The sequence below is a fragment of the Apteryx mantelli genome, chromosome 33 (assembly GCF_036417845.1).
Source record: "Apteryx mantelli isolate bAptMan1 chromosome 33, bAptMan1.hap1, whole genome shotgun sequence".
Classification (NCBI taxonomy): Eukaryota; Metazoa; Chordata; class Aves; order Apterygiformes; family Apterygidae; genus Apteryx; species Apteryx mantelli.
The window spans coordinates 2,185,370-2,246,261 of NC_090010.1; the positions used below are offsets into that span (position 1 = coordinate 2,185,370).

At 46.3% G+C, this 60,892-nt stretch overlaps 5 protein-coding genes across 5 annotated transcripts; all 5 read left to right on the top strand.

Annotated features, from left to right (window-relative positions):
• Positions 1-2,670: 2,670 nt before the first annotated feature.
• LOC106495064 (keratin, type II cytoskeletal 4-like) lies at positions 2,671-7,814 on the top strand. Its single transcript, XM_067314114.1, is given in 7 exon segments — positions 2,671-3,408; positions 4,806-5,023; positions 5,524-5,584; positions 6,346-6,441; positions 6,816-6,980; positions 7,079-7,204; positions 7,529-7,814. Coding segments are annotated over 7 exon segments (1,653 nt in total). The 3' UTR covers positions 7,778-7,814.
• Positions 7,815-10,138: 2,324 nt separating this feature from the next.
• Positions 10,139-14,011, top strand: LOC136994808 (retinitis pigmentosa 1-like 1 protein). The gene is made up of 13 exons (XM_067313942.1): positions 10,139-10,232; positions 10,293-10,577; positions 10,638-10,886; positions 10,947-11,330; positions 11,391-11,753; positions 11,814-12,041; positions 12,102-12,284; positions 12,345-12,545; positions 12,606-12,896; positions 12,957-13,163; positions 13,224-13,505; positions 13,566-13,766; positions 13,827-14,011. Exons 1-13 carry the CDS (start codon positions 10,139-10,141, stop codon positions 14,009-14,011), a joined length of 3,153 nt encoding a protein of 1,050 aa, XP_067170043.1.
• A 3-nt stretch (positions 14,012-14,014) lies between these two features.
• Positions 14,015-24,853, top strand: LOC106495065 (keratin, type II cytoskeletal 7-like). The gene is made up of 9 exons (XM_067313943.1): positions 14,015-14,145; positions 20,615-21,113; positions 21,790-22,001; positions 22,214-22,274; positions 22,704-22,799; positions 23,066-23,230; positions 23,660-23,785; positions 24,466-24,686; positions 24,817-24,853. The coding sequence occupies exons 1-9, from the start codon at positions 14,015-14,017 to the stop codon at positions 24,851-24,853; spliced, it is 1,548 nt and encodes a 515-aa protein (XP_067170044.1).
• Positions 24,854-31,224: 6,371 nt separating this feature from the next.
• LOC106495066 (keratin, type II cytoskeletal 4-like) lies at positions 31,225-36,622 on the top strand. Its single transcript, XM_013955461.2, has 9 exons — positions 31,225-31,683; positions 32,458-32,672; positions 32,982-33,042; positions 33,713-33,808; positions 34,410-34,574; positions 34,661-34,786; positions 35,049-35,269; positions 35,593-35,621; positions 36,144-36,622. Exons 1-9 carry the CDS (start codon positions 31,225-31,227, stop codon positions 36,620-36,622), a joined length of 1,851 nt encoding a protein of 616 aa, XP_013810915.2.
• A 14,059-nt stretch (positions 36,623-50,681) lies between these two features.
• LOC106495067 (keratin, type II cytoskeletal 4-like) lies at positions 50,682-57,349 on the top strand. Its single transcript, XM_013955462.2, has 9 exons — positions 50,682-51,233; positions 52,437-52,651; positions 53,790-53,850; positions 54,195-54,290; positions 54,993-55,157; positions 55,581-55,706; positions 56,164-56,384; positions 56,807-56,835; positions 56,955-57,349. Exons 1-9 carry the CDS (start codon positions 50,682-50,684, stop codon positions 57,347-57,349), a joined length of 1,860 nt encoding a protein of 619 aa, XP_013810916.2.
• The last annotated feature ends 3,543 nt before the right edge of the window (positions 57,350-60,892 follow it).

Below are 60,892 nucleotides of genomic sequence, written 5' to 3' on the forward strand. Positions count from 1 at the left end.
ACTTCTGGGATCCAATTTCAGGTTGTCTTAAAATCACAGAGTCAGACCAACTCACATGGCTATCTGAACAGCCCCTAAAGAATTCCACTCCCTAGTAGATTCTGTGATTATCCATCTCTGGGGTAAGGACGTGTGTTGAACCTGTGGTCCTTTTGGCCCATGTGTGTTGGGAACTGTTGTGCTAGTTCTTTGAATGGATCAGAACTGAAGCTATCTGGACATATCTGAGAACAATACCAACTCATTGCAGGAAAGAGGAAGGTATTGCCGGATGCTCCCCTTCATCTGCAGGATGTGCGAACATCTCTCTGAACCTGGATACATTACTGTTTCTGGGGCCAGCTCAACGGGTTCAGGTGTGGCTTGGTCTGTGCCAAGGTTGAGCTGTGCCAGCGACAATCACAACAACAGCAACCTACACGTCATGCTCTTGTGTTATGTGGCACATGGGAAGGTTGGCGGCTCTTTTTGTGCAGGGTTTGCAGGAGGCCTTCTCAATGGGGACTCTGCTGCCTCAGAGGTCAATGCAGTGGTTCTAGATGTCTGAATACTGCCTGGTTTGCTTCATGCAGCCAGCTTATGTATGCTTTTCAGGCAGTGTTTTTGTACAGACATCTATCTAGTCATTGCTCCAAATCGAGCTGGCTTTTTGGTCTGTGGGTGTTTCCTCCCCTAGGTCATAACACTTCCTTGCAAGATCCATGATTTAAACTATTGCCTGATGCAGAGTACATTGGAACAAGACACTCTCAAAATAAAAGGAGCAGGGATGAAGGTGAACTAAATCTGAAGCAGTCAGTCACAAATTCAACAAACGGGTGAAAAGCACTGAGCCTTTAGAAACTGCTGTACTTCTGCCGAAGAATCATTATTTAAAGCAAAGGGGACTTTTTAGCTCAGATCTCCTGATCTTTCTAATTGCTCCTAGGTCACACAGAAGTTTTAGTCTCTGCGGTTTTTAGATACAGTTTGTCCCATGCAGAATTTTGCATGGAGCAGATATAACTCTGAGAGCATCTTTCAACTTGACAGAAACTTACTTATTTAGGTAAAAGTAAAAATACAGGAATGGTGAATATTTCATCCTTATGATGAAATTCTCAGCAGAATTCTGCACGATGGATACTTTGATCATTTCTTGATGGCTGCTTGAATCTCACCAACAACTTTATCACAAGAGCATCTTGATCACTTAGGAAATATGGGACTGAAGGAGAACAACTTACACTGGTTTATCTTGGGATGGACCATCATCTAGAAACTATTGAGCCAAACAGAAAGGGAAGAGGAAAGATTTTGTGTGCAGTCCTAATATTTTGACAAGCCTTACCCCAGATGAGTTGAAATGGACCCATTTCCAGATTTTCCCCCATTCACTTTTAAAATCATCATCATTACACAAGCTTTTGTTTACCACAAGCCTTCTTTCCAGCAGGACGCATGATTCTCAGTCCAAGTTAGCTTTTTGTAAAATAATTTGGGGAAAGAGGGGAAAACAAGTGGGAAACTTGGTTAAAATTTTCAGTAAAATATAGATAATAAGTAAAGTTTAGGTACAAAAAAGTAGCATTAATGAGAGGTCTGGGCTACCAGTAAGCCACTCCTGGTCTAAGGCTTTAAGAGATCAAGTTTTGTAGGCAGTATTTTTCATTTGCCTGTCTGGGAAAAACTGTATTGAATTCTGTGACCTTCATCTGGTTGCTGAGTGTCCAAAAGTTTGTCCACTTCTAGGTAAATCAGCTGGTCTAATAACAGCTGTTACCTCTCTCTACAAACCTTTCATTTCAGGGATTTACAAGGCACTTTCCAAATGGAGCCAGAGCAAGGATTACAAAGCCCTGACCACATAACCACTATGTAGCTGAACTGTTTGCAATGTGGCTTTATCCAGTACCTTTGGAAGGAAGTGCATCCCCTTCAGGTGAAGCCCAGCTCATCTTCATGTTGTGCAAGGGACACAGGGGGAGTCCTTGCCATTTGGAAATTGTTCCCAGTGGTGCTTTTGGTGACAGTGTATCGCATCTCCATTGTCTTTTTTGAGTTATTGGTCAAAGCTGAAGTCTCCCAGTGGCGTTGGCTGCAGCATGACTTGTCTCCCAAATGCTCTTTAACATGTCCATGGCCATTTGCCACACCAAAGTGTGCTCGGAGTGGGAAGGTGGAGTCCTGCACAGAGACAGGGAGGGGGTGGAAGGATGGGTCAGACAGATGTGCAGTGGTAGAATCTCGGTAGAAAAGCTTGGAGACCAGCTCTATATTTGGTACTTAGTAGCATATACTTGATGCATAGTATGTACTTCAGGTGATACTGTGAGGGAAGCTGAGCCCCCTTCCTTCTCCCCACAGTCGGTGAGGGTTATATGGGGCTATACCAAGGCCTTTCATCTCGTAAAATGAAATGCCAAAGGAGGTGGGGAAAAATGAGAGAGAACAAACCATGATAATGTGCATTGATAACTGTGCATACTGTAATTAATGATGGAGGGCAGGCTAACTAGATAAGGAAATCTCATCTGAGCAAAGCTTGTGAGTCAAGCAGGATTTGGAGAATTTCACAATTCCTCCACTGGTGTGTGGTGTTTACTCTGTCGCCTGTTCAAGCAGCCATTAATTGCTGCCTGATGAACCAAACCCAGTAATAAAATTAACAAACCTGCTGATTACCATGGAATGGAGACCAACTCCTCCATAAGGTATAAAGGAGAACTTCCATCTCCCCCAGCAGAGGAGTTGAGGCTCTTTCACTCTCATTTCTCTTCCTGTTTTACAGCCTCCACCACCTGCTCTCTTGCCTTCTCTTAACGCTCTGAAAACGACGCTATGAACCGACAATTCTCCAGATTTGGGGATGGGGATTTCAGTTCTTTTTCTGCTCACTGTGGTACACTGGGTAGTGGGCGAAGCTCATCTGCCCTGAGCCGCTGTGACAACAACAGAGGAGAAGAAAGATATGGTGGTTATGGGTACGGGTATGGCAGCAGGAGTCTGCATAACCTTGGTGGGTTTTGGAACGTTTCCCTCTGTGGAGGCTACAGAGGAGAAGGAAGAGGATATGGAAGGTGCCTGGGATTTGGTGGCAGGAGACATCTTGGTACAGGCTTTGGCAGAAGAGAATGTCCTGTGGGAGCTTTTCAAGGTGGTCAAGCAGGGCCTGGTAGCATGTGTGGAGGAGGTTTAGGCAGGGAGGCACTTGGAGGTGGCCTTCGTAGAAGTGCCTTTGGTGAGCAAGGGGCTGGACAGAGTTTTGGGCAGGCTGGTGTTAGTCAAGGCATCAAGGAGGTCCATGTCAATACCAGCCTGCTGAGGCCAGTACATGTGCAAATTGACCCTGAGTTCCAGAGAGTGCGGTCAGATGAGAAAGAGCAGATTAAGACTCTCAACAACAAATTTGCATCATTCATCGATAAGGTAAGTCCCTGTTGTCTTTTTATTTCTTATCCAGGAGGGGAAAATAGCAGGGGTACTGCTCTGCTTGGGAAAGGTGTGGGGACAAGTGCGGCATTAACACATCTGATCCTTTTGCATCCTCTCCTCCAAAATTACAGCAATGGCTGGATTCCATTAGGCCAGTACAAAGTTCTTAATAGCTTGTTGTAAGCTCCGCTGCATGAATCACTTATATTTAGCCCTGGGATAAGTATCTTCAAGGCTTCTTTTGTGGCAGGATGATAATGAACTAAGGGGATGTCACTGACATATTAATCCATTTCCCTTTTGAGGAAAGGGAAATCTGCATGGCTAGCAATATTCTAGAGCCTGAGAATTGTCTGTGCTAGGAGGAGAAATGGGTAACAGACAGCACTGATATGTTCTTGTTTCTTTTTCTAAAGCAAAATGTTGCATTTCTTTGAACCACAAAATGACAAGTGATTTCTTTGCTTGGAGTTCCTAGCTTCTTTCTGCTAGCCAATGGTTCCCAAATCTTTCTTCTTTACCTCTTTCCTTGGTTTACACTACAACTCTTTCATCTCTGTGCCTAGTGTTATCTTCTCACTCCTTTCTACTCACAGACACAGGAACAAAACACCCATCAAAACACTTCTACCCACAGAGACCTTGCATGTGCCTTTGTTTGGGTGGTGACGTGTGTCTCTGCATAGGGTGGAAGCTGGTATTATTTGTTACATGTGAGGACTTAAGGGCTTCTGGTATTACCTTTATAGGAAAGATGTTGGTTGCACCCAGAAGTTTTAAGCGTGCTTAATCCTGAAAAATATGAGGGCTTTTGACTCTTTTCTTTAAACATTCTGGATGTCAGCTGCCAGGATAACAGCCTGTTCAGCATCCCCTCTAAAGAAAAGCTATCCTTCTGGTTTTCTGAAAATGCCAACTCTGAGTGTTGTAGGTCTTCCTAACTTTCTTCTCTAAGACAAGATATATCTAGAAGAAGAGTCATCCTGTGTGTTCCCCTAAGGGGCTAGCTCTTCTCATGTATTTGGATGTGTAAGGAACTGCAGAAACAGCTGAAATCTCCCCCCACCCCAAACATCCTCCCAAAGTACTGTGCATTTAAGAGATGAAAAAACAGCAAAAATTTGAGTGAGAATCAGCTTTGAGAAGCAGCGGTAAAATCGCACCCTTCTTAGGCAACAGATTGGACAGTCCCCATGTTTACCTAAACTGTCTCATGCGTTGGTATCACAGTTCTTACAGTTGGTCCCAGCTTACTAAACCTGTAGATGTTACCGTGGTGGAGATAATTAATTAGTGTTGGTTTTGCTATTGTTAATGGAGACTAATGCTGCTGTCAGTGCTTCCCCCAGTGGTTTCCAGTGGTAGAGATGCTCTTCTGGTTTGGCTTTCAGGTTCAATGCCTTGAGCAGCAGAACCAGGCTCTAATGACCAAATGGGAACTTCTGCAGCAGCAAAGTGCCCAGCCGGAGGAAAGCAGAAGTATCGCCTCTTTCTTCAAATCTTACATCAGCAGCCTGCAGAGGCAGTTAGAAACTCTCCAGAACCAAAAGGAACAGCTGGATCCGGAAGCATACAATATGCTTCGCTTTGTTGAAGATTATAAAAAGAGGTGAATAATCGGGAGTCTGGGAAAAAGCAAATTGTAGAGCTGGAATCTGACTCCTTCCCCTCCCCCTGTCCTTCCTCATGCCCTTCTTCCCCCTACCAGTGAGTGACCCAGAATTCCTTACTCCTGCTTCACTGGCAGGTGGGAATTGTGGTTAAACCTGTGCAGTGGAGGAGAGGAGGGGCAGAGCTGAGCAGTGGGGTCAAGCTGAGAAGTCACTTCTCATTCTAGCTTAGCTGCCCCCAAATGATGCTATATGGGAATGTGAGAATTTTAGCTCAGATTATGAGGACTTTAGACCTTGTCTAGATCTACTATGTTTTTGCTAATTTGGCATATGCTTTTCCAGAGGTTTTGCAACTGCTTTTGCAGCTGACAGAAATTGCATTTAAATGAAAACTTGGCACAGTCAGTGTTTGGTTCATTCCCTTTGGTTTCTGATCCACTTGACTGAAAAATTATGATAGGCAATGAGCTACCTATTTCTTTTCTTTGTTGCACAGATTCGAGGATGAAATCAACAAGCGCATGTGTAAAGAGGAGGAGTTTGTGGAGCTCAAAAAGGTGCAGTAATCCAAGGCACTGAGCTAAATCAAAGCCTCAGAGATAAAACAATAACTGGATTGTGGCTGAGGTTTTCAAAAGCAGTGTCTTTGCTTAACTTTTTCTCCTCTAACTGAAGTCATCTAAAACCTAAGTTTTTTACTGCAAGAATGGAGAGAAATCATTTCCTCCAGAGACTGACTTGGTCCCTTGTAAGATGAATATCTAAGAGGTGTTGGTCTTTCTCCATTCACTCAAGCACGATCTGGGTGAGATATCATTATTAAGGGGACTAACGTTGAGGAAGATGAAGCAAAGCCAAAATTCAGCGATTTGTGTGTTGCTTGTGTCAGGTGGAGAAGCTGATCACGAATGTGACTGTCTTTAATGCAGCTTTCTGTTTATGCGTGTGTGTGTACACACACATACATTTGAGTACACACAGGATAATATTTATAGATGATTTAAGTAGGAAAATAGAAAATTCAGATAACTTTGTCAGAAAAAAATAATGAAATCCATGTTTGTACATTTTGCATTTTCTCCAGGAACACATCTGTTGACACAACTATTCTGCTTTATTTCCAAATCATTCTTTTCAGTTCTAAGCATTGAAAACTTCTATTTTTGCTGCTTTTAAAATTAAAACTGAGATTTTGGGGCCATTATTTGACTCCAGGAATGAAGGGCTTAAAGAAATGTACTAAGTTTAGCAAGAATTGCACTTCAGTGGAGAGTTTGCCATCAAAGAAATATAAATATGCCTGTGGTTCTCTTCACAGGAACTGGACAGTGCCTACATGGGAAAAATGGAGTTTGATGTGCGGGTGGAAATACTGAAGCAGGAGCTTGAGTTCCTCAGATGCTTATATGAGGCAGTGAGTATGCTTCTCGGACTAAAAACTTTCCCTCAGGTCATATAGGACATGTACCTTTTGGAGGTTCCTAGAAAATTCCCCTGGAACAGGACTTAGCATGTAGAGTGGATCATCCCTGGCCTTTGATCTAATGAAGTGCCTTTTTGTACCCATGAGTGAAAAAAGGGGGCTGGTGTGGCCTGGAGGTTGGAAGAGACACTTCAAAATTAAAACTGGTGGTTGACCTGTAGGACTTGGAGGATTCTAGGCTCTGGGTGATGCAGGTAGGGAAGTTCCAGTGGTTGGCTGGACAGAAGGTCCCATTTCATTCCTCATAACAGGACCTGAACTGTTCACCTGGACTGTTAATATCCAAAATCTTGTTTTCCTTGCAGGAGCTGTCTCAGCTGCAAACAGTAGTTGGCAACACCGATGTCATTCTGTCCATGGACAACCACAGAGAACTGAACATGGATGGCATCATTGAAGAAGTCAGACGGGAGTATGAGGGAATTGCTCAGAAGAGCAAAGCTGAAGTGGATGACATGTATCAGGGCAGAGTGAGTAGACAGCAACAAGATAGGGAAGAAAGTCTGTCTGGCTTGGGGATCAGTGGACAAGAAACCAAGGTGCCTGTTCTCTTCTCTCTGCACACCAGTACCAGGACCTTCAGGACATGTGGGTAAATTACCGTGAGCAGCTGAGAAACAGTTACCAGGAAATCCAAGAACTGACCAGGCAGATCCAAAGACTGCGGCCAGAAATTGAAATCATAAGGAAAAAGGTAAAGCTGAGGCTTTCCTAACAGGACTAAATTGTTTATGTCATGCATGCTAAGGATGTCTACATGGGGAGTCAATGCAGAATAATATACCCTGCCCTTTGGAGCCAAATCTGGAGATGATGTATTTGCTTTGAAGTGAAACGGGTTTTGATTTTGGATATCTATGCTGGGATTTAATTTGGGTTAATTTAGCCAGTCTAATGCTGTATCTTTTGAGTGCTATCATTGAGGCAGGCCTTTTAGTTTCCAAGGACTCACAGGAAGGTTTGAAAATCCCAGTCCTGTTGAAGGGAAATGGACACATTCTACTTGTGCCCTCTGCAGAATGCCAGCCTCCAAGAAGCAATTAGGGATGCTGACCAGCGTGGGAACTCTGCCATCAAAGATGGCCACGAAAAGCTTCAGGAGTTGGAGCATGCCTTGCAACAGGCCAAGGATGAGCTAGCTCGTCTTCTTCATGACTACCAGGAGCTCCTGAATGTGAAATTGGCCCTGGATGTTGAAATTGCCATGTACAGGTCACTTCTTGAGGAGGAGGAGACAAGGTATGTACAAACTATTCATCCAGGATAGAAGCACCTGCTCAGTGCAGTCTGTCCTACAATCCATCACTTAGATCACTAAAATGAACTGCTGTCTGGAAGGGATGAGCTCTTTCTTTGGGCTATTGATAGAGCCTAAACTGACTTTTAGATTTATTGGGTACACTATCTCAATTTCACTTTTTCTTCACAGGATACAGGAAGGCTCACCGGCAAGAATCTGTAAGTATCTCAAGGTTATGGTTTGCTTTATTAAGAGCACTATTACCATTTTGTTGTCTGTGATGCTTAACACCATGTGTGCTTTTAACCTAGTTTCCTAGGAAAATGAGGTATATGTTGTTGTCTTGTGAGTCTGTGTGTGAATACATGTGTATATGCATTTATAACTTTGTCTTGATCTACTAATTTTTGAGCTTATTGGCAAATTTCAACCAAGTCTGTAAGGAGTGGGAGACATGTCTCTTATTCTATATGGAATATAGATCCATATATATAATATGCGTCTACATTACACATGTCTCATTGAAGCAAAAATAATCTTATCCTGAAACTCATGGAAGCAGGAAGGCAGCTAAAGGAAAGAGAGGCCAGTACTCATGACCTTCTTGAAGGAAAGGATGCACTGTGTGTTCATGTACAGTGCAAGACATAAGTCATCTTAAGCACAAGTTAATCAAACTACAAGACAGACCCATAGGAGGCCATGTTTCATAAGTATGTCCACTTATGAAAGTTCTTGCTCACCCTTTACAATGATTTCAGTATGATCCCTAAAGTAGGTACAAGGATGGCCATATATAAGTACATACATCAGCTGTGCTTATAATTGTTTCCATTGCTGCAATAAGGTATATGACTTTCCTTGCAGGTGTCATTGACTACACTGCGAGTGCCACGAGTGGCCTAAGAGGAAGATCTAGAGGACGATGCCATCCTGAAAATACTGGATATACTTCAGCAGAATATAGCTCTGGAGGGATAAACAATCCCGAAAGTACTTGTACTGCAGGTTCCGGTGTGAGGGGTGCATACGGCTCTGGAGGAGGAAGTTATGGCTCTGAGAGTAGAAGGCATGGTCCGTGCAGTACGAATCACAGCGCTGGAAGTAGCTGCAGCTCTGGAAGGAGAGGGTCGATCTCTGGAGGTGGAGGAGGAAGCTCGGGTGGTGGGGGATCCAGCTCTGGCAGTGGAGGGTCCATCTGCGGAGGAGGAGGCTATGGGTCTGGAGGAGGAGGAAGCTCTGGCCATGGAGGATCCAGCTCTGGCCATGGTGGGTCCATCTGTGGAGGGGGAAGTAGCTCTGGAGGAGGGTATGGGTCTGGCAGTGGCAGGCACAGTCCCCACAGTGGGGGTCTGAGCTCTGGTGGTAGCAGCAGCTCTGGCAGGAGAGGGTCGATCTCTGGAGGTGGAGGAGGAAGCTCGGGTGGTGGTGGATCCAGCTCTGGCAGTGGAGGGTCCATCTGTGGAGGAGGAGGCTATGGCCATGGTGGGTCCAGCTCTGGCCATGGTGGGTCCATCTGTGGAGGAGGAGGGGGAAGTAGCTCTGGAGGAGGGTACGGGTCTGGCAGTGGCAGGCACAGTCCCCACAGTGGGGGTCTGAGCTCTGGTGGTAGCAGCAGCTCTGGCAGGAGAGGGTCGATCTCTGGAGGTGGAGGAGGAAGCTCAGGTCATGGAGGATCCAGCTCAGGCAGTGGAGGGTCCATCTGTGGAGGAGAAAGCTATGGTTCTGGAGGAGGAGGAAGCTCTGGCCATGGTGGATCTAGCTCTGGCCATGGTGGGTCCATCTGTAGAGGAGGAGGCTATGGTTCTGGAGGAGGAGGAAGCTCTGGCCATGGTGGGTCCATCTGTGGAGGAGAAAGCTATGGTTCTGGAGGAGGAGAAAGCTCAGGTCATGGAGGATCCAGCTCTGGCCATGGTGGGTCCATCTGTGGAGGGGGAAGTAGCTCTGGGGGAGGGTACGGGTCTGGCAGTGGCAGGCACAGTCCCCACAGTGGGGGTCTGAGCTCTGGTGGTAGCAGCAGCTCTGGCAGGAGAGGGTCGATCTCTGGAGGTGGAGGAGGAAGCTCAGGTCATGGAGGATCCAGCTCTGGCCATGGTGGGTCCATCTGTGGAGGAGGAGGGGGAAGTAGCTCTGGAGGAGGGTACGGGTCTGGCAGTGGCAGGCACAGTCCCCACAGTGGGGGTCTGAGCTCTGGTGGTAGCAGCAGCTCTGGCAGGAGAGGGTCGATCTCTGGAGGTGGAGGAGGAAGCTCAGGTCATGGAAGATCCAGCTCAGGCAGTGGAGGGTCCATCTGTGGAGGTGAAAGCTATGGTTCTGGAGGAGGAGGAAGCTCAGGTCATGGAGGATCCAGCTCTGGCCATGGTGGGTCCATCTGTGGAGGAGTAGGCTATGGGTCTGGAGGAGGAGGAAGCTCTGGCCATGGTGGATCTAGCTCTGGCAGTGGAGGGTCCATCTGTGGAGGGGGAAGTAGCTCTGGAGGAGGGTACGGGTCTGGCAGTGGCAGGCACAGTCCCCACAGTGGGGGTCTGAGCTCTGGTGGTAGCAGCAGCTCTGGCAGGAGAGGGTCGATCTCTGGAGGTGGAGGAGGAAGCTCAGGTCATGGAGGATCCAGCTCAGGCAGTGGAGGGTCCATCTGTGGAGGAGAAAGCTATGGGTCTGGAGGAGGAGGAAGCTCTGGCCATGGTGGGTCCAGCTCTGGCCATGGTGGGTCCAGCTCTGGCAGTGGAGGGTCCATCTGTGGAGGAGGAGGCTATGGCCATGGTGGGTCCAGCTCTGGCCATGGTGGGTCCATCTGTGGAGGAGAAGGGGGAAGTAGCTCTGGAGGAGGGTACGGGTCTGGCAGTGGAAGGCACAGTCCCCACAGTGGGGGTCTGAGCTCTGGTGGTAGCAGCAGCTCTGGCAGGAGAGGGTCGATCTCTGGAGGTGGAGGAGGAAGCTCAGGTCATGGAGGATCCAGCTCAGGCAGTGGAGGGTCCATCTGTGGAGGAGAAAGCTATGGGTCTGGAGGAGGAGGAAGCTCTGGCCATGGTGGGTCCAGCTCTGGCCATGGTGGGTCCAGCTCTGGCCATGGTGGGTCCAGCTCTGGCCATGGTGGGTCCATCTGTGGAGGAGGAGGGGGAAGTAGCTCTGGAGGAGGGTACGGGTCTGGCAGTGGCAGGCACAGTCCCCACAGTGGGGGTCTGAGCTCTGGTGGTAGCAGCAGCTCTGGCAGGAGAGGGTCGATCTCTGGAGGTGGAGGAGGAAGCTCAGGTCATGGAGGATCCAGCTCAGGCAGTGGAGGGTCCATCTGTGGAGGAGGAGGCTATGGGTCTGGAGGAGGAGGAAGCTCTGGCCATGGTGGATCTAGCTCTGGCCATGGTGGGTCCATCTGTAGAGGAGGAGGCTATGGTTCTGGAGGAGGAGGAAGCTCTGGCCATGGTGGGTCCAGCTCTGGCCATGGTGGGTCCAGCTCTGGCCATGGAGGGTCCATCTGTGGAGGAGGAGGCTATGGGTCTGGAGGAGGGGGAAGCTCAGGTCATGGAGGATCCAGCTCTGGCCATGGTGGGTCCATCTGTGGAGGGGGAAGTAGCTCTGGAGGAGGGTACGGGTCTGGCAGTGGCAGGCACAGTCCCCACAGTGGGGGTCTGAGCTCTGGTGGTAGCAGCAGCTCTGGAAGGAGAGGGTCGATCTCTGGAGGTGGAGGAGGAAGCTCAGGTCATGGAGGATCCAGCTCTGGCAGTGGAGGGTCCATCTGTGGAGGAGGAGGCTATGGGTCTGGAGGAGGAGGAAGCTCTGGCCATGGTGGGTCCAGCTCTGGCCATGGTGGGTCCATCTGTAGAGGAGGAGGCTATGGTTCTGGAGGAGGGTCCAGCTCTGGCTATGGAGGGTCCAGCTCTGGCCATGGTGGGTCCATCTGTGGAGGAGGAGGCTATGGGTCTGGAGGAGGAGGAAGCTCAGGTCATGGAGGATCCAGCTCTGGCCATGGTGGGTCTATCTGTGGAGGGGGAAGTAGCTCTGGAGGAGGGTACGGGTCTGGCAGTGGCAGGCACAGTCCCCACAGTGGGGGTCTGAGCTCTGGTGGTAGCAGCAGCTCTGGCAGGAGAGGGTCGATCTCTGGAGGTGGAGGAGGAAGCTCAGGTCATGGAGGATCCAGCTCAGGCAGTGGAGGGTCCATCTGTGGAGGAGAAAGCTATGGATCTGGAGGAGGAGGAAGCTCTGGCCATGGTGGGTCCAGCTCTGGCCATGGTGGGTCCAGCTCTGGCCATGGTGGGTCCATCTGTGGAGGAGGAGGGGGAAGTAGCTCTGGAGGAGGGTACGGGTCTGGCAGTGGCAGGCACAGTCCCCACAGTGGGGGTCTGAGCTCTGGTGGTAGCAGCAGCTCTGGCAGGAGAGGGTCGATCTCTGGAGGTGGAGGAGGAAGCTCAGGTCATGGAGGATCCAGCTCTGGCAGTGGAGGGTCCATCTGTGGAGGAGGAGGCTATGGCCATGGTGGGTCCAGCTCTGGCCATGGTGGGTCCATCTGTGGAGGAGAAGGGGGAAGTAGCTCTGGAGGAGGGTACGGGTCTGGCAGTGGCAGGCACAGTCCCCACAGTGGGGGTCTGAGCTCTGGTGGTAGCAGCAGCTCTGGAAGGAGAGGGTCGATCTCTGGAGGTGGAGGAGGAAGCTCAGGTCATGGAGGATCCAGCTCTGGCAGTGGAGGGTCCATCTGTGGAGGAGGAGGCTATGGGTCTGGAGGAGGGGGAAGCTCAGGTCATGGAGGATCCAGCTCTGGCCATGGTGGGTCCATCTGTGGAGGGGGAAGTAGCTCTGGAGGAGGGTACGGGTCTGGCAGTGGCAGGCACAGTCCCCACAGTGGGGGTCTGAGCTCTGGTGGTAGCAGCAGCTCTGGAAGGAGAGGGTCGATCTCTGGAGGTGGAGGAGGAAGCTCGGGTGGTGGTGGATCCAGCTCAGGCAGTGGAGGGTCCATCTGTGGAGGAGAAAGCTATGGGTCTGGAGGAGGGGGAAGCTCTGGCCATGGTGGGTCCAGCTCTGGCCATGGTGGGTCCATCTGTGGAGGAGGTGAAAGCTATGGTTCTGGAGGAGGAGGAAGCTCTGGCCATGGTGGGTCCAGCTCTGGCCATGGTGGGTCCATCTGTGGAGGAGGAGGGGGAAGTAGCTCTGGAGGAGGGTACGGGTCTGGCAGTGGCAGGCACAGTCCCCACAGTGGGGGTCTGAGCTCTGGTGGTAGCAGCAGCTCTGGCAGGAGAGGGTCGATCTCTGGAGGTGGAGGAGGAAGCTCAGGTCATGGAGGATCCAGCTCAGGCAGTGGAGGGTCCATCTGTGGAGGAGGAGGCTATGGGTCTGGAGGAGGAGGAAGCTCTGGCCATGGTGGGTCCAGCTCTGGCCATGGTGGGTCCATCTGTGGAGGAGGAGGGGGAAGTAGCTCTGGAGGAGGGTACGGGTCTGGCAGTGGCAGGCACAGTCCCCACAGTGGGGGTCTGAGCTCTGGTGGTAGCAGCAGCTCTGGCAGGAGAGGGTCGATCTCTGGAGGTGGAGGAGGAAGCTCGGGTGGTGGTGGATCCAGCTCAGGCAGTGGAGGGTCCATCTGTGGAGGAGGAGGCTATGGTTCTGGAGGAGGGTCCAGCTCTGGCTATGGAGGGTCCAGCTCTGGCCATGGTGGGTCCATCTGTGGAGGAGGAGGCTATGGGTCTGGAGGAGGAGGAAGCTCAGGTCATGGAGGATCCAGCTCTGGCAGTGGAGGGTCCATCTGTGGAGGGGGAAGTAGCTCTGGGGGAGGGTACGGGTCTGGCAGTGGCAGGCACAGTCCCCACAGTGGGGGTCTGAGCTCTGGTGGTAGCAGCAGCTCTGGCAGGAGAGGGTCGATCTCTGGAGGTGGAGGAGGAAGCTCAGGTCATGGAGGATCCAGCTCTGGCAGTGGAGGGTCCATCTGTGGAGGAGGAGGCTATGGGTCTGGAGGAGGGGGAAGCTCAGGTCATGGAGGATCCAGCTCTGGCCATGGTGGGTCCATCTGTGGAGGGGGAAGTAGCTCTGGAGGAGGGTACGGGTCTGGCAGTGGCAGGCACAGTCCCCACAGTGGGGGTCTGAGCTCTGGTGGTAGCAGCAGCTCTGGCAGGAGAGGGTCGATCTCTGGAGGTGGAGGAGGAAGCTCAGGTCATGGAGGATCCAGCTCAGGCAGTGGAGGGTCCATCTGTGGAGGAGAAAGCTATGGTTCTGGAGGAGGAGGAAGCTCAGGTCATGGAGGATCCAGCTCTGGCCATGGTGGGTCCATCTGTGGAGGAGTAGGCTATGGGTCTGGAGGAGGAGGGGGGAGCTCAGGTGGTTTGGGATCCATTTCTAGTAGTGGAGGGTCCATCTGTGGAGGAGGAGGATATGGCTCTGGAGGAGGAGGAAGCTCAGGTGGTGGAAGGTCTGTATATGTAGGGGGAAGATATGGCTCTGGAGAGGGAGGATATGGATCTGGAGGGCAGCAGAATGCAGAGGAGGAGTAGGATGCTGTAGATTTGAAAGATCTAGTTTGGAGATGGTACTGGTGGATGCAGCTCTACAGGCAGAGAGCTTTTCTAGAAAGGGGGGTGGTTATTGGTCTGGTGGGGGAAGTGGCTCCGGGACAGGCAGTTCATCTAGAGATTTTTCCCCGAAATAATATTTGCGTGCAAAGATCAACTGTCACTGGAATGGGAGCATGGAGTTCTTGTGGATGCAAGAGTGGCTTTCCTTCTCTTAACTGAGTCACTTCTAGTCTAGATGAGTCATATGCAGTCCCGAATTCTGTTTTCTTTGCACTACCATCTCCTGAATTCTCCCACCAGTGCGCCATGGGCACATCTTCTTTTGGCCTATACTTTCTCTTGAAGATATTGTAACTGTAGCTATTGTTTCTTTAGGTATTTTCTGAAATGCTTTGAGCACTTCAGCTCTCAGGCTGTATTTGGGACCTTTTTCTTTGTCAACTAAAGCTTGAAACCCTGCCTGTGGTGTGTGTGTATTGGTCTGTGCGAGGGTGCAACTCTGAAACGTGCATGAGATATTTGAAAGAACGCTCTGAAATATGTAATCTAGTTTATGGAGAACTGATCCAGTCTCAGGAAATTTTTTAATGGAAACATGGAAGAAGGTGTTTACAAATGAACATCTATGGCTATAGGCTCATCTGCTGTGGAGAAGAAGAAGAAGAAGAAGAAAAAAAAAAAGGTTTTAGAGTACAAGTCCCATTGGCCTAGCTCATTAAGTAATCACAGCACAGTTCAAATCATCCAAGTGAATTTTGCTAGCATTGCATTTTGCTGATTAAGAAAGGAACAGAATGTCTATGAACAATATTGTCTCCTTATTTCTAGCCCAGTTCTTCTCCTAGGGTTCCAAAGCACTGTTGGATGGGTCCATCTACCCTCTGGTCAGCCTTGTTTAACCAATATTTTATTCAATGGTCACTTCTATGCAGTAGAAGCTAGAAGTATTCTAAATTCTCATGGGAGCTACTCTAAATTCAATAAAAAGTTCTAATGAAGAATAGAGAAACAGATTCCTGGGAAAATTTGTTCAAGAAGCTCAGTGCAACTGCGTCATCTTAATTTAGCAACACTCCACTTAAATAACTGGAGTGTCACAATCCATGTCAGGAACATTTTGTGTCCCTCTCCCCCAGTCAGAGGGAAGATAGAAGCTTCTAAATTGCTTTTCAGAGAAATAAGACTGTGAAGAATCCTGCGGGTGGCAGCCTGGGATGGGAGCCAGTGGGCAGCTCCTTGCTGGGGAATGAGATGCTCAGCTTGGTGGGAAATCCATTATGGAGAGCCATTTGCACATGGCCATGGACCCATGAAAACAGAGAAGGTTCATAGGGAGCCCCAAAGGGCTACATGAAACCTTTGATCTGGAAGAAACTAGGGCTACCCTTCATGTGGGGAGTTCTAGACACACTATTTCAGGCAAAACTGAGTTATCATTGCTCTCATCGAATGCAGAAAGCCCTATGCATGCTCTGACCCAATCAGCTGTTCTAGGGCTGTGTTAATGAAATCTGGAGATGATGTTAGCTAACCCTGCTGAGATAAGCCTGGGTTTTCATCTGCACTGCTTCATCTCACAGGTTCAGAGTATAGGAGGAGCCTACCTGTGCTTGCAAAATGCCATGCAGAGCTACCCTACAAGAGCTGAGATAGTTTATTCACCCTGTTAATGCTTGCTACTGCATAATGCACTGAAACAGTTCAGCTCTTCAGAATCCAAGTGATAAGCTACATCATCACAAAGACATTTTCATCTAAGACAGTAGATAAGGCTTCTCAATCAGGACAGAACTCTTCCCCACTCCCTCCCTCCCTCCTGCCCTGGCCACTGCCAAGAAAACCGTAGAAGGTAATTCTGATTTTTTTGAAATACACATTACTAAGTATTGCTGGGCTTTAGTTTCACTATTAAACTAATTTTTTAGACAGGATGCCTAGAGTTTTGCAGCTATAATCAGTGCAATCAAAAGAAACAAAGAATTAATCTGATCAGTGTGGTCAGGTCTGTGGGTTCTTTACTGACCTGTTTTGTACGGTGGAAGGGAGGAAGGTAGAGTCAGTGGAGAGAAACTGGCACTTCTGGAGGCAATTCAACAGACCTGATTTGTGCAGCTACTTTAGTATGGGATGAATCACCTTCTGGAGATCAGACAAACCATCTGTTTTGGTTGACTTATAAGAGTAGCCTGGGAGACCAGGTTAGAGAAAAGACTGCTAACCCTGAACTCCTGAGAGGGGCTTGATCAGCATTTCCACTAAGTCATTCTAAGTACTGTTTACACCCTGGTAGTACATAGCCTTAAGTGCAGGGCTAATTTTGTGAAGGAATGGTGTGGAAGGGTATATCAAAACCTGTTCTGCTTGTCAGCTAAGTTATAATGATATCTCCAGTTTCTGGGGATGAGTGTTCTGGCACCTCCTTCCATATAGAATTACCCCTGTTTAAGCAGGAATGAAAAATCTGGCCCCAGATGCCAGACATCTAAAAATACAGTATTTTTAAAAATGCTTAATAGCTGCTGTTTCTTTCCTTCAGCAGGTATGTGGTCCAACTCCTGTTAATATCTGTAAGGAGCTTGTGTATTCAGCTCATTCTGTCAGGAGCAAGACCAAGTTTCATTTCTTTGGACAGTATGGATTTGAGCTGGAAAAAGGCTGGAAAGCAGCTCAAAGAGGTGCAATGTCTATGTATAGAAGGATATGCCCACTGCTAATTTCTCATTGTCTCAACAATAAGTTGCATGTGTCAATTATATAGTGCCCATGCATTTTTTAATGGGAGGTGCCACAAGGTAGACTGGCTATAAGGCTGTGCCCAGAGACTTTTTAATTTTTGAGGTTCAGGTGCTGAGCTGAAGACTTGAGAAGAGAAGATCATAAGATGAGACCTTCAGATTAGTATCATCAATGTTTTGAGGCAGGTAGCATCAGTCAGCACAACACTGTAAACATGCTCATCATGTAACACTGAAACAAGGTGTCTACTGACACCCTGTGCCAAGGCATGGCTTGAATCTCCAAGGTTATTGACATGAAGAGCAAGCTTTCAGGTAGGAGGGAAGGAAATGCAGGTAACAAAGAAGATGACAATAGGTCAGTTGTCATTAAAACTGTTGGGAAGTCTGTATCTCAGTGTTGTCCTTCTGCCAGAAGATGCATTACAGGATGCACATGCATTTTATGAAACATCCCAGGCTCATAGTCAACTTCAGGGCACAAATCCACAGGAAACCTCGGCTTCTTCCAGGTGGACTGATGGCCTTATTGTTCCCACGCTGTTCTGACTTCTAAATAAATAATGCCCTCTACAGGTGTGAGCCACCTCTTGCTAAACTGTATCCTGAGAGGTTCCTGAGTGTTGGACTAAGTGTGAACAGACACACCACCACCAAGAACCCAAACAAAAACCCATCAGGACAGGGATGCTGAAGATGCATTAGATACCACCACCTAGTGGGGGAAAAAAGTTGTGCCGCAGAGGTGTAGAGCTGGTCTTGGAGCCCTCTCTCCCATCCTGACTCATGGGAGTTTAGGGCTTCAGCACTCTTTACCATACAAAGATACCGAGAACAAAAAGTCCCCTCCTCATTTGTTTTGGCAAAAAGCTTTGGAATTAGTCATGGCTGCATTGTATGGGCCTCCTTCTATCTTTACTCCTGGGCCTCTTTCCAAAATTCCTGGTAAGGAAAAAAAAAAAAAAAACCCTAACAAGCTATGATTACCCTGGGAGCTGTTCCCCTTTCTACTCTCCCTGTGCCCACGTACACATACAAACCCCCTCTCTTGAAAGGGAGCCACAACAAACATAATTGCTTGGACCCAAAAACACTGAGTCCTGTTAACTGAATGGAAGTAAATGGAGAAGATATGGTGTATTTTAACCTTAAAGAGGCTCTCCACTCTCAAAGGACATGGAAAAACTCTAGCTTCTGCAGCAAACTGAGTGGGATGAGGTGAAGTTGGGAGGGTAATGCACTCTCCTTTAAACTACAGCCTGAGCTGGACCAGGTCCTGTCCTGCAAAAGCACTACTATGCAGTTGAGAACAGCCCCAGGGTTGCATCAAGCGGCATCATCTGCCTTTTGGGGACTCAGGGTCAGGGGGTGAGGCTGATCTGGATAAATAAACCCTTCTCTACCTCCAGGGATGTGAAAAAACAAGTTCAAGAGTTTTGCTTATCAAAGTGTATCTATGGGAAGAAAACTTTTGAAACAAAGACCCTTAACCTTGCAGGCTCTAAACACGAAAGCTCTGAGCTAACCCTTGCCCACTTGAAAGGAACCAAGCTCTCCTTGCACCGCCAACAGCAGGGCCTGGCAGAGTCCTGTGAGATCCCCCCTGCTCAAAAGCTGCAGGAGCACTATCAGCATCATGAATCCCCATCTCCAGGGCCATTCAAGTGGCGGGGGATTCAGTGGGAGAGGAAGGAAAGACAAACTGGAAAAACAAAATGAGAACAGACTCAGAGCAGCTCCAGGCGAAGTGTCCTCCTCCTAGGCTCCAGTCTTGCTCTTCCAGCTGGGATTGCCATGGACTCTGCTGGTATTTAAGCAGGCAAGTTAGACACCCAGGGCTTCAATCATTCCTGCTCTTCTGTGTGTAGGTGTAATTGATAGTGCTGTCAAGAACCTGCAATTAAGCTAGTTGTCTTTCCAGCTGCTTCATACCATCAATTATCTCTCTTGCTGGGCTATGGGCAAGATGTTCTAGTGCAGAATATTTGCAAATAATGAGGTACAAGAAAACCTTTGGTATCAGCCACTCTTGGAGACTGAATACTAGCAGGGTTTCTGGTAAGCAGATTTGCTTTTCATCAAGCCTCAAGATAGCGAAAAAAGCCCTCCAATGGTCCTAGGGAGCAAAAAAGTCCCTGTAAAACTCAGGAAAGAAATGAGCAAGTGAGATATTACCCTTTTCTTGGGAATTTGAAACCCTTAAATGTTTATTTGCCAAGAACACTGACCAAGTTTTGAGCCAATTGAAAAGTTAATGAGAAGGATGGCATAAGAGCAGGGGAAAACCATTTCTTTCAAATCTGAAATGAAAGCTTTCATGTTTCTGTTATGAAAGGGAGTCTGGAAAGGAGCCACAAGGACAGAGCTGCAATCTTGGCTCCACCTCTGAAGTATTGGGAGGTTCTCAGCAAATATATTAAACTTATCAGCCTCTTCTTCCCCATCTGTCAAGCAAGCCTAATAAATCTTTTTTATTTGCCTCAAGGTATCCCAAGAGTTTTAATTACAAGCTCAAATATAAAGGATAGAAACAGAGAATAGCCATACAGAGTTGGAGTAATAATGCTTGTACTTTTGCATGATACTGGTGGCTGGTGCATTCATAGTCTGCCCACCAAGGCCAAGCCTACTGCTGTCTCCAGTTAAAGATTAACAAGCATCCAGTTAATATTATTGTGGCTGAGGTTCCTTCTTTTCTAGGATATTTTTTGTCTTCTTCAAGGGAGTCTCGTTTTTTCATGTGCTCTACACAATCAGGGCCAAAAACTTAATGAGAAGGTACAGCTACACTAATTTAAGCTCCTAAAAGTCCGACATCTAAGTCTGAGCTGGTCATTTTAGACTTTCTTTGTAGTCAATGAAGAAGAGAAAGGCTCTCCAGAGAGCAAATCCTCCCATTATGAAGTGGGCATCTAATAAAAGTGAGATGTGTCAGTCCATCAGCTCAGACCTAACATCTGAAGTTAAGAGAGATGAATCCTGCCCATTCAGTCATGGTATTTAACTGAGGATGGTGTGTGGAGGGCTGTTTTTAAATAAAGTATTTTGCACTCTTTTATCACAATGCATAAACTTGCATTTCCACTCCAAGTTATGATTCCCAGTTTCTAAGCATTGGGCTGTGCCTTGATGTGTCTTGTGGACATGTACTGTCTTTATTCTGTGAAAAGCAAAATTTTGGAGACTCCCAAGGGAGTGGCTATGAAGAGAACAGATAATGCAAAAGTCAGTTCTAATTTGCTGTTCACCACAACATTCCTCTGCAATCTGTCCTTGACAGAATGGGAGACACTCTTAAGGCCATTTCCTAAACTGTAATTAAAGGGAGGAAGGAGAACAAATTAAAATAATAAAACAAACAACTCATGAAACCCAGCCTATGCTGTCCTCCAAGCTGAGCTTGCAAGCAATGCGATTTAAAAACAGTAAAATTCCATAGAATTTCACAAATGTTCAGTGTTACACATTGTTTTGCATATTGAAACCCATGAATTGCTGCCAGGCAAGGCAAACCCCATGAAAACCCCAAATTATTCTTCTGCATCAACCAAGCCCAGCTTTTGAGACATATATAAAGGAGATGCTCAGGGTGTCAGAGCAGAGGGGCCCCTTTTTGAGTTGCATGCTCTGCTCTGTTCCAGCAGTCTGGTTTTCCTGATCCTCTCCTCCTCCAAGTATACCAGCATGAGCCAACAGCTGTCAGCTGGAAGGTCTCTTCATGGACAAAAGTGCTTCTCATCATCTTCTGCTGTGAGCAGCATGAGCCGCTGCAGAACCAGCATTTTCCCCTCAGCTGCACCATTTGGGAGAGGATATGGAGTCTGGAGCTACAGAAGCCAAAGCCTCCAGAATGTGGATGGATGTAAACAGATTTCCTCTGGCAGAAGACTCCCACAGGGAGTCTATGGAGGATGGGGATGCAGGGATGTCCACTTCAACAATGAAGGTGGGAGTCGCGGGAGCATGGTAGGTCTCCGTGGCAGGAGCTGCAAAAGTGAAGGTCTTTGCAGGGGGCACATCAATAAGAACCTCCTGCAGCCTCTTTGTGCAAAGATTGACCCTGAAATCCAGCACATCCGAATGCAGGAGAGAGAGCAGATGAAGAGCCTCAATAACCAGTTTGCCTGTTTCATTGACAAGGTGAGATCTGAGAGGAGACTCAAAGAATGATCAGGTTTAAGTATGAAGGAAATCTTCCTTTTGCACTCAGGTCTTTGATTCCTCTCCTTCTGTCATCACTTTACATGAGACTGATGCTGGCTTTAGCAGGCATGGCTCCAGTACCATAAGCTGTGTAGCAGCTCTCCAAGCTGCCAGTGCAGGTCTAGCCGATAAGGTTATTTTAATCTGGTTATTTGTGTGCTTGGATAAGCTGCATCTGTATTTATTTTTAATAGTGTAAGGGAGTTGTTCCTCCAAGGTCCTCTACTGTGCTTCTGCACTGTTGCACTCACTCTACACAGCTAGGTCTCATAAAGTTGCACTGTCTTCTATTGACAAATGGTGATTTCCACTATCTGAGCATCCAGCTGCTATGCAGATGTATTTAAAAAGTTCACAGTCTCTGTAGCTGCTGCAAAGGCTGTGCTGCCTAAGGCTGCCCTGGGGAACAGGAAAGTAGCAGGCCTAGTTTGCTCTAGGATTCCTGGGTTAGGAAGATCACAGTACCTCCCTTTTGTCCTTGTCCCCTTCATGATGAGCCCCTAGAGCATTGACTCAGAAGAGAAGATGCCTAATTCCTTCCCCATTCACCTGATCCCCGTACAATGCACCTAAGCATGTGTCTGAAGAGGGTGGCTTTACTTTCTGATCGCAGGTACAGCACCTGGAGCAGGAGAACAGGGTGCTGGCCACTAAACGGGACCTCCTCCAAAAGCAGGTCATGCCATCCCAGAAGAACCTCAAGCATGTCTTTGACAGCTTCATTTGCAGCCTGCAAAGGCAGCTGGACTTGCTGCTGCATGAGAGGGGGCAGATGGAGCCTGAGCGGAATGACATGGAGAAGCTTGTCGAAGTGTTTAAATGCAAGTAAGTGGGCGGACACTATTGAGAGGGAGGTGAGCTCAGGCAGCCTTTCTAATTGAACTTTTTTTTTTTTTTTTTTTTTTTGTCTTTCTTGATAGTCTTCTCTCTAACAAAAAGCTACATTCCAAAAGCACCATGACCCCCTAAAAACCCAAACAAATAAGGCCTCCAGCCACAGAATGACCTAGCAACCAGTCTCTTTTCTTCCCTGACAGATATGAGCAGGAAGTGACCAGACACACAGCTGCCAAGAATGAGTTCATACTGCTGAAGAAAGTAAGGAATTTGGATGAATGGAAGGGTTGGATTTAGAGATCCAAGGAGTTTCCTCTCATCTGGTCCTTCCACGATAAGAATCAGGTCTAGAGAACATTAAAAGTCATTAGACAAATAAGTATTCAGAAAAAATGCATCATAGAGTATTGCCAGAGAGTATCGAGCCTCTGCCATTTACCACAGAAATTACATTTAAATCTAAAATGACAGCTTATTATTCATAGCACCCAAATCATGATATTTTTAAGCAAGAGTCCAGCAATATTGTATGTGCTTGTGGGACCCCTCAGCTGTTGCTGTCCAGGGGATATCTGACCTTCCAAATCACATTTTCTAAATGAAACATCTTACTCAAAAAACATAGTGAAACTGCCTTAGGTCTCCATGTAGCCATCATTTTGATGGCTAAATGTTTGGGAACTCTTTTAGGATGTGGACTGTGTCTATCTGACCAAGGCAGAGCTGAAAGCAAAACTGGAAACCCTAAGGCAGGAGACAGAGTTTCTGAAGTGCATGTCTGCTCAGGTATGGGTACTCCTATCTTGTTCTTGCTAGACGGTTACCATTCCCACCAGCCACTCCTTGTCTATATTGATTTATGCCTGATTAAACAAATCCATCAGGCTGTCTCTTGGAGGCAATGGGGCTCAAGCTGCAAGTCTAGTCACACCTCATGGGTTGTGGCTCTGAAAAAACTCTCAGCGGTACTGTTACTTCCACTGGGGTGTGAGATGAGAAATGAAGGGAGGGAAGACTACTGACAGCTTACTGCCGCTTCACATGGCTTCTAGGAAATTGCTGAGCTGGAGAAAAGTCTTTGTGACACTTCCGTCATTGTGAAAATGGACAACAGTCGAGGCCTGGCTATGGAGGGCATCCTCAAGAGCATTGAGTGCCGATATGAGGACATAGCTCAGAAAAGCAAGGCAGAGTTGAACGTACTGTACAGAACTAGGGTAAGTTGTAGCACCCAGCGACCTGCCGTAATTCTGTCACTGTCAAAAATAGTAGCACAAAGACAGTGGTTTTTTTTTTATTATTATGTCATGACTATGTAACTTATGGACCTAATTTTCCATTCTGCTAAGCTAACTTCACAGCAGGGCAGAGTCTCCAAGTTAGGAGAACACCCCCAACACAAGTATAGTGCAATGGGACAGGACTCAGTCATGCTGGGAACAGGGGTGGTGGTGGGGTGTCGCTGGTGATGTGAACACTGAAAGCTGCAGGAAGAAAGCTCCCTTTGCTGTTGAAAGTCTCAGGAAGGGCTACACTGCAAGTATTTTTATAAACTTAGTCCAATTCACTTTGGAAACAGAAGCAAGGCTCCTATGTTACATACACTACTGGTATTAATTGCCAGCTCTCTCCTTTCTTACCGTCAGTATCAAGAGCTTGAGGAGGCAAAGGGGAGACTTTACAATGAACTGAAGTCCCACCAGCAAGAGATTGAAGAGCTGAGTTTTGTGATCCAGAGATGGCAGCGTGATCTTGAAAACATGAAGAAGCAGGTACAAAGGGTCATATTTACTCACTGGATCTCCTGGATGTGAGATCCCAAGCCATCTTTTCTAGATTTCTCAGGCAGTCCTTTTGTCTTTAATGTAGATCATTGCCTCAGACTGCTTCCACTGCTCTAGCTAAGATCTTAACAGTGCTGGAGGATTATCTGATGGACTATTTTCTGCTGGATCATTTCGATTATTGCAAAGAACTAATTGCACCAAATTACATCATTGGATTAGCTACAGCAACTCAGACAATTGCTCCAGCAAGAATTCTAGCAGGAGACAATGCTTCTGACACAGGCTTAAAGCATCCAATAAGTAAGGTAGAGTTATGACTCACCAGCAATTCAGCACCCATAGTAAGTGGTATAATTTTCAGGCCATCTGATTCATCACATATTTTATAACGGGAAATAATGGAAAACCTTAATTATTAGTTCCAATTAGAACAAAACATTGGTATCCTTGAAACAAGCTTAGCATAGTCTCACGGTATGGAGATGCGCACAGCCTTCCCGTAATATTTCAGAAGTGATGTTTGATCTTAGAAACATTTGGCTTTCCTAAAAATGACATCAATACTTTTGAATTTGTCACTCTCAAAAGGAGAATTACTCTTTTAAAGGTAAATATGGAAAGAGAGAGGGCAGAGAACATAAGGACTTTTGTCTCTCCCTGGACAGGTGTCTTCTCTGCAAACATCAGTTTGTGATACTGAACAGCGCAGGGACTGTGCCCTGAAAGATGCCCGGGAGAAACATATTGAGATGCAGAACGCCCTCCAGAAGGCCAAGGATGGGTTGGCTTACATGCTGCGGGATTACCAGGAGCTGCTGAATGTTAAACTGGCCCTGGATATTGAGATAACAACATATAAGACCTTACTGGAGGGTGAAGAGAGAAGGTGGGCACCATCACAACTGTGTGTGGGCAGTGTGCAGTTTTTGGGACTCTTCAGCAGAGACAAGAAGGATGGAAAATGCTAGAAATGCTAGTTATGTGATGGATAACCATATGACTTTCTCCCCCTTTAGGATATGCACTGGGAGCCCTGTGAGCATGTGTAAGTAATTGCAAGTTTTGCTTTATTTTCTTACAACAATAAAAAAGCTAATTCTGGTTTTCAGGGGGAGGAGGAAGGCCATGTTCTCCCCAAGAGAACTGTTCCCTGAATGATTCAGTTTATGTTTTCCCATGACAGTGGTCACCACCCCTTGCAACATCATCTCTGGCCAGGGATGTGGATCTGGCCCTGCTAATAGACAGTCCAGAAGACGCTGGTCCTTTTGTGGTGCTGGTAGAGCATCCCTTCCTGCAGATGTCAGTGCCTGCCACAGAGGATTCACCTCTAGAAGCATAGCCAGCTCTGTAGGCAGCCGGTATAGCCCTGGAGCTCCCAGCTGTGGCTACATCTCCAGGAACAGAGGGTTCAGCTCCAGAAGAGGGGGCCATTCGTGCCAGAGCTCAGCCCCACAGGGTACTGGTAAACACTGTGGTAGGACTGAAGAGATGGGTGGAGAGAGCTGCAGAACTGTGAAGAGATCGGGAGACTAAGCTCACCCAAGAGGGGTGAGCAGGCCAGGGGTGATGATTTCAACTGGGCCTTTGTGCCCCAGGAACAGCCAGATCTGAAGTTCAGCTCTAAGAGTCAAGACAGCCAGAATGTAAGAACTAAAATACGGTTATAAAAACGAAAGTCCTGGTCCACTTTGAGTGGTAAAAATGTCCTCAACACTACTTTCCACTAGAGGAAGAGGCATACTAGAAAGAAGAACATTGTAACATCAGGAAACCACATCAGAGAAATGCCACCAGGATCACTTCAAAAAAAGGGACACTTAAAACATATTCCTCTGTTCCTTTAAAGGCTGTCGTTGTCTTGGGGCACCTATCATACTATCAGTCAATTCCTGCTTCCCACCAGCTTCATCTTCTTATTTTTTCTGATGAAACCTTTGCTAGCTATGAAACAAGTTGTGATACTTAGTTCAAAATCCTTTCCCTAGAGTGCTCCGGGAAGTGTTTCTGTAAATGAGCTCTTTAGGACTCTCCATTTCATCAAAGTCAATATGAAGTAATTTTAGGCAAGTCAGTAGAGCTGTACCAGTGAGACAGTGGGGTCATGGAGAGCAGCAGCAGGACTCTAGTGAAGTTCTTTCTTAGCTGTCTCAGACCAGTTTGGTCATCCATATGTAGGCAGGCAAGCCATAAAGGAACCAAAAAACCCCACATTTCACCTTCTGTAGTCAGCAACAAGTAATTATGTTGCTTGTATTCCCATTAGCTTCCTTACTTAGTGTCGTGACACACAAAGTCTGTACTTTGACATATGCATAAATTAGAGCTCCATTATTTGTATCCTGATGACTCAAAAGCTCTAAAACTTTGTTTGCTCTACTTCCAATAAAGCACATGGAATATGAAAGTGTTGCTACTTGGTTTTTAGTATTTCCCAAGAATACAGGAACGCCCTAGTCCTAAATTGGACAAGGGGGTTTTCTCTGCTGTAATCAGATATATCTGCTGATTAAAATTTTTAATGAACAATAGGCAGAGGTGCCAGGGCTGCCACACAGAGAGTGTGATGTAGATCCAGTGTTTAGCTGGTGTAAATTACTGAAGCCTTTTAAAGTCAGCTAATTTATGTTGATTTGCACCAAACTTGGCTCTTACCCAGTGCCATTCAATGCATGTTTTAAGATTCATAGAGAAGCTATCTCAGTTTCCTTGCATTTTTATAGCATGTCTACCAATGAGGTGCGACGGTAAAACACATTTTACACCAGTTCAAAATCTACTGCAAACAGGGTCATTATCAGGAAAAACTCAGGAATGTGCTTGATTGCCTTTTTTCAGCATCATTTTGGAAAACCTACAACTACCAGTTTAGGATTTCAAAACAGATCAAAGGGAGACATTTTATTGTATGTTTGAGTGGATTAAAAAAGAAGCCAACAAATTAGTAACATAAATCAACCACAAAGGACTGAAGTGTTTTGCGATTAAACTGATGAAAGCCAACTTTCAGAGCAAAGAAATGAACCAGACTGAGGCAAGTCAGAAAGATATGGGTTTTACAGAAAGGGGAATCCAGAGGGAAGGTCTTTGCTGTCCAAAGCAATTATTCTGATTCAGAACTGGAAAAGCTTTCTCTCTCCGCCCCCAAATTTTCATGTGATAAGAAGTCATTTCCCAAAGAAATATGAGCAGCTCAAAAGAAAACAGGTGCAAACCTTAATGATGAAAACCACAAGAAAGATTTGACAAGTGTGTAGAAAACAACAATTGCCAACCATAAATATTAATTGGGAGGGTTTTAAGGATGTCATGAAGTTTATAATGTTTCCATCAAAAATGGATAATCCTGTCCCTTTTTATGCAAGAGAAGACTAAGTCAATGAAATGACGGAATTTGTATTGCTTTCTCAACAGCAACACCCCCCCCCCCCAATCATTTCAAGACCTTGATCTGATAAGTTAATTTAGCAAGTGTTTTCCTTTAAACCTGTGACTAGCCTCTCTGAACATCATGAATCAGCCAGGCATTTCATCAGAAATTCATCAGTATGTCACAAAGGTACACAAATCAAATCAAACATGGGCTTGGGCACTAGTGATTTAACATAACAAAAGGAAGAGCATATCTCCTGCCAGTTGAATATGCTTCCCAGAACGATCTGACCCAACTTCCATGGGCAATTCCTCCCCTCTCTAGAGCTCAGGGAATCTTTTCTGCCCAAGAACATAACTCCAGCAAGAAGGGCTGAGAGCTAGTGTAGATTTATAGGGAAGCTGCCATAACCTAGTACTAGCTGCAACATTTCAAGAGTAATTTTTTTTTCCCTTCTCTAAATTATTTGCTTTAACAGACAGTGTGATGCTATCCCATTCAAGGCCCTGGATTCCCATACTTCCCACATTTATTTCCACTGTTCAATTCTGTGGGAGGAAGACATCACCATGAAAAAGATCAAAACAATCCTTTGCTTTGTTGCAAGCCTCAGATTTACAGGCACTAATCACTGCATGGAGCTATATGCATACACGAGGAACTGAGGAAATCTAGAGAGCATGTGATGTTGTGTACTCTCATTAAGACTTCAAAGGTGCTAAAGAAATTTGGCACCCAAAGGGTGGGACTAATTTCACCTAACTTTAACCATCCAGAAGTTGGGCGCCTGGTCTGTTTGTCTGGTTGTCTAGACTGCCTCTGGTAGTCAATAAAGAGAGAGGTAAGTACCTCCAGAAGTTGATTCCTCCCACCTGTCTTAGCTGCCTATTTTAGGATGTGATGAATCACCGTCTGGAGATGTCTATCTCTTTCCATTAGCCATAGAGGCAGTCTCAAAGATGAAATTAGAATACATGGCTAGTTTGATGGCTGAAGTTAGGAAGGAGGTGAATTCAGGCCCAGCGTTTGATGAACTTTATGAGGAATATCCTTTGAAAATCCCTGTCTCTGCTTCTAACATATAACAGATGTAGGCTAAAGAGATAAAAAAGAATACATTACCATATTGAATCCCCTTGGACAACCTTGGCTTTAAAATACAAGGGGATGAGGATGCGCTAATCAAATCAGTTTTTTAACATTGCATGAATGACAAAGACAAGAGTCTATATAGTCCATAAAATTGCGTGTGCAAAAATACATATTGTCACCCAACGTTATATCTGTTAAATGCTGTTTGCAGGGGTAGGTTATTGCTATTGTCCTATCTGAATGCAATGTGTTTTCTATGTCTGTGTCTAATTACAGAGCCCGAGCATGGCTCTTTGAGACTATCGCATAAAATATATTTTAAGAGCTAGTTCAGATTCCTCTCCAGAGGCAACAAACAGATTAGTGAACTTCACGTGTTTTCATAACAAATTCCATTTTTCAACAACACATTCAGGGAGAAGAATGCTGACAAAGGGAAAGATTGCAAGAGGACAGAAATGATTCATTCACCCCTCATCAAAATGTTTTCCTTCATTTCTTCCTCAGTTCCCCACCCCCCCCAAAGACGAAAGATGATGAATCCCTTTTTTAGAGTGAAAAAGATGTAATTTTTGCTTCAAAGTACTCTCCCATTTTCCATGTCTGCTCTCAAAATAACAAATAATCCTGTCGGTTCTCAAGATCTTATGTACTAACATCTACTTAGAACAATGGAACACTCAATGTCCCTTGGAAAGACCTGAAAGACATTAAATGAACCTTCTGTATAGCTGCCTTCACACTGGGATTCACTAGCAACAGCAAGAGTTTGGCTAACACAAAAATGTTACTCAATACTGGACAACTTACTACAAAAATTTCTTACCGTTCATGAAGCCAGTGGCTCTGGTGAGATGTTTTAGAACTGGGACTGCTGACGTGCAGTTGGTTCACAGACTATTAACTGTAGTCTATGATATGTTCCAAGAGTCTCCCACACAGCCTACGTGTATAATGGGGTGCAGACAGGGAGCAATGGCTCACTAGCTTTCAGTCTGACTTTTGATTCAGGACACAGTTTTCCTATATGTAGAACATGTATTACTTCTCGCTGAGTGAAAGAGCTGAAACAATTGTCCTTTGTACTGTTTCTCTGGAGTCAAACATGCATTTCATTTTTGATCATCTTTATGCAGAACTTAAAGGCTCTGGGTACTTGCGACCATACAAGCTTTAGCTTGAACTCTCTAATATTTGCCAAAGATATGTTTTAACTGATATTGCCAATTGTACTGGCAACCCAATATGAACTGTGAGCCTAAAATATTATAAACAAAGGTGTAATCTGAAAGTCATGCTGTAAATATGTTGATTTATCCCACTTGTACAGGGCAAGCGCATCAGTTAACGCAACTAATTTGTACCAACAGCCCCTCAAACTCACATATGTTGCAATTACATGTTAAATTAATAGCCTGGTGCATCTCAGTGTGGTAGTCATGTCCAACGGCTTGCTAAGTTTAGCATTATTTTTGTGATTTGCACTGCCTGATCCTCACTCTTGGAAAATGCTTTCAGAGGGGGTTAACAAGGGTGAGTGAACACGATTACCAGTTGTCTCCAGATACTGTCACGCAAAATATTTAACATGCAGACTTCTCTGAGTATAGTTCCCATTCAGTCAGGAAGGGCTGAGAGCATTTAGTTGAGCGTGCACTATAACGTCTCTTTCTTTCATGAGCACTTTGCTCTCAAAGGGCTGAAAGAGCCCTATTGTTTTGAATGTCCAATTGTCAGCTTGCAGAAAGGCCCAAGAAAGGCCTGAGACATTTGGTTTGGTGTCTCACCTCTTTGGGCTGGTGACTAGGAGAGAGCTTTGTCTTACCAATGTGAGTCACCACCTCAGGTGCCCAGTCTAATTACTCATTGAGACTCCTCTGTTGATGGAGAAAGATCACCACCTATGGAGAATGAGTCATCCCAATTCCCCTAGCCGCAGACCCAAAGGTGGTTGTCTCTCCCTTGAAGGTGCCTCTCCATTGACTGTCAAGGATGTGTTTGGCAAAGTTACCGAACTTTTAGCTGTTGCTTGTTGAATGAGATGAATTTCTCTAGCCTGAAATGTGCTATTGCTCCATTTTTGTTACCTGTAGAGATTACCAAACGATAAAGCAAGGAGTTCTCTGACATCCAGCTGGGTAGAAGCTCCAACGTAGTGAGGGCCAAAGCTTTAAGTGCATCAAATGGACTTCAGGTTAAGAATTTGTAATATTATTCATGCGACAACAGCAAGCTGAAATGTGCCTCAGTTTCTTGGTAGTAAGAGAACGTCAATGTGAAATGCCGCATCAGAGTGTTTTGGGGGGAGAGGGAGCCCATTTTGAGTCCTTGCCTGTGAATCCAGACCCATAACTCAGTAAATTCACTGCTGTCTCAGGCAAGCAAGTGGTCCATCTGTCACAGCACAGCTTCCATGGTGTTTTTCCATGGTTGGTCTTTTTTGATTATGTTTCTGCACCCAAAATGAGTCTGTTGAGAGAAAAAAAAGGAGAGATGATTGTGAAATTACCCCCACAAAGTGCGTCTGCAAAATGTGCCATCACACACAAAAACCCATGAGACGCAAAACCCCAAACAACACACTGCAAACAAATCACAAAGAGTTTCTTCAAAAATGTTTGCTAAACTATAATTAGTGTAAGTAAGTAAGTTAGGGGAACACTTCAAACTGTAATATATTCTAAGCCAACTTGCAAACAGAGCAGTTTTAGATTCCTTTTTATTTCCTCAGTAGTTAGTTAGTATTTGCTGGGCTGTTTTGCATTTTGAGGAGCATTTATTGCTGCCAGGCAAACCAAACCCTTAAGCGCTTTAAATTAATGTCCTGATCCTATCAAGGCCAGCTTCCTAAACATATATAAGGGGTAGCATCAACTGTGTCACTTCAGCAGGATTGCTGTTCCTCTCCTGCAGAAGAACTTCCCCTAAACTTTCATATTCCACCTTCAAATAAGCCACAATGAGCAGACAGGCACCTACAGGGAGATCTGTCCTTGGACGAAGAGGCTTCAGTTCGGCTTCTGAGATTTGTGGTCGAAGCTATGCAGCCTCTGCCTGCCAGCCTGTCCGATGTGGAGCTGGTGCCTATAGCAGCAGGAGCGCCTGTAACCTAGGTGGAAACAGAAGAATTTCCTATGTGAACGGGGTCTGTGGTACTGGATGTTACGGGGAGTTCGGCTATGGAGGTGTAGGCTATGGTAGTGTTGGAGGAAGGGTTGGCCTTTGTGGCCCTAGGGGATATAGTATCGTGCGAGGTTACCCAGACCGCAAGGCTGATGGTATCCAAGGTATCTGCATTGACGAAAGGCTCCTAAAGCCCCTCTGCGTTGGGGTTGACCCGCTGGAACACGAAATACGCTGTCAGGAGAAGGAACAGATAAAGACCCTCAACACCCAGTTTGCCTGCTTCATCGACAAGGTGGGTACAATCTGCTCCCTACTTACACTTCTTTGAGAAAAAAAGAAAAAAAAGTAGTCCGGCTCATGCCATGCATCACTGCGCTAGATCCATGCAGGGATCTATGTTTTTTCAGGCTGTGATCTTCACTATTGGAGAAACTCAGTTAGTACTTGCTGGCGTCTGTATTCTGGCCATAGCAGCACTGAACTTTCTTGTAGTTACCTCTCTCTGGACAGCCTGAATTCAAGGTTGGATTTCTCTTTGCAGCCTTGTTCTAGTTCAGCTAAAAGTTATGATTCTGACGAGCTCATTTTTCTGTCCTATATTCGATTTGCTTTTCCCATCTTTAAATAAAGCAACTGTTCCAAAAACATTTCTAAAGATGGAGGAGATGATAGATTAATTGTAATCCAGATATCTAAACATTAGACATCTGAGCCACCACCTTAGGATCCCTTTGTAGAGAAAAGAGACAAACAGGTCCCTTCAGCTGAGGACTCAATCTCATCTTGGAATATGTCATAGGCACCTTCTGGAGGAGCTTTATTTCTTTTCATTGGTGAGAAAGGGAGTTAACTCAGATTTAGACATCTAATTTTTAGACTTTAAATAAGGGCAGATAATTTTGTGATCATTATGGCATATTACTTCTCATTTTCCAAAAATCCTATTCTTACACTTGCAGGAAGATGCACTTTATCTGGATCCAAAGTGAGAGCAAACAGTTAAATCAGGTGTTGAGTTATTGCTTTCCTTTCTTTATTTGAACAACTGCTACTTTTTGGTCCACAGGTCCGATTCCTGGAGCAACAGAACAAAGTGCTGGAGACCAAATGGGGCCTCTTGCAGCAACACGTTCTACCAAAGAAAGGGAAAAACCTTGAACTGTACTTTGAGAATTACATCTGCGATCTGCGGAAGCACCTGGACTGCTTGTTATGCGAAAAGCAAAAACTGGGCAGTGAAGAGTGTGCCACAAGCCAGCTGGTGGAGGAGTTCAAGTGCAAGTAAGGGTCTTAAGGATTCCTATGGCTGTTGTCATTTCACTTCCATATTTTGTCTCAGGGAACTTCTCCCAGACATGCAGTGAATCCCCTTTGGAGATGTCAGATTCTTCTGTCTCACTTGGGAACTCTTTGCATTGTTAATGTTGTTGTTCATGAACAAGCTTCTGATGTTTGGTCTCCAGACACCAGTCTTACAGTGCCTGATGGCAGTCTCTGAGCAAGCAAAGGTTGTTACTTTTCCAGATGAACAGTGTCTGTGTGTTTGATGGTAATGCTTGGTACAGCCCTTTCCTGCTCCTTTTCCAACAGATATGAAGAGGAAATCAACAGGCGTACAACTGTAGAGAATGAGTTTGTGGCACTCAAAAAGGTGAGAAGCTCAAAATAGATGGATGATTACACCTCTCACGAGTTTATCTGCCATAAAGTCTGGCTGAAAATGTACATTATTGGAAGATGCCTGGGAAAATGTGGTACAGTAAGTGGAAAGCTGGAGGCCTGTAAAGAAGCACAAGGTCAGAAAAAGAGGAAGATGGGAGTGGAAAGAAAAAATAATGTGTCCTCCAAGCTAACAGCATTAGCATTGCAGCAGTAGTTTTGTTTCCCCCAAACACATTCTTGAATTTTCATGCAAGGGTCCATTTGGAATAGACACAGTGGGAGAGGTTACACTGGCATACTTGGTGTCTGAGATACTGGTTATCTCCTGACAGCTTCTTCAGATCCTTTATACCTTGACATCAGAAAGTGAGAAACCATCTGAACAATACTTAAAAATTATATTTAAGCACTCATTAGTCACTGCTGAGTTTGTAGCTAAATCCTAAGTAATAAATAAACTAATTCCTTTAAGTCACGTTGGAATGGGTTCGTTTTCCTTTAGAAGACACCAGGGCATCTTGACTCAGCCTCTCACACCTTTCTGCTCTTGAAATCTTGTTGAAACAGGTTTCTGTTATATTGGCACTGCATCTGTCTTCTGTGTTTCTCCAATGTTTTTAGAGAGATGATTTGTCTGGAATGTGTCTCACTTCTTTCAGGATGCAGACTGTATCTTTTTGAACAAGGAAGAGCTGGAGGTGAAGGTGGATCTGTTAAGAAGGCAGTTGGAGTTGTTGAAATGTGTGTTTGAGGAGGTGAGTTCCTCTGGTCCATCCCCCCAGTCTGGTGCTGTCTCATCCTTCAGGTGGTCCAAATTTCTGCAGCTTGAAATCCCTGTTGGACAGTCACTTCTAAGAGCCCTGAATACTTGAAAACATGAAACTGCAAGACTGATATAAAACTAACATGAGTATGTTGGACAGGCAGAGAAATCCCCCTTTCTTAATGCAGCTCCAGATAGAAATTGGCTGTGTCCTAACTCCCCCTCTGGAGGATGAGATGAGTCTGTCTAGTTACTCTGGATTGCAGTTGTCTGATTAGAGCTAAAGAAACTCCCAACTTAATACTGTCATTAACATCAGTCAAACAGCTGAAGATGACAGGATGCTAAAGGTTAAGTCATTCAAATTCCTTGCCCTTGATGTGGACAGAATTGCTGCAGGTCAGCACGTAGGTCAGCAGCTGTCATGTGGTAACTCATCCAGCAGGGAGGATTTTCTGCTGAGCCAACCTGAGGGACATTTCTTGACTTGCTCTATCCATCAGCTGAGCAGTGTGGCTCTTTGTTCCAGTCCTTCCTTCACTACAAAGCCTGAGAATTGCTAACAGCTGACTAAGCCATTCCCCAACATGTAGGAACGATCTCAGGTGGATCGCCAGCTATGCGACACTTCGGTCATTGTGAAAATGGACAACAACCGAGACCTGGACATGGAAAGCATCATTAAGAATGTTGAATGCTGGTACCAAGAAATAGCTCAGAAGAGCAAAGAAGAAGTTGATGCTTTCTACCAAACCAGGGTGAGTAAGGAACAACCTGTGTCTCAGCCAGACTACTTCACGGGCTGCAGGGTTGAACTGATGCTTGTCTTGTTTCTCGATTCCAGTTTCAGGAGCTTCAGGATAAAAGGGGCAAGTATTGCGATGATCTGCAAAGCAACAAGTGTGAGATTTCAGAACTTACTCGGATGATACAGAAGTTGCAGTGTGAACTTGAGAATGTGAAGAAGCAGGTAGGTGAGACCCAGAGCTGCTGCTTGCAGAAGGGGCTACATCTTATAGGACAGCTGAAATATGGGTGAGGATAACACATCACCCCTTAGTAGACTAAAGACCTACTCTAGGCTAAGTCCCTCATCCAGAAACCGCTCCAGAGAAGTTAATGCTTTTTCTCAGTTTACAACTGAAAGAGTTCATTAATCCAAGGGCAGAATGCCCATGAATTAGGGAATAAGGCACTGAAGACATCCACACTGTTATACTCTCCTCTGACAGGTCACCTGTCTGCAAACCTCCATTTGTGACGCTGAGCAGCGCGGGGACTGTGCCCTGAAAGATGCCCGGGAGAAACATATTGAGATGCAGAACGCCCTCCAGAAGGCCAAGGATGAGCTGGCTTGCATGCTGCGGGATTACCAGGAGCTGCTGAATGTCAAGCTGGCCCTGGATATCGAGATTGCAACATATAAGACTTTACTGGAGGGAGAAGAGAGCAGGTGGGTGACAGAGAGCTTGTTCCTTTTCCCCTGGATGTCAGAGCTACAGGCCTGAATGATTCCAGCACCCAAGTGAACTTAGCAGCTCCAGGATACTCCCAGACTCATAGAAACTGGGTCTGGAGAGATGGCCGGAGGCCATACAGTCCTCCCCCTGTGCCAGCAAAAACAGTTCCTGTCCTAGGGATAGTGAAACATGTTGCAACAAGGGATTAAGAGACAAGAGGGCTGGATATGTGGCTGGCAGTTATGAGTAATTTCAAGTTTCCAGATGTGCAACCAGTTAATAGGGTAACGTACCTTTCTCTTCTCTCCTCTAACAGGATATGTGCGGGGAACCCAGTGAGCGTGTGTAAGTAATCTGAAGATTTACAGTTACTCCAGTTATGAGTGTTTCTAGGCTCATTTTAGGAACGGTAGTTTATGAAACAGCATTATCTGTCTGTCCTGGCTCCCTCTGCCATTGATCCCCTTTTCCATTTCAACCCAGTTTGACAGTGAAGCTTTTGTCCCCGAAATCTCAAGTACCTCCAAGTTTCAAGAAAACTGGCATTTGGGTGGAGGATGAAAGTTTAAATTCATTCTCTTTTCTACTTTTGGAGGCAACAGCTAGCTCATCAGGCAATGCACACATGTGCATTGGATCAGAGAGAGAAAATGTTGCCAGACAGATGAGCGATGTGGGAATTGGGAGGTTCTGTGAGGGGATGTGTTGGGACATGGGGGAGGAGGTGGAAGGATCAGGGGCTCAGGTATGTTGGACAAACCTAGAGGAAATCAGGTTTGGTCGGTTCTGTCATTCATGAAACAACTTGCCTATGATAGTGTTCCAGCTTTTCTCTCCAAATAACTAATCCTGCGGGCTGCCTTGCAGCTGTGGTCAGCAGTGGCTACAATATTCCTGAAGAATGTGGGGTGCTGCCTGGAAGCGGGGCTGCATGTGGCTACGGCTCCTTGGGGAGATGGTCTGGACGACAAAGTTCCCAGAACGGAGGATTCAGCTCCCGGAGCGCCGGGATTCACCCAAGGAGAGTCGTCAGCTCTGTGGCCAAGCAGTGTGTCCCAGAGGTCTTTTGCCAAGCCGGAGGGGTCAACTGCAAAAGTGGAGGGTTTAGCTCCCGAAGTGGGGGCTACCCAGCCCGTACCGTCATCAGCACAGGAAGTGGAGGCTTGAATGCTACAACTGGAGCTTGCCAAGCTGGTGGTGTTGTCAGCTTTGGAAACCAAGGCTGCGTCATCAGGCAGTTGGGTGGCTCTCCGGTTGTTGTAGCTAATAGCCCTGAAGTTGTGGGGCCCAACAATGGAGTGGTGGGGAATTTGGGGGTCGTCGGGGACCCGTGTGTTGTTCCATAGGCCAACAGCCATGGAGGTGGCACAACCAGGAATATCAGAGCGCAACGCTTAGACGCGTGGTTCCTACACCTGAAATGATGCAGAATAAATTCTCTGCCCACTAAGAGTAACATTTATGAAGAGTCCATTCCCATGTAAAAGCCCTCATTAGCACCATATATATATCCCACCAAGTTATGTTATCAGAATCCCCACACCTAAAGATCCATCTCTAGCAAGCTTCTCCGACAGGTGCTCAACACAGTATTAGTTCTTCGAGTTTATACTGTCTAGATTATCGCAGCTTTAAGGGTTTGCTTGTTGCACTGCCTTCTCTCTCTGGCCTCTCCTATAACCAGCAGGTTCATTAATGATGTTCTTTCTCGAAAGACACCTCTCTTTCTTGCAGCACCTCCCAAAGCATTTCAGAAAAGAGAGTGATGATTTAACTTTCCCAGAAGGTATTGCAAAGAGCATGCTTCTTTTTTGTCAAACAAGAAACCCTGAGCTGCAAATCTGAGCTCCAATTTTAAACAAGGCAATTTAAATTTTCAAAGCACCTGCTATTTACACTGCAGCCATAGGCTTTTGTGGAATTTGCTTACAGATGAATACATAGTACTTTCATTTGCTTCTGCATGTTAGGGGTGGCTAGTTCAAAGCATGCTGATTTTTAGAAGAGCTCACCCCCACCCCAGAAATACCAAGGAAAGTTTCTCAAAGTTATTGGTGCATAACACTTCTGAGTTTGACATCTTGTATTCAGATAACCAGAGCTTCTTTCATTGACTTCTCAAACTTTCCAGCTTGTCAATGTGCCTTCAATAAACTGCACTGAACACAAATATTTTGTCCCTGAATTTCTCCACCTACAGTATTTAATTAAATTACATAATGGCTGAAGTGCTTTCTCACAGACCAAATGTCCATGCAGGGACAAAGGAACAACCAGATCTTTTGATTCTCCTTAGAAAATTTGGGGCATGGTGGGACTCAGATTCCAGGAAAATCCAAAGGTGTTTATTCTGTTTTATTTAGGTCCTTGTATCACATGACCTATATGGTCTTTTAGAGCTCAGGATGCTCTTTACATAAGCAACAACTGTTATCAAAGTTTTCAAGAAACTTCTTTTTCAGTCATTCTCATTCTGAACATCATAAGGCTTCCTCTCTGGCAAATGTACCGATCCATAGCTTCACTCACCACTGCGACCTCCGAACAACATATTTGTTTGATCCTTCTCTGTCACAGCAACCAAATGAAGACAGACTGCTAACATTGACCTTGTTCTCCCTGCATGGGCTCAGCAGCCTTGTGATTGGGGTTGTTCTTCACCAGATTCATGTATTCTAGACACAGAAACCTTTGCTTCAATGTCACTAGGGCAAACAAAATTTGATGTTTCCTCAAATGACTTGAAGGGCAAAAGGATGAATTATAAGATCTCTTGGCCATAATGAGGTGGGATTGACTTTGCCTCAGCTTAGAAGTTTCCCATGTAGAGCTCAACACCCAAGCTAGTCACTGAGGGCCTGTTTCATTGAAAGAAACCAACATTGCCATGCTGAGATTAATTCTGACTAAACATAGACGCCTAATTTAGCATGAGATGTATCAAGCTCTAGACTCTACTGGCTGCATCAATTAGATTTCTCCTGGCTCTACAGGGAGCCTGGGGCGGGAGTATTAGTGCAAATGGAGACATCACCATAGTAGACGCCTGCATGTACTCAGACGAATACACCCTGCCTGTCATCCACAGGATTCACAGACACTATTATCACAGTGAATTTCTTCCTGTCTCCAGCACATGAAGAATGACAGGTCACACAGCACCACTAATCTCCCCACTCTCACAGGGCAAAACTAATTGCAACCTAAAACCCAGCAAATATTAAAGACTGACACAGGGAAGAAGATAAGCACCTTCAAGAAGGAGCATAAGGTGTCATTTCTATGTTAAGAGTAAAAACGCTCTCGTCCAGCTTTGACCATCTGAATGTTAGCCTAAAATAGGTGAGATGGGCAGTCTGCCACATGAGCGTCTCTCCTCTCCTTGTCGAGTAGAGGAGGCCTCATTCAACAGTTTATCTAACTTGAAAGTGGCTAAAATTAGATGAGATGGAGCCCACCTAAGTGGCGAATCTTCGATCCGAACTGAATGCATTCACCACTGTCTATTTGAGAATATAACTTGAGAAGAAGGAAAGTCCAACGCCTAGACTCCCAGCTGACAAATTAGGGAGCTCCAGTTAATTACCTAAACGTCACCTATTTCCAGCGCAACCTCAAACAAGTCACTTTGGATCACAGCCAGGCAGCATGTGCAGTACAGCTGTCTAGGAACCACTGTGGCTCGAAGCTTTATTCTTCCTTGGAGCTACGAGGAGACATGGCCATCCCCTTGCTAACCATAGCCAGAGATACTAGGCTTGGTTTTCTTTCAGAGGCTGAGCAGAAGCCGCCTTTTGCCAGGTTTTGTTGTTGCTAAAGAAGATGGTTGTTTGGGAAAGAGAAGGTGGAGAAACCCACAGCTTTGGGACCTGGGGTTAGTTCTCACCAGCCGCTGCCGATCGACTCGACTAGTGAGTCTTGCCCTCGCTTGCACTCCCTCTGCGGCCTGGCGAAACAGGAATTCACTTTGCATGACGTTCCCAGCCTCAAAGGGATGAGAGCCCAGCAAACCCTAGATCTTCTGGAACTTTTTCCTTCTGACCATTAACGTTGTGAAGTCAAGGTTTTAGTAATCCCAGATAACAAGGCCAAAGAGGAAGCTGAGCCTGGGATATTGTGGAGAGAAGGGTAATTCGCACCAGGGTTGTGCCTGTTTCTCTTGCTTCAGGGGCGAACTGCAGATGGGAATCTGAAATAGGCTCCTAATGTTACAAAGGGTGAGTCCTTCTCCCATCCAAACCAAGAAAGCAGGAGCCAACTGCTTAATTCAAATGGGAGCATAATGATCTTTTAGTAGACTGAATAATAGAGAGAAGAAAGATGATGCTACCTGTTCCAAAACAAGGGCAGGACCTTTCCTCTTAGTGTTTGAGTCAACACCCAGATGTTCTTAGCTCTAATTTTAGCAAACCAAAGAGGGAAAGAAAGGTTGCTATCTTTTTTCCTATGGCTACAGCTGCGTGGGCTATGTCTTTAGATTTTGTCACAATAGCAAAAGGAAAAGGTTCATCTCAGATGGTTTTCAAACCATTCATTAAACCTTGTATTACAAGCTCTAAAAGTCTGGGAACATTTCCTGAGTTGAAAGGGAGCCATAAATGAAAGTTAAGCTACTGCTATTTTCCTTTCCCACATTTTTTTTTTTAATTTTAAAACAATTTTCCCATTTTGAATCACAGCAAAATGGCAAAATCATACTATAATTTTAAGTGAACTTGTGTCACCTAAAGATTTTTGTTGTTGCAATTATTTAAAAGGACTGTCTTGACCACTTTTTTAATTCTTTTGGCTCTTCTTTCTAACTGCAATTATCTTAAACAAATAGTTGTTTTAAGCTGGGGAACTGGATTTTCTGTCATTTAAAAATACTCAGAGAAAGCCTGATAATTGAGAAATGTTTCTGTTCAGTTATTTTAGTACAAAAAAAAAAAAATCCATTATAGTAATTTATCCTACGAAATGTTTTGGTTTTGGTGTTTTGCCTGACGAATACAACCAGTCTGAGCTAAAACTTAATACAGCCAAGGGAAAGAGGAAGAAGCATGGCCATCTAGACTAAGTGCACGGTCCCATTCTCCTCCGCCACCTATGGGGTAGACTGGCAGCTCGGAGGGTGATGTGGCCCCTCCAAGACCGGTGGCATCGACACACTCACCCTGAACTTAATTTATAGCCTAGAAAAGGTGACTCATCTCCTGCAGCTTTCTGCACCAAATCACCAAGAGAAGAACATGGGACGAGGAGAAGGAGGTGGTAACAGGAACAGAGAGAGATTGCATCTCCAAGGTGCCCCTGTGCCATCCTGTGCAGCGCGTCCCTCCTGTACAAGGCGGAAGAGATGGCACAACCCCAGCAGTCGATTGCAAAAACACACTTTTAAAAGTAAATATTTGAACTGGTAATTAACCTTAGCGAGTGGAATACATTAAACAAGGAAACGTTCTCCAAGCCAAGCTTGTCAATGAAGCACTTTCATCTGCTATTATCTGCATCTATTATTCTCCATATGCGTGATAGCTACTGTAATGGTTTTTCATGTCAAAACTAAATATTAATTACCACTCGCCAAACAAAACCGTGCCAGTTCAAAACCGTTTATCTCATCCAACCATGCCCAAGTTCTTACATCCACATGAGGGATATTGCATTCATGGGGGAGGGCCTATAACCTCTGAGATGTTTAAAGCTAAACTGTGATACTTATGGCCCTATCTTGTGCCACCTCAGCTGCTTCCCACATACTGTCCACCATCAAAGTCATCGTAGACTTGCACAAGGACCAAAGGGAGCTCCTGTTCCAGCAAAGCTGCCGAGGTTCTTGTTGTCGCTACTCATTCCCTGTCCTCTTCCACCTGGAAAGTATCCAAAGGCTGCATAAGACTGGAGCCTACACAGCTCCCAAGCAGCAACAAAGGTGAAAGCAAAGACCTGTTGTCCAGCACTAGATCTTGGAGCTTCCATCTGCAGCTCATTCCAGGTAGCTCTTCCAGTGAAGGAAAAGGCACCTATCCTGCAGGGAAAGGGCAGAGCAGAAAGGGGAAGAGCCCCTCTAGTGGGACACTTTTATTTCCCCTTTCTGACCCCTGGACCAAATGATGTGGCCTAACCGCCTTTCTGATACCTTGCTTTCTATTCTTGAACGAATACACTGTTTACTGTAATTATGGCTACATTATTATTATTACCATTATTATTATTATTATTGTTACTCCTAGTAGACAGTGCTGGTGACCAAGTGGGCTGCCTTGTGGCTGCACACCGATCTGGCCACATGGGGAAATCCGAGGCTGTATTTTCAGCGCTGCATCTGCAGCCTGAGGAAGCGGATAAACCTTTTCCACGGCAGGTGGGAACAAATGATACACAACAAGCCCGCCACAAAGCAGATTGTGGATGAATGCAAGTAAAGAAATTAGCCGGTAATTAGTTTCTCCTATGAACACTCAGCCTCATTCCTCACAGCCAGACGGCTCCACAATCCACGTTGTACGGAAAAGCAAGCTGTTGCTTGTGATGTGGTCGATATTACCAGCAGGAGGGAGGGGGAAAACTTCATCAGAGATCTCTTGTGAAAAGGCATGGATCTGGGTAAGAGCAAGATATTCTGGGCTCATGGCCCAAACACAGCCCGCAGGATGGAGGATTCCCCAGTCCCTTGGGTACAAACAGTATAGGATCATGCTGGATCTTTCACGCCTCTGCTTAATAAAACTTCCTTCCTTTTTAAGTTAAACCTTCACTTCTATTTGGCTGCTTCAACTCAGTAGCATTAGAAGAAAGTGAATTTTGGACCTTTCTGTTTGGCGGCTGAAGCTGGGTCTGGGTAAATTCTGACCTGGCAGCCCCCAAGCATTTTTTGGTTGCCTTTGGTCAGGATTTCAGGGTTTCTATTCTATATCCCAGGAGATATGAACTGGAAATCAGAAAAGACTCACATGCAGGGAGTGAGTTTGTGATGGTCCAGAGGGTGAGGAAAGGAGAAGATGTAGGCATGTACAGGAACCGTTCCTTCATTTATCCCCGCAAAGTATATATGCAGATCAACACTGCACAGCACAATATTTCCTTGCTATCAGCCAGTTATTGTTTTTCTCATTATTATTTTTTCCTCATCTGGAGGCCTGTGAATCCTTAAAAATTAATGTGATCTTTTCAGCTCTGCTCTTCTCAAAACACAGGCAAGCAAAGGCTTAACTTTTTCTTCCCACTTATTTTAAGCTTGCTTGACTGAGATGGCTGGAGGAAACTCCTAACCTCAGACAACGTGATCTGCAAGTCTCTTCAAAAGAAACAAAAGGAACCCAAACCCAAACCAACAATGTGAAACAACTGGCTTGTTCGGTGTGAACTTCTCAGTGTCTGCATGTGGCTTGTCCTGTGTCGGTGGACAGTATATTCCTCACCACGACAGAACTGCAGGCGAGGCGGATTTGTTGAGGCAGGAGCTAGAACTGCTGAGATGCGTGTTTGAAGCAGTAGTAATTCCTCCCATTCTGTCCCCAGGGAAATGCAGTATATGTTTTTCCTGGAAACACCCTCTTCTCCAGTACAATCCAGTTTGCTGTAGACAAAATGGGGTTCCGAGCTGGAATGTCTACTTACCCAAAGCTTTTGCAAATTGAGCTTATGTACTAGTTGCACATGGGAATGAGAAGTCCCACAGATATTCTTCAGGATTCAGGTAGGTCTCTGTGCTACCCACATGCTGCAGTGGGGAATCCTCCATCTACACCCAATGTTAGTTGGATATGGTCCAGTTCTGTAGGCGGATTTATCCTTTTCCTGGATTAAAGCAAGGCTGATATATTCCTCATTGATGAATCACTCCAGGTTGGACTTTAGCTGCAAGATTAGGACTCACATTATACAATTAGCTCTACATTTCCCCAAGAATGATGCAAATAAGGGGGAAATGCTCCTGACTGCAACTTTTTGCAACCTTTAGGCACAAGCTCTGCAACACCTCCATCACCGTAAAAATGGACAACAGATGAGAGACAAGCACAGACAGTTCAGAAACCCCAGCACTGGTTTCAGAGAAGAGCTCAAAAGAGCAGAGCAGAAATCAAGGCTTTGGAAGGGTAAAGCATAACAAATATTTTACATTTTAAGGTGCTTTTTAAGTTCTGGGGTCAAGGTAGGAGGACTCAATGTAACTGAGAAACAGGGCCTGAGCACTCAGCATCCAAGACCTTCGGCTTTGGAGATGATTGGAGATGCCTGCAATGCTCTGCTTCTGCCAGTGATCGTGATTTTGGGTGGGAAGGAGGTGATAAAGCAGGCAATTATGCCAAACCCAGTAGCAATCTCATGAGCAACTCGTTCTCTTTATCATGTATTCTTGGATTAACTTGAAAGCAGTCACACGAAAGGGGCACGACACTTCAGGGGCACTATGCCTCCGGTGTTTGTCAAGCCTTAACTGAAATGAGGACAGTGAAGCCACAGTTGTCACACTCAGTAATTAAAGGGAAAGTCAAGCCGCCCGTCAATCCTTTGACAGGTAGCCTGTCTGCAGACAGGTATTTGCGATGCTGAGCAGCTTGGTGGCTGTCTTTGCAAAAACGCCTAGGAGGAAAACAAAATGCTCTGTGCAGGAAGCTGAGAACGAGCTGGAAGAGCAGGTGTGCAATTATTAGGATGTCTTGAGCACCAGGCTGGCTCTGGCCATTGAGATTTCCACACACAAGCCATTTCTGCATGGAGAACAAGAGAGACAAGTGCTTAACACTCCCTGGTATCATGCACTGCACTCAGCGGGTGGATTACCCCATATTCAATGAGAAAAAGCAACCACATAATAACAAGAACAAAGAGAATAACATGGCAACACACCGATGCGTGGCCATTGCTTCAAGAAACATACTGGAATTTCCAAAATGAATTTTTCCCTGTGTGCTCAATCCCCAAGGAACTCAGGAGGAAACTGGATGCCTAATTCACTTGGGACGGGCTGAGTGCAGAGTTAGTTTAGCTGTTAAATGAAATCCTGCAGTTTGTAGATCCCACTCTTCACAGTTTCTTATGAAAATAGCAGATTTGCCTAATAATGAATTTCCTTTTATCCTCCAATGGAGCATGGCCAGGGAGCCTGTCAGCACAGCTATGTAAAATGTACGATTTGCAGCTGGAAGGCTTTCTCTTTTTCATTTTTCCGTGCCATTTCTAACTTTCAGTTCCAGTTACTGAGCGCTGCGTTTTCTTGCAGCGCTGGTTCCCTAGTCCAGTTCCGTGGATGGTCATCATACAATGGCTGGAATTCAAACTCAGTATGGACGCATCTCTGGCCATGGAAGAAAACATAAACATTTTCCTGCAAAGAGAGATTAAGGCCAAGAATTTTAGGGACCCACCTCAGAAACAGAGTCAAATCTAAGCGTGACTTTGCATTTCTGGAGGCACAGTGATCTTGCCAACTGGACAGTAAAGCTGCAGAAGAGAGGCGCTTTGGGAGAAGGCATTAGCAGTCCAGAGGTACAATCATCACCGTTGGTTGCCCTTATGTCCCTGGATGTGTGGTTTGCTAGCAATTCAGAACATTCATCTCTGGAAATGGAGGTCACAACCCTGTAGGCTTGCTCTGCCGGGGAAATAAGGGCTGCGGTGCCCAATGTTTCAGCTAGCTGCTCTCCAGAGGAGATAGCATTGGAGCTTTACATAACTTTGGAGCAGGTGATTCTGAGCATTAGAGCTGAGATAAATACAAGTTGGTTGCAGATTCCTCTAGGACAAATATTGCATTATATCTCTAGTTAGCACAGCGACAAGAACCATAATATAGAGCTTATGCAGCAAGCCACCACTTCTGGAATGACACATTGTGATTTTTTTTTGCGTGCTGATGGCAAAATGAATCACAAGAGTGACTCTAACCGTTCATTAAGATAATAGGTACATCTTCTAGAAGTAATACCTTCTGTAATCTCCTTAATCTGAGTGTCCATCTCTGGAAAGCTTTATGAATAGCCAGGTGTTCATAAACACAGCATTGTTAATTCTCCTGGTTCATATTTGTCCTTTTATTCTGCTGAGTTTGGTAGCCCTGTGTGGACACCACCTTTGCTCTCCAACCATGGACCTGTGGCCCTGCAAACCGTGACTCGTTGCCTCCAAGTTTTCTTGCACTGGTGACTTTATAAAAGAATCTTTTGCTTGATGATACCAAGTTTTCCCATTGACCACTAATGAAGCCCATGCCTCTAGCTTGAACTTGGTGACTTGTTTCTAGGTAGCTGAATTCAGGTAAGAGAACCCCACGCTAGAAGTGCTGTTACTCTTTTATGTTATCTCAACTGCTAAATCATTTTTACAAGACCAGAAATACGGTTTACTTTCTACTGAACATCTCTCCCACTGTCCCTCTTTGCAGAGTCATGCATTTCAGATCCACGCAGCACACTGAGATCACATTGCTGATAAAAGCTCTGCATTTCTTGCTCTGCTGCCAATAAACTGCATGCAATGTTTGCATGTTGTCTCTACTTCATTTTTTTTAAAGAAGCCTGTTTATAGGTTTGCAAAATTAGCTCTATTACATTAACCGCACACACGGAAGAGCTGCTTTCTATGATCATTATTATATATACTCATGTGCACACACACACAGACATAGATTTCTAGACCTATTGATGGGAACTAGTTGAAATTCAGTGGCTGAATTTCCCTCCTCCCACACTCTCCCCGTTCACTCAGCTGCTGGAGGGCATCTCCAGAGTCCCTGGCTGGCTCAGTGCATGAAGGAACATGCTGTCTGCTTAAAAAGTTTCTATCGTAGGAGAGAAGAGGGAGAGAGACAACTGTCCCATGAAAGAATATAGCATTTCCAACCTCAAAATCTGACCTGATTCCCATGACTGTTTTTTACAAGGACAACCCACCTCTCCCCAGGAAAACACTTTTGGTGCAAAACTCACACCCTTCACTTGGCAGGTGGTTAATCACCCTCTGCAGTGGCAGTTCCCAATTTTACTCCTGGCTGTTGTGCTTTCATCATGCCACTGCCATACCAATTCCACTCCATTACTCAGAGCCCTAATAAACCATCAGGCCCCTGAGTGTTAGCGCAAAGCTGGGCCAGGTGACGCAAAAGGTCTTGCAAATTCCTATGCAAAAGAGGAATGTTACAAAGGAAGAAGGCAAACACCCGTGATGTTTGGTACGAAACCTATTTGTCTCTTGCAAAACAAAATGGTAAATAAGAACCGCGAAGGAGAGTTTCTCTGTTTAGGTCACCCAGTACAAAATGGAGATTTTCAAAATCCAAATAGCCTGCCTTGTGTTGCAGCTGGCACCCCACCGAGTGCAGTTAACATTCCCAGCAAAAGGCATGCAAGCTTTGCCCAAAAGATATGTGCAGCTCTGTGTCCTGCACCCACATTTTCCACCACACAAATAAAGAACTCTCCAGAATATGACAAAGTTCTCCTGAACAAAACACCTGGACTTTTCAGGGCACCAAGATGAGCCAGTGCACCACAGTGGACACAGGCTCTGTCTAGTAGGTAGCTCTCCCTGTCCCCTGGGTGAGACATCCCCTTTGGGAGCTATATTCTGGTCTGCTTTGCTTAACATCTTCATCCTGCCACAATACCCCATCAGTCACCTATAGCTTATTATTGCACAGATCCTCTTCCCAGAAGACAGAGTGCAGAGGGAGTGTAAAGGTCTTGGCAAGGTCTTATTTGGCAGATGTGCTACTGCAAGCACTGACAGTGTGGTGACCACAGATGCTCAGGGAACAGCCAGGAAGGGCCCTCAGGAATTATCTTGTCCATCTTCTTGCCCCAAAGCAGCAGGAACACTATTTAAAGGTCGGGGTAGAGCCAGTCTGATGGTGAAAAGCATAACAGGCTGTGGAGCAATCCTTGCTCGGTCACAGGGAGGAGAGCCAGGAGCCCAGTGGCGATGGAAGAAGCCCAGACTGTTGCCTCTACGCAGGCCCTGTCCCCACAAATCCACTGTTTGCTTTGATGTGGGAGCGGAATCAAGCTGCAGTTAAGAGACCTGGAAAAACGGCCTTTGGAGGGCCGGCTCCGCAAAAGCTCAGGGACGACGTCCCAGGGGCCTCATTAGCCATTTTAACGGAGACGTCGCGGTCCCTTTCACAGGGAGCCACAAAAGCTGCCCGGCCTGCAGGGATGGAGGCCAAACGCCAGCCAACGGCAGTGAGTGCGAGGCCAAGTCCTGCCAACCCCCTTTGCTTGGGAAAGGGTCTTAAAAAAGTGGTTTTCTCAGTGGGAAACACTTTGATGGTTGTGTTGTTACACCCAGAATCACAGCAGGAGACTGGAAAGCCCCTAGGATCTACCTAGCCACACAGGTGACTTAACAAGCCCCAATTTATCAAGGCGCTTAAGCTGAATTAATTTACCCCCAATACATCTGGATACATGTAAATCTCAAAGGCTTAAGTCTCATGGAAGCCACTACAGTTCAAGGCATATTTTGGGCCAAGGACCTCAGGGGTTTCCCCAGTCAATCTGGGTGTAAGCTGCCGCTTTAAAGCTTTGCTGAATCCCGTCAGCCTGAAAGCCGTGGTTTTATCTCTTCCGTGTAAAGAGGAAGGTTATTCCCTTTCTACAGCGCTTCAAACATTATCGGACCTGCAATCAGCAAGGACAAAGCGCAGAGACAAGGGGGAAAAGGTCTCTAACGAGAGAACATTTGCTTCTGATTTGAACTAGCACTCTGTGGGGTGGACAAAATAAAAGCAGTGGCAATCCTGCTCTTACGAAGACCAAATCACATCAGAGCGTTGCCTCCTTTGAAGTTTATGTAACCAGAGCTCAGGGTTTCCACCATGTGACTGCAGACGGGCTTTCTGAAAGCTCAGCAGCTGAAACCACAAGCGCTGCCCTGAACCGTCTCCCTCTGATGTGCAAGGCTGGGTACCTGGAAGCAGCCACTTCTTAGGGCTGAAAGGAGGAGTCGAATGTTGAAGCACAGGTTTGTTGCTCTCAGCTCGCAAGGGAACAGCCCAGCAGCATTTCGTGTGTGGGAAGGCACCTCAGAGCCTGCTGCAGAGCTCTTGGCTGGTGGAGGAATGTGAACGGGTTGTCCCCGGAGCAGCATTTTCCCTCCTTTCTAACGAGACTGGGGCATCATCTAGGTCTACAGTCCTCAAACAGCAGGAGCTGCACTTCAGAGGGCCACCTAGCAGAGATAGGGAGGAAAGCCAGGACCTGAGCACAACCAGATCCAGGTTTCTCATGGCTAGAAAACCCAGCAAGTTGCTGACCTCGAGGATGAAGAGTGGCATCTTTCTTGCCGTGAAAAGGAGCCCGAGTCTGTCCCTGTGCTCCTGCTGGATGGGAGAGCTCAGAACAGTGACTGGCCCCCACCCAGCATCTCAGCATCGGTGGTCACCATCCCAAACACCCCATTTCTTCCCCATTGCAGCTGCACCAACCCGGTGTGCAGGGCTTGGGCGTGCAGAAAACAGTCAGCAGGACCACAGCCACTTGTGCCAGTAGTTTGATGGCCTGGGCTTCTGCCTATTTTGCCACCACCACCACCAACAGTCAGCCTAGGAGCTGCCCATGGTCATGTCAGTGAAAAGAGGTCCCAAAGCTCAAGTTGTACAGACCTACCGAAAGGCTAAATGATGCTTTAGACCACCCATGAGTGCCCCATTTCAAGGCAGCATTCCAGCCTTGCTTTCAGACTATACATCCAATTGTCCTCTATGACACTTGCACCAAAACTTCAGCCAAAAAATGAAATAAATTTTCTGAAATAATTCCCCTTTTCACTTACTAGCAAGAGGTTCAGGTGCTTGGATTACCATGGGCAGAATGACATAAAGGGCTGCAATGCCCCAAAGCTTCTCTGCTTTCTCCAGCTATCTCAATCTCATAAATAAAACCACATCTCACTGCAAGACTTGTGTCCTAATATCCTCAGACCAATGCAGCTACAACAGAACTACTACATAGTTATAATTGCTTATAATATTTTTTATAGTTCATTTCACCCAGTTATGAGATCTATTAAAAAAAGGGAAGATCTCTACCTGGAGAGACTCCACAAATGTTCTAAATCATAGTACTTCCTTTGTATTATTTTTAATTCAAGATAATCTATTTCAAGTTTACAATACAACTGACTAGGAATCCTCCCAGAACCAGTTAATTTTGCCTCAGCAAAGATGCAAAGACTTCTTAAGATAAGCCACGCAATCACTTGTGATTCTGTGATTAGACCCCTTTGTTAAGGCAAAAAAGTACTTTATTCGTTTCCAAGCAAATTCAAAAAATCTTTTTGAGAATTTTAATTAAGAAGGTACGTACCTTCTCATTAACAGATATTACTAGAATAATTCAACATCAAGTAGGTGTGTCACAGGAATAAGAGGAAAAAAGTTCACTCCGGCTAACATTTCTCAACCTGTTTGTAACACTTCGTTTCACTTCTTTGTTGCATCTCCAACTACCGCTTGCGTGAATCCTCCGTGTGTGCCAGTCACATCACACCCAGACACTAAACCCAGTTATCCCCTTCGCTATGCACATAATTCAGCAATAAAACACTTTGCCATCTGCGACCAAGCATGTCCCAGAAATGCCTTATCTTCAATGCCGTGCTCTAAGGGGGACGTCAACCTGCAAGTCAAACCAGTGACTGCATTTCATGTGCACCTCCCCAAATCTGCAAGAGCATCAGCACTGCTCCTGCTCTCGAATTCAGTATTTGCCCCATCACACGCAGAGCAAACCCGATCAATACTGCGATCGCCAACCTGACCCGCTTATCAGCTGGCAAGCCGCTGAACGCGGCTGCACCCAAGTCATCCATGAGTGCCGCGGCCGTACCCCCCAGAGGAAGAATTGAATGCTTACAAGGACGTTTCCGACAATGTCAGCGCCGTGCTTTGACAGATACGCGTTTCTTCTCCCCTATCGTCACTGGGCATTGCTCAAGAGCCGGCTCTGAGCTGGTGAGAGACCCTGGAAGGGGCGGCATCGCCACGACATTTTGCAGGAGGTCCTGAAACATAATTAAACACTGTGGTGAAACCGAACCGTAAACAAGCCATGAATAAAAACCCCTTGAATTATTTCGCTAAACTATAATTACACAATAAGGAAGCAGATTAATTAAGTAAAATATAAGTCCTGAAACCGAAGCTTGCAAGCAAAGCAGTTTATTTTAATTTCCACATTATTTCATATGAGATAGAAGTGTTTGCTGTGGGTTTAAAATGTTGGAAGCCATTCCTTGCTGCCAGGCAGACCAAACCCAGTGGATAAATTAAATTTTTGCATCTCAGGCACCTCCTGAAATGTATATAAGGAGAAGGGCTCTCCCTCAGAGAAGCTAAAGGAGATCTCCTTCTTTCACTCTCCGCTCCTCTCTTGCTCTCCTGCTTTGCCATTACCGCTTCACAACCACTTTGACCAAGCCACCATGAGTCGACAGTGCTACACCTCCAGCTCTCTCCTGGGAAGAAGGGGTTTTTCCTCTGCTTCTGCCGTCTGCGGCCTTGGCAGGGGCAACAGCAGCTCAGCCTCTGTCTGCCAGCCGGTGGGAAGAAGATGTGGAATTGGTGGCTTCAGCAGCCGCAGCGTCTGTGACCTGGGACGAGGGCAAAGGATTTCCTTTGGCGGGAACTGCCGGAGCGGGGTCTACGGAGGCGCCGGCGTGGGACGTTGTGGTGTAGCTTATGGTGGAGGACGCTTTGGTGTGGGCACTGTCATTGGGTTTGGTAACTGCGGAAGCTACGGAGGCCTGGGCAACTACAGAGGCCTTGGGGACGGTGTTGCTATCGGAGGCTACGGCGGTGGCATCGGCATCGGACTTGCTGGAGGTAGATCTGAAGGCATCCGGGGCGTCAGCATCCACCCGGAGCTCCTCAAGCCCCTCTGCGTAGGGGTTGACCCGGAGGAATGCCAAGTGCGGACCCACGAGAAAGAGCAGATAAAGAACCTCAACAACCAGTTTGCCTGCTTCATTGACAAGGTGAGCCTCAAAATCCCTCCACGCATGCTATTTTTCTTCTTTGTCTAGACTGTGACGGATAGGCACCTCTAGAGAGACAAAATCCATAGCTCTTTCTACTGACTCCCATTCTTGCAATGGTTTCTAAGTGCACATAGACCGTGGTTCTCCTGACATATAGACTGTCTGGATTTTAGACTTCAGCCAAGGCAACAGCACAATTATTTTAACTTTTGATGGTCACTAACTCACCAGTCTTTTAAACGGGAGCAGCTTCAGTGATAGGATATATCAGTTCTTATGAGAGAAGGGACTGAGCCACTCAATTGCAAATAGGCAAAACGGAGACTCTTACTAGAAATGTATAACTGTAAATCCAGTTTTAAGCTACTGCACTCTACAAACTCCCAAGGACTTCAGCACTTTTGAATAGTGTGTGTGCTTCATCATATGGTTCTAGAAAGATAGATGGCTAGCTAAAATAAAATGAACGCTTAAATTCTTTGTCCCCCCACTCCATCAATGAAATTATTTGGTGATTCCCTAAAATAATTTATCATTGGTATTTTAGCTAAAACTAAGGGGTTTTGTTGCTATTTAGAGGTGTATTATAGAAAATGACTTTTCAAAACTTTTGCTCTGTCTAATCTTTCTTTTCCTCATTAGTTGTTCTACTGTTGAAAAAACCAAACGTATCTAAGAGGAGCCACTCTACTTCCTCCCATTGAAAAATGACTTATTCATGATATATAAAGGTTCTCAAGTATTAGAGGGCTCTTTAATCTAGAAATGAAAGGCATGATAAGTATCCGTGGTTAGCGTTTAAATCACATACATTCAAATGAGATCCTGGATGCAGCTTTTAGCACTGCAAAAGGCTAATTACTGTAATTGCCTACTGGAGAAGGCAGTGGATCCTCCAGCAGCGAGTCATCATGGAGAAACAGAGCGTTTGGCTGAACCGTGCTTTAGTCAAACAGATTGTGCCTGTCACAGAGAAAACACACTGACGTTGTTCAGCCTGTGATACAAGATCAGACTCAAGTCCTGGGTGACATCAGGTTTAACTGAGAGAAGATGCTGCTTTCACTCAGACTGCTGAGAAACCAGTGCTTTGCGTTTCTGATTTTTTCGTTTTCTTCCTTTTTGGAGCAGAGGAACCCGAAGTGCCTTTGACAGGGACTCGATGGGATTCAATGACCTTTGCATCTCTTGCTTCCCCAGGTCCGACTGCTGGAGCAGCAGAACAAAGTGTTGACCACCAAGTGGGAGCTGCTGCAGCAGTATGTTCTTCCAGCTTCCCGGAGAAACCTGGAGCCGGTTTTCGAAAATTTCATCTGCAACCTGAGGAAGCAGCTGGAGTGTGTGCTGGGGGAGCGAGAGAGGCTGGAAAATGAGGAGCGGTGCCTGAGGGACCTGGTTCAAGAGTACAAGTGCAAGTAAGTAGGACACACGGACAGAAGCTGCAGACTGGGGCGTTTGCTGGCTTGGAGTGGTGTTTTTGAGCATGAAGCCAATGCAGTTGTACAGGAGTCCCCCAGGGTCCAAGAACAGGCAGGCCACACTAGTACTGGGCTAGTTTCTTGTACTGGGGTCCAACTGCTGCCTCTCAGATGCTGCTGATGGACTGGGAGAGCTCTTCAGCTGCAGTATCTCCTTAGGAAGAGGAGTGGGGAAGCACTCTTCCTCTCTCGATTACTCCTGCACTCAGCTGTGGCTTGTCATATCAAATCTCCCACATAACATATGCCTCTGTGACTCCCTCAAATCTTGTGCCCCCAGTGCTACCCATTCCCACAAAACCCTCAGTCTATCTGTCTCCACCCAACATGTTATCCCCATTGCCTCCTTGGGAGTTCATTCTGTCTTCCCAGAGGGAATGTGGGGATTCATTTTTCAATCTAAGAGGCAAATATTCCTGAAAAGCTTCCTGTGTGTTAGGCTAAGCCATAAACCAGGACTTGGTGGTTCCTGATATACAGCAGAGGATATAAGAGTAATCTCTGCTCCAAAGATCTCACAGTCAAGCATCTCAGAGGCGTTTTTCCACTGAGTCACCAGCAAGGAGGTCAGACTCATCTTGTGAAAGTTCTTCGAGGTCCCAATTACCTGGCCATTGCAGGCTGGCTTTCCTTGCCACTGCACCTGGAAGTTTCTAGGGTTGCTCAAGCTCCTGACCTCCCTCAGAGCACTTTGGGTGCAATCTCCCCATACACACTCAGAGCAAAGATGCAGACATTTCAGAAGAAGCTCACACACAGCAGCAGCAGCAGATCAGCCTTCAACAGAAATACACAGTTTTGCATCTGTAGCGGTTTAGCCTTATTTACTGCCATCTCTTCCCAGCTCTGCATCAGTGAGACACTGATATTGCTAGCGTGGACTATTTAAAAGTGCTGAACAAAGCCCAGTAGGGAGGAAAGAAAAAACAGCAACAAAGCAAAATGAAAAAGGAAGTATGTAGCTCATAGGAAGAGGCCCTGGGTTTAATCCTGCTTGCCATGTTGTGTACTGGCTGCTTTGACGCTGGTTGTTTGCCTGGGCTCAGCAATCCGCCCCTCTCCTTTCCTCCAACAGATATGAAGATGAGATCAACAAGCGCACAGCTGCAGAGAACGAGTTTGTGGTGCTCAAGAAGGTAAGTCATGCTGTGGACAAAGCTAACAAGAGACAATTAAAGAGTGGCTGGCACAGACACAAAACTCAGGTGCTGGGCCAGGAAAAGAAACGGAGAGTCACGGCTCAGCGTGATGACGCTGCCTGACTGCTCATCTTCCCAAGAGGTTGGCTTCAAAATAGACAGTACCTGAGGAGTTTGGAGAACCCCCATCAGTCATGGGTTTTAAGTACATACTATGCAAATATAGGTAGTCTTGAAGGCTGGAAGCTGTGAGGTTTCCTCCAAACCTGACAGAGAGAACAGGCTTTGCCACAGTTACTGTTTCTTCACCTCTTTCCACTGAACGCGTGGTGTCTCTCCAGGACGTGGACTGTCTTTACCTGACGAAGGAGGAGCTGGAGGTGAGGGTGGGCCTGCTGCGGCAGCAGCTGGAGTTCCTGAAGTGCATCTACGCTGAGGTAGGTAGCAGCAAATCCTAATGCAAGCTTTTCTAAAATGTTTCTAAAATGTCTAATCCTGTGATCACACTCCCAAATCCTCTATTTCTTCATATGTACTTATGAACAACATTATTGCACACGCTTTAGGAAGGCAAAGGGCATTTTCTTGCATAGAGCTGGCTGCAAAGTGTGGGATCTTTTGCATGAAAAAGCCTCCAAAATTCTCATCAGACCTGTGCCTGGGAACCACTGAAACTTCTCACTTCCACACTTCGAAACCAAAATATTTTCAGTACTTGACTTCTTTGGTTACATGAGTCAAAATATTTTGGTGAAAGTGATACTTTTGGCTACAATGTAACACATCCTTACCAGAGAGGAAATGCTTCACATTTGTTTTCCATCTAGTTTAACCAAATCTGTAGACAATCAGGCCCAAAGCACTCACTCTTGAGGGATTCACAGCCCAGAAAAACGCTGAAGCAGCTGGAATTGCCAAGTAGCAATGAAGTGAGTTGCTACACCAGGATTCCCCACCCTTCATTAGGGAATTGCACACAGCAATCCCATGTTGTGCCATAACAACAGGTCCCAGCTGCCAGCTCTTGCTGGAAACCAGCCACCTACCTGGAGAACCCCAGACTCTAGTTGTGCATTAACAGCAAGATCTTGGCTTGGGCTTGTTGAGGGAAGGGGACTGAAATGTAACGGATCTTGTAGGAGAGAGCTCAGCTGGATTGCCAGCTGTGCGACACCTCTGTCATCGTGCAAATGGACAACAGCCGGGACCTGGACATGGAGGGCATCATCAAAAGTGTTGAGTGCTGCTATGAGGAGATTGCCCAGAAGAGCAAGGCTGAAGTCGAGGCTTTCTATCAAACCAGAGTGAGTAATCACACCACCAGTACAAATGGCAATATAAGCCCCTGGCCCATAAAATCCTCGAGGGCCATTTCTATCTCCCATGATGCAGCTGAAATGCCACTCCAAAGTGTGCACTTGCTGCAGCTTACTAGAGAAAGTCATGCCAAAACCCTGCAAACTGTGTTTGTACTATTTCCATAACGATAGAGCGTGGCAGACCACAGTGCTGCTTCAGAGAGGTCTCTTCTGTGCAGACCCATGAGGAACACTATCCCCTTCCCAAAGGGCAAATGTTCAGGACCTACCTGGAATGGGCCTTGTCCAGGGTGAGGTCATGTCTGGGTATTTCCCTGGGAGCGCAGGCATCGGTATCACTCCAGAGTTACCACCTTTCCTGGAAGGGGCGATATAGCTTTGTAACATCATCTTGTTCCCGGCTGTTAGCTGGAGGAGCTCCACAGCAGCAGAGGCAAGTTCTGCGATGACCTGAGAAACAACCAGAGCGAGATAGCCGAGCTGAACCGGATGATCCAGAAGCTGCAGTGCGAGTCAGATAACGTGAAGAAACAGGTAGGATGAATAGTTTAAAGCTGCACGGGCAGCTCCCCCTGCGAGGCACACAGCTTCTCCAGCAAAGGGCTTATCCACACCAGGTCCCACCTTGCTGAGCCTTGGCTGCAGCAAACCCCCCTCCCAGCTTCAGAGCTTGTCTTTGTAGCTTCTTATTCCAAAGTCATCTAAACACACGGATGCAGATTTATTTCTCACTCACCAAATAAACAGAAGCCAGTTGGTTTGGCTATAACAGAAGTACTGTTCGCTGTACCCCTCCTACAGGGGTACAGCTGACACACTCCCTTTCATCCCAAATATCTGGCCATTTTAAGTGTAGGTTTCCAGTATAAATCTAGGCTCTCTGGCAGTTCCTGGAGGAAACAGCTGAGAAACAAGGGGGGACACGAGCAACCTTGTGGAGATGCCTCTCCGAATCAAGGCCAGACACTTTCTTGCTCATTGCTGTTCCCAGATTGCAGCTCTGCAGACGGCCATCTGCGATGCAGAGCAGCGGGGCGACTGTGCCCTCAAAGATGCCCGGCAGAAGCTGATCGACCTGCAGACCGCCCTGCAGCAGGCCAAGGACAAAATGGCATGCTTGCTGAGAGACTACCAGGAGCTGCTGAATGTCAAGCTGGCTCTGGATATTGAGATAGCCACATATAGGACACTGCTGGAAGGAGAAGAGAGCAGGTATGAGCACCCCCAACTGTGCCTTACGCTGAGGGCTGGCAAAACCTAACAGGAGGAGAGGCAGCAGGAAATGCTGGGGGGGGGATGCAGCTCCCCATGGCACATAGGGAAGCATTGCCTCCGTTCCCCCCCCACCATCTCAGGGCAGTTGGGTTGCAGTGCGCCGGGCATACTGCAGTCACATCTCCTGCTTGCAGGACAGGTAAAGGATGGGATATTAAGACAGCTATGGAGTTTAGGGACCCAACCCCCAGTGGTTCAGCAGGCAATTTGGACCAATATCTCAGAAACCTAGGTGTTCAGTAAAGCTGAAGTACCTGCAGGGTTTCTAAGGAGGCAATGACTGGGCACCAGCTTTGTTTGCAGGTGCATTTGGGAGTATTTCCCTAAATACCTTTTTGTGACATCTCTTTTCCTAACAGGATATGTACCGGCAACCCAGTGAGTGTAGGTAAGTCTACGAAGCATTCCCTTTGTTTCCTTATAAGTCTTAAAAGCTTCTAAGTTTCCTTGTAAGTGCCGAGCTGTGAGCCTGCTCGGGGGGTGACTGAACCTGTTTTTCTCTCGCAGCTGTGGTCAGCGGTGGTGGCACAGTAGGAGAGTGCAGAACCCTATCTGGAATCGGAGGCAAATGCACAGTGAAGACAGGAGGGGTCAGTTCCGGATTAGGAGTGGTTTCCTCCTTCGGTGTTGGCGGCACCGGATTTAGCGCCCGCAGCGTAGACTGCCTGCCCAGAGTGGGGGGCGGATTTGGGGCGAGGAGCGCGGTGAGCTGCGTGGGTCGGGAAGTGATCTCCGGGGCGGATGCGGTGCAGTGCTCCCCCGGCGTGGCCAACCTGGGAAGCGTCGTGTGTGCCGGTGTGGAGCAGTGCAACCCGGGAGGTGTCATCATTCCCGGGGCGGGGGTCTGTGCCACTGGGAACAGGTACAATACAGCCATGCGTGTAGTCAGAACAACCCGGTAGAGTCCGGAGAGGAAAAACACATCTTATTTTAAAATAATCAGCATTTCTGCAATAAAACAGTATTTCCCTACCTTCTAACAGCTATAGGAATCACACAACCATGCAGTGCCCATGCCCACACAATTAGGAGACTAGCAGCTCTGCCAAAAACTATTTGCATGACCCAAACTGCCTTCTCTTGCCCAGCCCTCTTGGGGGAAATTTACTCCCAAGATCTCAAACCAGTGAGATTTTCATTTCAGAGAGCCCATAGCTGTGTTCACACATTATCTCAGCTCTTAAATCAGCCTTCTCTGCTAGATTCCTTTTCGCCAGGGATGTTCTTGTCACATTTTCCCTAGCACAGCTATTGCAAAAGGACGAAAAATTTGGTCATTCCAATTTCAGAAAGAAAAGACGCATCTTAATTCTCCAAGATGAAGCTGCAGCTATTATTTAGCTTCCTTAATGACAGCAGAAAATCCAATTTTTCCTGTTAATGACAGGGTTGGTAAGGGTTATGCAAATTGGTCCAAGTTGTTACACCAAGTTTGGTAGAGCATGTTTTAATTACAAACCGACGAGCACCTTATATTTCTGTAGTTAAATGCATGCGTTGTTTTTCCTGTGTGTGTACTAGTTAGACAGATTTGATGCTTTTAATGTATAAGTGAACAGTTGATTATCTTCCGCTTATTATCCACAACGCCAAACTTTCAGCTGTACCTTCAATAAACTACATGCATAATTCATGCTTTGTCTCTTGGGTTTTATTTCCCTCCATGGTATTACAAAAGCATAGATATTTTCTTAAACGTAAAATCCTAAATGGGTGTGGTTTGTACCCAGCAAGAATCAGAGTTTTGACAAAGTTTTCAGAAACTTTGTCTGCTCTCCTTGCTGATGCGCTTTTGCGTACCTTTACTCCATCCAGAAATGAGTGTGGCCACAAGGAAGTCTGGAAACACAGAGTTAACCAGGAAATGTAACTGATTGTGGGATCCACAGCTCACTCGGGATCTCTCCCAGTGTTTGGGATCTCTGGAGGCAGAACAAAGAAAGCAGTCAGGCTCTTGTTTAAAGAAATCAGTGGGAACCAGCTCAGGTAGTAAAAGAAAAAAATCCCAAACCCCATCCCTGAAACCCTCTAACAAAAGTAGGCGCATTTTAAAACAAAATAAGTATTCCTTTCCAAAACATAACATCGGGCTCTTTCTTCTTTAAACACTTCCATCTGCTTTAAAACACATGAACCTACACTAACATCAGTGTGCACAGGAATTAAACAGAAGTCCCCCATGAACATACCTTGCAGGGAGGGGAAAACCCCGCTCCCACCAGTCGAGGTGATCAACAGTGGTGGTGGTGAGACTCCACGTGCCACGTGGATTAGAGACGGCTGCTGAGACGGGGCCAAGCTACATTCACGTCCTTGGCACTTGCACTTCCTACCACCATGCCCCGCGAAATGCTCCCCAGTGCATGGCTGTGAAGGGCTTGCCCCAGGGAGTCCTGCGTCACAGCTGGAGGCACATCTGGATCCTGGGAAAACCAGCCGCGTCCCACCTAGCAGCCCTGCCGGCTGCTTTCCTCCCACTGCTCGTGTGGGCAAGGCCTGAAAGCCCCGAGTCAGCCTCGCTCTGAATCGTCCTTTGGAGAAACCTGTCTCCCCCCACCGTGTCTGGAAGCAGCCCGGGGTGTGGGTGGGTAATTTAGCCCGTTAATATACACTGAGGATGGGGTATCATAATTTATTCCCTGACTTCCCACTCCACTTCCTAGACTTCCCTGCTGACTCACCGCTTGCCTCCCTGTGTCTTGCTCTGCTGGCTGGAGAATAAGCTAAATAACCCTGTCTGGCTCAGCCTGTCCACGTCGGCGGGATGGTGATGAATCCATTGCTGGTTCCCCTTGGCTGAGCATCTGCCTCCGCTGCTCTCCCATCACAGGCTGCACAGAGCATGGTGGGTTTGGGCTCCCCATGTCTACAGGGCTTTTCTGATGGAAAGCAAGACGGTTTAGTGTGTGCGAGCCTCAGGTACCAGATGGTTAATTATTTTTAATAAGCAACATGCCTTAGCACCACTGTCTGGGCCGGGGGTGTGTGTGAAGTCCCCCATGGATCAGCCCTTGTGGAGAAAGCAAAATTTGGGTTTCCCACCCACCCGGAGAGGATGTCTTTCGCCATGGTTATCTTCAGCTTTTCTGTCCCAATGCATATGATTTCGACTGTCTCATTTGTATGTAAATAACAAGCAGAAACAGCCAGACAAAAAGCTCTCAGTGCCACAACAGCAATTATTTATGTTGATCATCACCTACCTGCAAAACAATAACTGCACACCAAAAACCAGCCGGCTCCCCAGGGTACCAAAGCAGCCAAGCAGCTCTCATGCCTGGCTCTTTCTGGGAAAACACCTTTAATCCTCCCTGCCCTTCTCAACCCCCAACTATTGCAAAACCCATGGTTTTTTTGCTGTCTGCCTGAAGATGATCATGTAGATCAGGCTGTTTTGGAAAGAAAGGCCAGGAGCAAGCTCCAGACTGAGGACTTTTTGGGGTAGTTGGGGCCCAAGCAGGCTCCGAGGGCCAAATCCTGCTGGGCACCACTCTGAACATGCATTTGCATGGTTCCTCGGAGTCTAGCAGAGCTGATCTGATCGGCCAGAGGTGTGTGAAAGAGCCACATCTGCCTCTGGGTGCGAGCCTGCGAACCCCAGCCCGCCCTAGCGGCTCCCTGCACGCAATAAACCAGTCAGGTACAGAAATTGAACGTTTTCACCCCAGCCTTTGCATCGCTTGCATACCTTGCGGTCAGTGGGTTGAAGAAAGAAGAGTGTGGGAGGCTAAAATGACAATTCCCCCTGTCTTGTTGGCAACCACACCCTTAATCCCATTATATTCATTCGGCTCTAATATCTGATCCAAACCCGTCTGTCAGCTTTGGGACAATCTGCCTTTTTTGGGGTCACGAAAGCATGAAGACAATCTCATTTTCCCATCGCGCCCGGGCTTTGCATTTTATGCAAACAATCAAGGCAATATAAGTTCATGAATTTCAGCCTGGGTAGATTTAGCCCAACATTTTCCAAAGAGAAGCAAGCCAATTTGTGCCAGCTGGGGATTTGGCACTGCAGTGGGAAATTCGATTGGCCCGACTCTCCTGGTTTGAGTCTGACTGGCAGCGTTTCTGCAGGGTTAATCATATATTTGGGCTTCTAGATTCAGTAGAACATGAAGCATCTGCTTAATTTTTCTTCCAGAGATGCCAGTGGGACTTTAGCTTGTACTTAATGTTTTTTCAGCACTCAAGCACATGAATGTATTTCAAAGAACATGTAGAGTCCTGTCCTGCAAATATGTAGGCATATATTGAGCTCCAGTCATGTGCACAGTGCAGGCAATGCCACCACGATACCAAAATGCTGATAGGGAACCGAGATCTTAAATACGCAGAATAAAATACTGTAAACATCGCAATTCCACAAAGTCTGAGAGGCCAGGAATGCCACCACACCCTGTTGTCTTTGCTCTTTTTCTCAGGAACTTTAATATTAACAACCG

Bases quoted from the DNA above. Each gene is read 5' to 3' on its own strand.
- LOC136994808 (XM_067313942.1), top strand. From the start codon at position 10,139: ATGGGTCTGGAGGAGGAGGAAGCTCTGGCCATGGTGGATCTAGCTCTG. The intron at 10,578-10,637 runs GTACGGGTCTGG...CTCTGGTGGTAG, and splicing joins GGAAGTAGCTCTGGAGGAGG to CAGCAGCTCTGGCAGGAGAG. The intron at 11,754-11,813 runs GTACGGGTCTGG...CTCTGGTGGTAG, and splicing joins GGAAGTAGCTCTGGAGGAGG to CAGCAGCTCTGGCAGGAGAG.
- LOC106495066 (XM_013955461.2), top strand. From the start codon at position 31,225: ATGAGCAGACAGGCACCTACAGGGAGATCTGTCCTTGGACGAAGAGGC. The intron at 33,809-34,409 runs GTGAGTTCCTCT...CCCAACATGTAG, and splicing joins TGAAATGTGTGTTTGAGGAG to GAACGATCTCAGGTGGATCG. The intron at 35,270-35,592 runs GTGGGTGACAGA...CTCCTCTAACAG, and splicing joins CTGGAGGGAGAAGAGAGCAG to GATATGTGCGGGGAACCCAG.
- LOC106495067 (XM_013955462.2), top strand. From the start codon at position 50,682: ATGAGTCGACAGTGCTACACCTCCAGCTCTCTCCTGGGAAGAAGGGGT. The intron at 51,234-52,436 runs GTGAGCCTCAAA...TTGCTTCCCCAG, and splicing joins TTGCCTGCTTCATTGACAAG to GTCCGACTGCTGGAGCAGCA. The intron at 56,836-56,954 runs GTAAGTCTACGA...TTTCTCTCGCAG, and splicing joins CGGCAACCCAGTGAGTGTAG to CTGTGGTCAGCGGTGGTGGC.
- LOC106495065 (XM_067313943.1), top strand. From the start codon at position 14,015: ATGGGTCTGGAGGAGGAGGGGGGAGCTCAGGTGGTTTGGGATCCATTT. The intron at 21,114-21,789 runs GTGAGATCTGAG...TTCTGATCGCAG, and splicing joins TTGCCTGTTTCATTGACAAG to GTACAGCACCTGGAGCAGGA. The intron at 23,786-24,465 runs GTACAAAGGGTC...CTCCCTGGACAG, and splicing joins TTGAAAACATGAAGAAGCAG to GTGTCTTCTCTGCAAACATC.